Source organism: Archocentrus centrarchus, chromosome 21, assembly GCF_007364275.1.
Source record: "Archocentrus centrarchus isolate MPI-CPG fArcCen1 chromosome 21, fArcCen1, whole genome shotgun sequence".
NCBI lineage: Eukaryota > Metazoa > Chordata > Actinopteri > Cichliformes > Cichlidae > Archocentrus > Archocentrus centrarchus.
In genome coordinates, this window is record NC_044366.1 from 33,242,003 (window position 1) to 33,314,091 (window position 72,089).

Here is a 72,089-nt window from a genome sequence, read left to right on the forward strand (position 1 = left end):
CTTTGGTGGATTTACTATTTACCCCGGTTATTTATCACTTTAGAGCGGTGATGGAAAGGCCTGCGGGGTCTGAGAGAGTGACGTACCGGCCAGGACTGGAATTAAAACTCTCAAGCTTGTGTAATTTGATTTGACTACTCTCTCACCCACCATCAGAGGAAGCCTGGGAGGATGCAGAGCTGCCTTAGGTTTCCTGTTCTTGTGTCACCTGTCAGAAGATGTCATTGAAGGAGATCCTGCTGTTGTAGCTCCCCACTGCACACTCCAGACGTGAAACCAAAAGATCAGGAAGGTAGTTAACTATAATCAATGAATTCTCCCTCTCAAAAAATAAATAAATAAACTCAATAAGGCATTTTCTTTTGAGTTGATGAACCTAAAACACAAGTCACAGTTTGATTGGTTCTCTTTTACCCTGAGGTAAAATAGGTTCTCAGAACTGTAGTCATCCCCAACCCTCCAACTGTTTTCAAGAAGTTCCTCCTGACAGGAATGGGAAAAAAATCCAATTCTGCCCCCTTTCATCCTCATGTTCACCTCACTTTTCTCTTCTTCTTCACTTCCTCTCAGTGCTTCTGTACTGCCACCTTCTTTGTCCTCTCACCTTTCTAAAGATCTCACCTCTCACTAACTTTTCCTGCCACACTCACTTTCTTATGTCCATGTGCTGTGACAGAGTGACTGATGTTGATCATTACTGGGCTCTGATGGCTCCATATCAGAGGAAATTCTCTTCAGTGCTCTGTCAGTGTCACCAGGAAGCCATTCTGAGGCTAATGGTCCTGCTAGACACTGGGATCTTTGTGGAACTTCAGACTAAAAATAACCAATAGACTCAAAGGCTGAACTGGATATTATGAATCCATATAATACGATTTAATATTAAAGGAATGCTTTGATATTTTGGGGGGCTGTGCTTATTCGCTTTCTTGCTGAGAGTTACTGCATGAAGCTGGTGAACCCTGCTGAGTGTGAATACTGTCCTGCGGCAATAAAATCCACCGTCCAGCATTCCCTCTTAATAAGGTCATGTTCATCACACAGAAATGAGTGGGATCTTCTTAAGTAACCCCTGAAAAATAATATCCTTTTAAGTAACAGACGCACAGCAACACTTCTCTGGTGGGGGAGTGGTGGCCTAGGGCAGAAGAAGAGGGTTCATCACTGAGAGGACCCTGGCTCAAATCCTTGGGCTGGCATCACTGTGGGTCCCTGAGCAAGGCCCTCACTCCACCAGGTTGCTCCCTGGGCACCCCCTGGCTGCCCCCCACTCTATGCTGTGCTCTGTGTGTGCGCTACATACTCCATGTGTGATGGGTTAAATGCAGAGAATGAGACTGCATGTATATGTATGTGACAAATAAAGCTCTTTCTTTCTGACCCAGAAGTAGATTTGTCTATCATTTCTTTCTCTCTACATGACAACATACCTGAAAACACATTCCATAAATCATGACCGCGGACAACTGGAAAGCCCCCCCCGCCCCAACCAAACTGAAATGTCTAACAAGAGACGATGCTGTAATCAATTGAGGATCTTGCAATAAATCTGGCGGAGGTCCCACCAGCCCAGAACAATAAGTTAGGAAGCCTATAGCAGAGTGAGACGAGGAAAGCGGTGAACACCTCGGGCTCAGTGCCGGCTGGGATAGCTCCATCCTGGCCCACTATTTCATAGAAGACCAGCTCTGTGAGTCAGGAGAGGCAATGATGGCTCTATTCTCTGCAATATACAGCCCAGCTGAGGCCTCAAGGCTCTTTGATGATGTCAGTGACTGAAATGTGGTTGTTTGGAATTGAAAAAAATCGATCTTTTTAGGTGTACCGGTTCAGGATTTTGAAGTTTTAATTTGTGGCTTTATTAATGTTTGATGGATATCTTTATAGCTCACTCAGGGCATTATTAGAGACAGGTTAGATTTTCCAAACTGGTGTTAATTTCTAGATGAAAGACAGAAAAAGATATTTTTTGGGGGGATGATGCCTTTCTTGGATGCTAGACAAAAACACTGGTGGAAAAAGTAGTAAGTTTCTGCTTTAAAGAGAAAAACATTAAGCATATATATATCCTCCAAACGTTTCTCTTTAAAAGCTCTTGAACTCATCAGATACAATTGCAAGTTTATGGTTTATTAAAATAGCAGACAGCTGTTTTTATTTGTGTTAGAGTTACGGGCAGTGAGACCAGAACAAAACTTGTAGTACTGTGCGCAAGTCTTGAATCACCCTTCATTTCCTTATATTTGTTTTTTTTTTTAGGAAAATGGGAAATAGGCACAGAAATGTATTGAAACATGCAAACATGCATGGAAATACAGTTTATACGGTGAAAACAGAGATTATTCTGCAGCACAGCCTGAACTCTCTGAAGCTTTCTCATCATTTCTTTAAGCAGTCTTCAGGAACAGCTCTCCAGACTTCTTGAAGGACATTCAAAGCTCTTCTTTGGATGTTGGCTGCCTTTTGTTCTGTTCTCTGTTGAGCTGATCCCACATTGCTTCAGAATAAGGATTATTTACTGTCACTGCTATTACTATAACAATAAATAGAAGAGTAAATAGAAAACATAGGAAAAACAAGTACAATTAAAAGACACAATTCTCTGCACTCTCTAATTTACACGTTTGTATTCAGTGCACTGACTGCTGTTCTTCAGCCTGTTTGTCCTGGCTTTTAATGTCCAGTATTCCCTGCCTGAAATCCCGGACATTAAAAGCCAGGATGTTGAGGTCCAGGCTCTGAGGAGGACAGTCCATGACTGATAGTGTTCAGTTGTGCGTTTGTCTATCCAGATATGCTTTTACTGCATTAACAGTGTGTGTGTGTGTGTGTGTGGTCATTGTCACGCTGAAAATGGAAGCTGTTGTCAATCAGAAGATTTCCTGATGGTACTGCATGATGGAGCAAAATCTGACAGCACCTTTCTGTGTTCATGATTCCATCAATTTTGACAAGATCCCCAACACCACTGGCTGAAATGCAGCCCCAAAACATGACAGAGCCCCGACCGTGTTTCACAGATGACTGTATACACTCACTGTTGTACCTCTCTAATGACCTCCTACATATCGGCATCAATTTAACCAAAAATTTTAAATTTGGATTAATCCCTCCATCAGAACTGTTGCCACACATTTTTAGCCTGGTTCTTGTGTAATTTGGCGTACCTCAGCCCTTTCTCCTTGGTCATGGCTTCACTGTGCCCAGTTATAGGTCCTGGAGCTCACTGTCACTGCTGGTTCCAAAACCTGATCAAACCCCACAGGTTCTGGCAGGTCTCCTTTGGATTAAGAAACGCACCCGCCACATTCCAGCGGGTGATGAACTCTGTTCTGCGTGGGGTCAGTAACTGCAAAGAGTACTTGGATAATATATTGGCCTATCCTTCCACCTGGGCTGAACACATTAAAAACCCTCAGTGAAATATTCTCTTGATCAGGTGCAGCCGTAGTTACCTATCTGTGCCTAAACAAGTAGGACAGAGTCAGATCCTTCCAGGTGCTGCTAATGTGCAGGCAGTGTTAGATTTCCCAGCTCCTTAAATGCTAAACGGACTAGTTCTTATATAGCACTTTTCTACTCTTGCTGAGCACTCAATGCGTTTATACAACATGTATGCATTCACCCATTCACACAAGCACTTGTGTGCATCTGTATGTATGTAAGCTAAGTGCTTTTTTAGTGCTGATTGGCCACTTTGAATAAGTGCCTGAGGTCGGATTGGATGATTAGATGGACAGCAGCGTCTTGTGGAAAATTGAAATGCTTACCTACTGTATAGACTGAGCAGTGCAGCAGTAGTAGGAGTAAGAAGCCATTTTCCTTTGTTCATCGATGAGGAGCTCAGGTTAGAGAACTGCCTCTTGTTTGCCTTCTGATTTCGGTTAGGGAAGAGTCGGGAACATTAGAACCTTTTGTTTGGTGTTTTGATGCTGCTCGCTACCGAAGCAAATAAACTGATGCTTAGCATCCTCAACTGTTCTGTGTTGCTGGCGTTTTCTTGGGTGTGGTTGGAGTGGGGAGTTGCACCTCATGTTATCCCCTGGGCCGGGGACGTAACAACATTTAAAACTATGCTTAATCCATATATCTGTCATGAATTTTGAACCACCAAACCTTAGCTCACCTCAGTGCCTAGGGGAGAAATCTAGACCACCTCCCTCAGAAAAACAAGAAAATCCCAGTCTAACACTGAGTAAGGCTCTGGGAACATTTAACGGGAGACTGCAGACGATTTCACTGTTGAAGGAACATGTTGGGATATGGATGTGGGTGGATGGACAGCTAGTGGTTGCCAAGGCCACAGCTTTGAGTCCCCAGTCCCCACAACACTGCCATCTGAATCCAATCCACAGTCTGACGGATTGGGAGGCAAATTGACAGTGTCAGATTTCATATCACTGCACGCTGCAGTGGGGCCAGGAGCAGAGCAATAGTCTAATAAAGAGAGGGACGGTGTGCCTAAAGGTGGCAGTGGTGGAGCATGGGCGTGTGCTCGTTTTGAGAGTACACGCCTGCGTGCACCTGCATCGACACCTACGTGAAATAAAGAAAAACAGCAACGCCACAGCGTCAGTGATGCTGCCACTTCCCATGCAGCTGCTCTGGTGCATGCTGCAGTTACACAACCTTTGTGCAGACTGGAAAGCAAAGGCTGTCAGAGACCTTGTAGCGTGGGATTGGAAAGTGGTTACAGTGACTAAGCCTGGTGTGTCAATCTGAGACTGGATGAGCCTCTGGCTATCACAGCCCAGACGGGAGTGATGAAAGCAACATAAGTGCCATATGTCAACCAGCAAAAGCAGCCTCGGGACAACATGACTAACCCCAGTTCAGGATTAATGTGACAGCAAGACCTTCCCCCACATGTGTCTCTGTGTGCATGCAAGCAGTTCTCAAAACACCAAATGAGGGCATCATGAGGAAAAACAAACAAGTAAATAGAAACTGACCTGTGCTTGAATGACATGTAGTTTTTCACAGGGCAGGCTGCACCTAGTCTGCATTGGTGGTTTATGTCTGCCCTCTAGTGGCAGCACACACAACTGCAGGAATAAATCGCTGCTTCAACACTTCACGTCATAATTAGACTCTCGTTGGGCAGAAAAGAGCAACAGAAACACATCATCTCAGCACTCACATCCATACACTGATGATTCATACTGATTTTACAAGCCCTGAATTTATGTGAGTGACCCTGCGGTGAGGATTTAATCAAGATTAAATTAAATACAGAAGAGATAAAAGAGGACAGTCCTGGCACATGAACACACACACACACACACACTGAGGAGAGTAGACTGGTCTGAAACAGATAAGCTACAGTGTGTTTTGTCTCAGAGAGCAGGCTGCATTGCTAAATCTAGAATTAAAGGTTGTTTATTGTTAGGGTTCAAACTGGTACCCTCTTTCTCTCGCCCTCCGTCTGGGCCAGATTTGGCCCCAGCAGCACTCACCGAACCTCAGCTCTCTTGGGGTCCTGCCAGAAATCTCGATGGCTTTTTGGTTAATGCAAATACATACAAAGATGTCATCCAGCTCCACCAGCTGGTCAGAGTTTTCACTTATCCAGTGAAATATCTCAGCATCTGTGGGTGTAATGTAATGCATATTTCGCCCACTTTTATTGTTCCCAGAGGAAGTTTTCTTAGATGCTTCGTTGCACCGATGCCCATATTTGTGTGGTATTGCCTCAACAACGCTGCGCTGATTACCAGAACAGTTTGGTTCACATTCATGCAAGGGCGTAGTGAAACCTACACCCTTGCATGTTGCCCAGTGAATCTTTTAGGGGATTCATTAGGTAATATGTCTGCATGAATATATAGTGGAAATGTCTTTAAAGGAACACTCTGGGATACGTTCTTGCCACCTTTGTCTCTCTTTCTACTGTCCCTCAGTGTGTATCTAGTTCCATCTTCCCCTCAAACTTTGTTGGTTTGTCAGGTTTCCCTCAGCAGAACGCTTGGTTGTTTTTTCCCACACCAGTAAGTTCATTCAAATTGTTTTATTTCTAACCTGCCCCTCAGTCTCCATGGTATCTTGCACTTGGATCCTTCCTTTGAACTGTCAGTAAAACATAACAAATCCATCCCTTTGTCCAGGAGTCACTGGATGTGTGTGTGTCTGTTCTTTGTCTGTCTCAGCAGCCTTGCATTGATTTCAGATTTGGCAGGTGTACTGCTGGGGAGAGGGGTTATTTGAATGAGCAGTTCTCATAGTTTGGCTTAAATGTCTTCTCTGTCACCCTTTTGAAACTCCTAGTTGCCTGGAGGTGAGGTGTTTAGGGGTCACCTGTAAACTGTAGCACCCACGAATAAACCGTTAACCTGCGGGACACACTCCAGAGAAAGCTTCTAGAAACAGTCATCACCGCATACGACTCGGTTCCTGGTGTCAAAACAAACCAAAGCAAAGTTTCTCTATGACTATTTAGCAAATTCTTCTGTTAGCATCAGCTTTGCTCCTCTGTTTTTTTCACTTATCAGCCACTTTATTAGGTACACTTGCCTGTACCGGGTTGGACCCACTTTTGCCTACAAACAACCTTAATTCTTCACAGCATTGATTCAACAAATTGCTGTAAATGTTCCTCAGACAATCTGGTCCATACTGACTGAGTGACAGCATCACACAGTCGCTGCAGATTTGATGGCGGCACATCTCCTGCGCTACCACATCCTAGAGGAGCTCTCTCGGATTCAGATGTGATGTTTCTGGAGGTCAGCTGAGTGATGTGAACTCACTGCGATGTTAAAAAACCAGTTTGAGATGATCTGAGCTTTGTGACACTGCTTATTATCCTGCGAGAAGCAGACATTAGAAGATGGGTCCACTGTGATCATAAAGGAATGGGCATGGTCAGCAACAACACTCATGACCACTACCAGCCTGAACCACTGATCGGAGGCAGGATGGATCCATGCTTTAGTGTTGTTTCTAACCCTACCATCCAAATGTTGCAGCATAAATCAGGACTCATCGGAACAGGCAACATTTTTCCAATCTTATGTTGTCTAATTTTGTGTAAATAACTGTGTAATTTGTAGCTTTAGTTTCCTGTTCTAAGTTGACAGGAATAGCACCCGCTGTGGTCTTCTGATGCTCCAAGATTTGGCATGTTGTGTGTTGACAGATGCTCTTCTGCATGGTTCTAATGAATCGTTATTTGAGTCACTGATGCCTTCCTATCAGCCCAAAGCAGCCTGGCCGTTCTGACCTGTGGCATCAACAATGCATTCTCGCCCAGAGAACACTGGATATTTTAGCCCATTCTTGAAAGAGGGAAAATCCCAGCAGAACAACTGTTTCTGAAACACTCAGATCAGCCCCTCTGGCACCAACAACCATGCCACCCTCAAAGTCAATTAAATCTTCTTTGTCATATTTTTCATTTCATGCATGCATTTCAAATGTTTTCAGTTGGTGAAAGGTCTGGACTGCAGGTTCAGCACCTGGAGTCTTCTACTGTGAAGCCATGCTGTTGTAATAGATACAGTATGTGGTTTAGCATTGTCTTGTTGAAATATGCAAGACATCTGGCATGTATGCTGTTTAAAACCTTCAGTTCTGTGAAAAAGTATTTGTGTCCTTCCTGATTTGGTAAATGGACTGATGCTTTAGCACTGTTCTACTCTACCCGAGCTCTTTATACAGCATGGCTCACTCACCCATTCATACAAGCACTTTTTTCTACACCTAAGTGCTTTCTAACATTTACACACACTCAGCATTCACACGCCGATGAACACATCAGGAGCAGTATGCTTGCCCAAGGACGCAGACTGATCAGGCCAGGGATCAAACCATCAACCCTCTTATTAGCACAGGACCTGCTCTACCTCCTGAGCCACAGCCATGACTTAGTTTTTGCATATTTCTCATGTTTCACATGTTTAAGATCATCAAACAAATTTTAATATTAGACAAAGGTAACCAGAATAAACACAAAATGAAGTTTTTAAATAATAATTTCATTTATTAAGAGGGAAAAAAAGTTGAGGAACTGCAAACAAGTGTTTAAGGTCACGCCAAAGCGTCTCAATCTGATTTAAGTCCGGACTTTGACTCGGTCGTTCAGAGGTGGACTTGCTGGTGTGTTTCAGGTCATTGTCCTGCAGCATAACTCGAGTGTGCTTGAGCTTCAGGGCACAAACTGGTGACATCACCCAAAGGTCTTGGGTTTCATTGAGATTTTTTTTGGCAAATGTGAGTCTTTGTCTACTTTTTGCTCAGCCGTGGTTTTCTCCTTAGAGCTCTCCCGTGGATGCCATTTTTGCCCAGTCTCGGTCTTATTGTTGAATCATGAACTAACTGAGTCCAGTGAGTTCTTTAGATGTTGTTCTGGGTTCTTTTGTGACCTCCTGGATGAGTCGTTGATGAGCTCTTGGAGTAATTTTGGTAATTTCATTGACTTTGTTTCTCAGCTGTTTCTTTAGATCGCAGCATGATGTGTTGCTTTTTGAGATCTTTGAGCCTGCTTCACTTTGTCACACAGCTTCTATTGAAGTGATTTTTTTTATTCAGCAGGTCTGGCAGTGATCAAGCCGGGATGTGATTAGTGAAATTAAACTCAGCTTTCCAAAACCTGTGGTTAATCACAGTTAATTTTTAACAAGATGGGTCAATTACTTTGTCAGCACTGATCATGTCTTTCCAGATGTGCAAGCTGCCAATTCCAGGCACTCATGTATCCGGAGACCATCAGAGATGCTGGCGTTTGAACCGAGTGCAGATAACAAGCCTTATTGTCCCTTTCCTCTTTAATCCAGAGGCTGCATCATCCATGTTTTCCAAAAACAATATCAGATTTCAATTTGTCTGACCACAGAACAGTTTTCCCACTTGGCTTCAGTCCATTTTAAATGAGCTTTGGCCCAAAGATGGCAGCATTTCTGGAACATGTCCTCATGTGGCTTCTTTACACGACCGAGCTTTAACCTGCACCTGCAGATGGCACAGTGAGCTGCGCTCCTGAGCACGTGCAGTGTTTTTTATGCCGTTCCATGTGAGGGCCCAAAAATCACAGGCATCCAATAGTAATATTCAGCCTTGTCCCCTGCACACACAGATTTCTCCAGATTCAAATCTTTCACAGTTTCATGCTGAAGAGCATTATCCTGACATTGTTTCAGAATCTGAACAGGCAGTGTGGCCCTCATCTTTACTTCTGAGAAACTGCCTCTCTAAGGATTTACACCCAATCATGTTACTGACCTGTTCCCAATTAACCTAATTAGCTGCCAAATGTTCCTCCAGCTGTTTCTTTTTAGTACCACTTACTGTTCCAGCCTTTTGTTCTCCTATCTCAACATTTTTTTGACGCATTGCTGCCATTAACTTCAAAATGAGCAAATTGAGGGCTTGGAGCCAAAGGGGCGTAAGTGACATTTTGCCAACTTTACAGGAGAGCCAAAACAAACAAACAAACAAAAAAAAGACCATAGTTTGCTCTTAATTTGTGTACTGATTTTAGTTTTTTTAAGCATGTTTCTTTTTACAAATTGATGACACACTGCTTAATGAACAATATTGTCTTTGTTGTAAATGCACTTATGCCCTTTTGGCACCAACTTCTTTTGATTTTTGTTGAATAACTTTATTTCTATTAATGTTTTACTTCTGTAATTTTGACAGTAGATAGAGCACCCCAAGAGCTTTCATTTGATATATATATATCTCAATTTTGACCAAAATATCACTTACACCCCTATGGCTCCAAGCCCTCGAAATATTGTTCTTAAAATTTTAAACATTTGACATATTTCCAGCGTTCAATTCAATTCAAATACTTTATTATCCCCAAATCACTGCACTCACTACATTTTTTTGTATTTAGCTAAACTATTACACCACTGTTTTCAGTGCACGTGTGCACACACACACACACACACACACACACACACACACTAGCAGAAAAAAACAGAAGAGTTTGGGGTGAGTAAAAGATTTATTTCACATTTTGTTAAACATCACCAGCTTCATATAGCTTTAAAGACATCGAAGAACAGGTCACAAGAATAGTTAAGAAGGCTCTAATGCACAGGAGGATGGGGGGGGGGGTCAGATAATGAATAACACTGCATTATGTCTCCTGATGGTTTGTTGGGACTGCTGCAGTTGTTTTTTAAAGGATGGCTGGAACATGCTGGCTCCTCGTTCACCGACATCAGCCAGCCATAAACATGAATACATGGGTTAAAAAGTGACATCATTGTTTAGTCCTTACTTCTAGAGTTGGCCTGCAGGGGCGCAAAACCTGTCCTGGGACTGAGGGTCAGACAGGAGCGGAGAGGGGCACCACAACGAGGGAAGAAGCACTGCAATCACAACACAAAGCACGCACAGACTTGGATTCACTGGAGATAAGCAGACTGATCACCTCAACAGTCTGAGCTCTGATGCTGTGTTTATACACCCGGCTTTACCTGAGTCAAGTTTGGAGTGAGGACGTAACTCAGGTAAGGGGAAATGCAAAAATGAAAGAGTCTGGACACACTTAGAAAGACAAAGTGCTGTCCCCTGTATGTTAATGAGTACAGATGATGCCTTGAACCAATGACCTAGTCCATCTGACCTCTGACCTCCAGCGCAGGTGGGAGGGAAGGAGCGAGGAAAGGAGGGAAGGGGATCGAGGGCAGCGAGCGTCAGAGTCACAGGCACTTGAGAGAAATGACAAAAACATTACGACTCCCATTAAGGCACAACAGAAAAACTACACTCACAAACATCTTTGGGACAAGAACAGCGTGATTCTCACAGCGGGCTTAAAGGGCCGCACACAGAGCGCAGCGCACTTCATAACAGACGCACAAGGAGAAGGTGGGTTTTCACATCTACACCCAAAAAAAAATCAGACAAATGATTTTACTCGGGCAGGTGACTGAAATGCAGCTCCTCATGGAGCAAACACCGCCACAGTGGCCAGCAGGTAGCCCCCGCGGCGTGACGGAGGAATGCTGTGAAAGACGCAGTTTCCCTAAACAAATGAAAATGTTTCTCACGAGGATACGTGACAGCCGGTGTGATTTGAAGTGTGACTGAGGAAAGGTAAAAATAGACGTGTGAAAAATCTGATTACCCTAATAAATCAACCGTGTGTGCGTTATCTACTCTGAAGAAAATACATTCAAATACTTCCATCACACTGACCGAAAGACCACCACACAGAGCAGCTTGACACCACTTTACCCCCAAAAACAGGTTTCCATTTAAAGAATAAGGCCGACTCTTCTCATTCTTAACGTGCAATTTTCTTTTTCTTTGTCAACAAATCCCATGAAAACTACCAGTGAATCGCTCTGTCTCAACACTTCCTGGCTTCAGGTCCTACTGGAGAAAATAAATACACAAAAGATGTGATTCGATGAGGGAGGAACAGCAGACACAAGCTGAGGGATTAGCTTAGAGGAGATACAGTGAGGTCACCTGTTTTGTGCAAACTGGGGAAAATGTAGGTAAAAACGACTTGTTGCAACGCAAGAAACGGAGCTGAACGTGAAGCGGTGAGACTTCAGGGGCTGAGGGGAAAGGAGAGCGTGTGTGAGAAGTTACTCAAAGCTGAATCACATACATCTTCAAACTTCTGAGTTTTAACCATAAACGTGTGCTTTTATCTACACTTCAGGATCAGAAGTGAAAAGAAATTTCGACTCTTCATGGTACAAGCACCTGCTTTAGTCTATCTATGCTTTATTTTAAATATGAAATATGGCCGAAAGGTAACTGCTTTGTATTCAGTCTGGACAAACCTTAAAACAACAACTGGGAAGTCGTAGATCCATGTTGCTGGTTGGGAATAATATATATTTGGTGCCCTAATGTGAATTTAAGGAACAACGTTCTGGCATTTAAATAAGTTTAAATTCAAAAGAAACAACAGTGCCCCCCCACCCCCAGCGCAAACTCACGTAAGGTGTGCGACTCACGTCAGGCTAATACAAATTCACTGTTCATTAGGATTTTCATGGGATTTGCTGGCAGTAAGATAAAGCCAGAAAAAGCCTCGTCCTTGAACCCCCTCTGTGATGCTGCAGCGGGCCACGGCACTAGCTCTTTTCTCTTCTGGAGTCACCGGATTGCATCAAACAGCTACGGCTGCTTGGCCAGAACAAATCAGCACCTAAAATCAGCAGAGGTAATTAGACACAGTGGAAACTCGCGCGCGCACCCACACACACACTCGCACACTTTGTACCCAAACTGTGACGAACACACATTCACAAACGCATGCGGACGAGGCTCATACGCACAGCAAGCACGAAGAGTTTATAAACTCACACATAATCAACACAGTGAATTTCATTGGCAACGTATGGAACAGGAATCGAGACAGAGAAAGTTTCCTCTTAAGAACTGATTCTGATCTTTTTCCTTCATTGGTTTCACAATCTGAGTCTGGATTTAAGCTCGAGTTAGGTTTTCTTCACTCCCCTCAAACAACTTTCAGTCAGCCCTTCCTATTTGTTTCGCTCTCTCTTTCTTTTGTGGACAGTGTGTTAGTGTTTTTGCATGAGCTGAACAGTCCTCCTTACAGCACAGTGTTTCTCAAAAAACAATGTATACCCTATGTAGGTCACTACTCTGTAGTTTGGGCCCATAAAGTAGTGCACTAGAAGTACACAAGTGTCTACTGAGACGTGTGCCCTTGAGATGCAGAGGAGTGAGGTGACGGGTAGTTTAAGAGCGATGAGGGATGATTCCCTTCTTGTAGGCCACCAGGCCGGCTGCGGCAGCGGCGGCGGCAGACAGGAACGTGGAGACGCCCATGAACTTGAGGAAACCGCTGACTGAAGGCAGGTTTCTCTCCCAGAAGGTGGTGACAAACGGGCATGCTGGGACTTCCTGCAGGAGGGAGGGAAGTAGGAGAGGGCTTTAAGATACCATTAGCCTGTCAGCTAACACGTGTGAGATGTTACCTGACACATCATCTGCTCATCATACATGTTGCAAGCACTGGTGGGTTCTGCACATTAAGTGTATATGGATGCAGTCTGCGGGTCCACAAAGTGAAGACAATGCATGGGTGTCTTAACCCTGCATTCTTTTTAATGACCAGCAGAGGGCGACTCCTCTGCTTCTGAATAGAAAGCCTGATTAAGAGAATTCTGATGTTTTATATTCTCATTTGGCAGCTTTCTGTCGCATTTATTACAGAATGATCTTCATTTTTTTTTTTTACAGCAACAATAACAGAACCAGGTATGCTCTATGCGTGGTTACCTTGTATTTGGAGCATGCACTGTCCTCGGCTTCTCTGGGCTCACTCGTAAATTCTAGTTTTTAAAGTCAAAACGACAACAGCCAAAATTCTCCAGCCAAGGCTTCAAAATTAAAGTTTATGAACCACTGGGTGGCATCATGGTACTGACATCCATCTTTTCTCTACAGGCTTTTGTTCTGTATGATTTGCTGTTGTAATCTGATTGGTTGGTTTGCAGACGCTGGCCAGTGCAGTGTTGGGAATTTGGCCTTAAAAGTATGACACTTGCAGCAGACCGTCTTTGGTCACCAAAGTTTCAGTGTTCACTCATAAATATGTGCCACCGATCTGGACTGATGACCAAAGATTTCAGTGTTTCTTCAGTGATCATTTTTCACCAGAAGCCAACTTTTGAGTTTAATTGGACCGTAAAGCCTTCCCTTACCTCATTCTCAGGCTCCGGTTGCCAGATCTGATTAGGGTGAAGTTTACCCATTGCACACATGACCTGCAAAAACACATTGGTGGTGTCAGTCAAGGACTCATCAAAATTTACCAGGTGTTATTTTAAAGTGCTACACAGCTAAGTTTGTGATGATGTAATCCTGCTAATGCGTTACTCCTGAACAAATGTGCAGACTTGAGTGGCCCTCACCAGAGCAGGTGAGTTACAGTAAGGGCCACTCAAGGGCCACTGTGCAGCACAGCCTGGGGTTAAAAAACACGGAGGAACATGAACACACTCAGGAATATCTTATGAAACCACATCTTACGTTAATGCCTTGGAGGCAGAGGGAAATAAACTACAAGCAGAGTATTTTTAGAGATTTAGCTTCGGTCAGTGGACCTCAAACTCAAGAGATGGGCCACCCAAATGAGAGGGGAGAAACGGAGAGGATATAAGAATGTAAGGACACAATAATGAATCAGCTGTACATGAAAGAAATTTGTTACAGGTCTGAAAATCAGATTTGTCCTCGGTTCAGTGGTTGATTGGGTTTTTGGGCAGCTCTTCAAGAGAAAAAGTCTGGACTACATAAATTAAGCCGTCCAGTGAAGGAGGAATTACTCAGATCGCGTATTTAAGTAATGCAAACACCATGCAAACATTACAAAGTAAATACTGAATCACAATAAATATTCTGAGGTTACAACTGTACTTAAGTTAGAAGAAGAACAAAAACTTTCAGCTGCTCCTTTATTTCCCTGCAGCACGTGGAGCTTCGCGGTGATTCGACACACTTCCTAATGCAGCCCTCCCCCATTTACCCAGGCTTGGGACTGGCACTAGGAGTACACTGGTACTCTCTTCTGGTCTCATTAATATTAATATTTCTGCATTAATGGTTAAAGGTATTCACATTTGGTCATTAATATTTTCTTTATACATTTAATATTATTTTTTTGGATTGATTCTTGTTCTTTGGCTAATTGTTTCAGCTCCACTTGTATTTACTGTTAGACAGTATGTGCTTACCAATGGTTAAAATTTATTTTTAGACATTTGTGTGTTTTACATAAAGATTTGAGTGAATTTTGACTGGCAACATGATCTGATTGAAGTATAATATTTTCCTTTGAAATACAGTGGAGTGGTGGTACAACAGCTTATACGACCACCTTTAGCAGCAATAACTTGAAGTAACTGTTTTCTTCATGTCTGTTTCCTTAAGTCTGTAAAAGGAGGAATTTTAGAGGTGCTCACATTCACTGATTATCAATAATCGAGTGATTAGCAGCATGACCCTCTCAATTCCTATGGAAGCAGTAAAGGTGTACTTTACTGAGTTCATGGAACTCCACAGTGTTGTAAAGACTTTCTTTTCCACATGAGCTTTATAGATTACCAGTAAAGTGAAATACCAATGTACAGTAGAGAAAAACTGAACTTAAATAAGACACTAAAGTGTAACTAGTTTCATCGCTGACGTCAGGATCGTGACTGCGAAACAAGTTCCTATTTTCATAGAACAGAGCGAAACAGCAGGCATGACAACAGACCCGACACAGATCGAGGCAGAAAAGGCATATGTGTAACAACAGCGGTGAGATTTGTCAATATGAGGCACAGAAGCAGCACTGTTGGCTGAGCTGGACTCTGGGACCTGAGAACTATCACTCTGCTTAATTTATCTGCTGCTACATCCACATCATCAGGAGCAGGCTGAGGCAGCTAAATTCCACTAAGTGTGCCAGTTGTGTCATTTAAGTGGTTTACATCACACCTAGTATATATAAGTACCTGTGTCCTCACACCTCTACCTTTCTCTAAGGGTGTTTTAATGGATGACTTTTGGGCACCATGTAGCAGTGAAAATGCAGTGTTTTTATCTTCTCTGACCTCCCTGGCTGCTCTCTCTCCAGCTTGTACAGCCCCCTCCATGTAGCCGCTCCATTCTGTGGCCGTCTCTGTGCCCGCAAAGTACAACTTGCCAACCGGCTCCCTCAGCACCCTGCAGACCAAAAAAAAAAACAGAAAGAGAGAAAACAGGTTTTTAGAGTTTTAGCTGATTTATAGGTTTGAAACATTCTGTTTTAGTGCATTCACCAGCATTTTATTGACCTTTGAGCTTATGGGGTTTAGTATGCATTCACCTCATTTAAAACCCTTCTCCCACCCGAACAAATGCAATGGGACATTAAGTACATAAAGCATTTTTTTTTTTTTTATTTTCTGATGGCATCAAACACCATCAAATAAAGCCTCACACCTCCACTGGGTCCAGTGTTAAAACGACCAAAAAGCATTTTTGTTGCTGATATGTGCACCTACTTACAAGTGAGACATGTGAGTTAATATTAAGGGTGGTAGAGAAGATTGTCTACTAATTGGAAGGTCGGTGGTTTGATTCCTGGCGTGCCAAAGTATCCTTACTGAACCCCAAGTTGCTCTCCGATATGTTCACTGGACTGTGAATGTTAGATGGAAAGCACTTATGTGTAGAAAATATTGACCGTATGAATAAGGAAAGTTGTATTTGAGCGCTCCAGTCCATTCACAAAAACAAGGACTGCATTGTGCCGTCTCAGTTTCAGTTTTTCATTTTATCCTAGCCACAAAACTGTGACACTGATCATACACACTAGGATCTGCGCTGCAAGCAGCTTCACCCACTAACTGAAACCATCGTGTTGATGTTTGCGTGCAGCTACAGGATTTTACGGGGCGACGCGGGGGACATGAAATTTGCTCGCACACTGCAATAACACCATTCATTAGGAATGCCTCCAACAGGGCAGGTCTTTCTTAGAAAACATTTTCTTCACAAAATATGAATTATTAGCTCACAGAACGGCCTTTGTGGTAAACACAATTATTCCCGCCGCACAAAGTGCTCCGTGAGCGGCTGCACGGCCTCCCCACGCGCAGGCAGGCTGATTTCAGAAATGAGCACAAATCCTGATGTAACACAAATTGCCCATTAAAATCCTGGTGGCTGATACATTTAAATAAATTAAGTTATAATTGACATGATCAGGTCATACCTTCATATTTAAGCAGCAGGACTAATTTTTACATAAGGAACGTTTAGGATCATTATTTTCAAGCAGTACAGAATGTATGAGAGGCTCATGCATGTGAGGCCTACTTTAATATTTGTCTATCACAGAATGCAGGAAATTATTGTCCCATGCTCAAACCACAGCTGTGTGTGCCTATATTTGAGAGAGGCTCACCTGCCATACTGGGTAAGGATTCCTGGGGGGAAATAGGCTGTGTAGCAGCCTCCAGAGTACTCCTCCTCACACCAGTTCTTCTCCTCATAGTGCACCGGCTGAAGGAAGCAAGCAGACACACGAGGAGTCAGTGAAGTGATCTCACTGTATCCACAGGACATGTGTGCTACTCTGCGCCCAAACTCACATGCAAGGCCTCCTCTGTGCCCAGCACTCTGGAGTAAATCTCACAGATCCTCCTCAACCTAAACGCAACAAGACGAGAGTTGGGATTAAACTGATCTCGCAGCTCGTGAGAGCGTTTTAATCTCCGTCTACTGTTTTCTACCTTTCTTCTTTGGACAGGCTGCAGAGTTTCCTGCACTTGTGGGCAAGGATGAATCTGGGTGGGGGTGAAAAGAGAAATATTAGTCAGCAGAATACTTCCATGTCCCTACCATGCCTGGACGGTTTGATGATTTTTATCACTTGTTGTTTGCTCCATTAAAGAGAAAACTCAATCCTACATGATGAAAATCTTTATAACGTCTTTAATGATGTTAAAGTGTAGACCAGTCAGTAACCCCTTGGTAACCACAGATCGCTGTGTATTCCTCAACTGGTTGATGAGTGGTTGCTGGCAGTTTGTAGGTGAAACTGGTTGCAAACAGGTCTACGATGCTGCACCAACAACCTCCATGCGACTACTTTGGTTGCTAGCAGATAGCCGAGTTTGCCTGTAGTTTGCATGGAAGATGGCAGGTAAACAGTAAAAGTGCACCGGAAACAGAAACTACGGGAAACTGCACTACGGTGCAGCACCGTATACCTCTTTGAGACTGACATCACCTCCAGCAACCAATCACAGAATACACATTTTTCAGTGGTGACAGGTGGTTGCCAGGGGGACGCTGACTGGCCTGAGGAGGATAAAGGTGACCATGTGTTCATAAAATGTATTACCACCCCGCTCTGAAAACTATCCCACAGCAGGGAGTGTAAAGAATGAGTTTAGAAAATATTCTAAACTCAGTTTCTGAACTCATTCTTTAATTTGGATGCTTTTAGAACAACAGAATCAGACGTAGTCACACTTCTTGTGCAACACACGTTTTGGTGATGAAGTGTATGTTATGAAATCATAATATTAAGTATATATACTGTCTGGAGCTCTGTACACACCCCATAATACAAGGTACAGTCCCATCGGGCTTTGTGTCGTCCAGTGTCAGGCCGATGGGAGCGCCCTCGTCCTCAATCACCATACTGCCACAGTAACCTGGTGACACGATAAAACCTTAAAAACAGCACGATTTGGAACAGCATTCCTGCTCTGCTAGTTTTCACTTCCTGCGTACCCTTTTTCCTCCAGAAGTTCTCCCTGTAGTAGACCATGCACTTAATGACGGAGCCCATGGGAACACGGTGGATCAGCTGGTTCCTCAGTGGGGGCAGCTCAGGGTTAAAGTGCATCTTCAGATTCAGACCAGGAGGTGTGGCCACAATCACATACTTGGCCTAACACAGAGACGCAGACAGTGTAGGACTCTCATATGGCAGCAGGTTTCCAAGCAGCCAGCAGATGGCAGCAAAGAGCAGCACTGCTTGATTAAGACTGTTTGTGAATGATTTACTGTTTTACAGACAGAGATCTTCAGTATTCAGACTACACTACCGCACATTATGTAGTGCACAAATGCAGTACTTGGTTTGTTTTCTAATACATCAAAAAACAAATAAGTCATTTGCAGTACAAGGGTATAAATGTACTTAAAAGTGAAAGCCCTGCATTAAAACTATACTTGAACGTGCATATTTTTATTCATTAGCTTATGGTGATGTACAAACTATACACAAACCCAGTTCCCAAAACATGTGACACGGTGTAAAATGCAAATAAAAACAGAAAGCAATGACATAACTTCTCATAAAAACCTCATAAATGCATTCATTATTCACAACAGAACACCGAAAACATGTAAAACGTAATATTTTAAGAAATAAAAATAAGGTCATTTTGATTTTGATGGCAGCAACACGTCTCACAAAGGTTGGCACAAAAATGGCTGGAAAAGTAAGTGGCACTAAAAAGAAACAGCTGGAGGAACATTTTTGCAAGTAATGAGGTTATCTGGCAACAGACCAGTAACAGACTGGGTATAAAAAGAGCATCTTAGAGAGGCAGACTTTCTCAGATGGGCAGAGGCTCATCAGTCTACAAAATGACTGTCTACAAATTGTGGAACAGTTTGAGAAAAATGCTCCTCAGTGTAAAATTGCAAAGAATATCTCATCATCTACAGTTCATTATTAGGCACTGTAGATGATGAGATATCCTCGAAGGAGTCCAAGAGTCTGGAGGAATTTCTGTGTGCAGGGGATAAGGCCAAGAATCAGTATTGGATGCCTGTGATATTTGGGTCCTCAGGGGGCACTCGCTACATTAAAAACAGGCATGATTCTGGCATGGAAATCAGTGCGTGGGCTCAGGAACACTTCCAGAAATCACTGTAAGTTTCCTGAATATTTGGCTGCTGGTTTCATTCTTCTCATCACTTCTGCTTTCCCACGCTGTCAAACTCAAAGCTGACATCATTGCTCTAGTCCGATCGCCTTTCTGCCCGCACTCTTCAGCCAATCAGCCTTTTTTGAGACCTGTTGCTGCCAGCATTTCCAAATGAGCTAATATTTTTCTTAAAATGATAATTCTATAAGTTCGAACATTTGATATGTTTTCTATGTTCTACTGTGAATAAAATATGGCTTTACAAATGGAGAGTTGCAAACCACTGCATTTGGTTTTTATGAACATACACAGTGGCCCAACTTTTTTTTGGATTTGGGGTTGTATGTACAATTGATTAGTTCAGTCAAGTGGTTCCTTCAAATGGCCACGAAGCAAGTTCTGCTTTACATATTAACTCTCATATAACATCTGCTTCTTAAAAATATTAGATGAATGTGAGTTCAATGAGATATTTTCCTCTGAAACACAGTAAAGCAGGAGTATAAAGTAAGTACTCGGCTCACCTTGTAGGTCTGCTTGTCCACTGTCTCCACCACCACCAAGTCTCCGGTCTGGTCAATCCTGTAGACTGGAGACTGCAGCTTCACTCGGTCTCCCAGCTCCCTCGCCATGCACTCGCTGACCTGACTCGAACCACCTACAAACTTCCTCTCCTTGAGACATGAAGAGAGCAGAGTTCAGTGACCACCGAGAGAGAGAGAGCAGATGCAGCAAGTTTTCTCTTTATATTGAGTGGAACTGCATCTGATCCCCCTTTGGAGTACCCCTCAGCAAGGCTTACATTTCAGAGTAAAGCAGATAAAATCTCCTGCTTTATCCTGGCGTTCTGTCCCGGTTCTCCTCAATCCAACCTCTTTTCCTTCACTACAAATTTCTGCATCTTTATTCAAAAGAAACATGTTTATAAAGCTCAGGTCAGCAAATGCTGAATGATGAGAGTGGGGAGCTGGAGAGAGATTTGGGCTGTCAAAGCTCCAAAACACAAAATTAAATCAGCGCTGACCTTTTCCATATGGTTAGTGTCAACATCTCTCTGGTCTCCCTGATCAGAAACACATTCCTCTGTGGCATTTGGATAAATCTGCCTAGCAGTCGCTGGGAAAATACAAGCTAAACCTAAATGAGTCCTGGCAGTGAAACGAGGTGCTTGTCTTGTTTGATTAAAGACGAGTTTATTTTTGCAGTTTTGGAGGAGAGTGGCACGGAAAGCCTGCATACCATATGTCTAATATAACTGAGGCTTTATGCTACGATGACTGTGTGAAAATGCTTCACACACCCCTATGCATGCACCCCTCATGAGACGTGCATGGTTTAAATGTGAGGGAAATGGCAGCAGAGCTGACTGCAGTGTCATTTGTTTACCAAAACACAATTCCAGGCCTGAGTGGCTTTGGCAATGAGGCCCCTGAGCTTTAGAGACGGCAGCAGAATAGGCGCCCTGAGTATTCCAAGAAAACATCTTTTGTGTGGACGCAGGGCAGATCAGGAGCAGACTAAGGTGACTGCACCGGGGCTGTGAAGGAGCTCCCACTGACATTCACCCTGCTCTTCTGAATGAATCTCTGTGAGAGGCAGGGAACATGAGTCCGCTTCCTGGCACTTTTTGTAGAAGATTCACGGAAAGCTGCGAGAGTATTCCGTTTGTATCAGGAAAAAAAATCCTTTGTTTTCTTTTAGTCTGTTTTTCTGAATCAGTAGGTATGGTTACTAGTCTTGGTATAGTTTTGTGCAGACTTACCTGTCCTCCATTAGTGGTGGAGAAGATCCTCATGGTTCCTCCACACTGTTTCACATACCAGAGGAACCAGAGAGCCGACACCTCGTAGGGTTCAGAGGTCACGTTCACATTGACAAATAGTCTTGCAAAGCGACGAGCAGTACTAAGAGAGGGATTATATGACAAGTAGGAACTCTTTCAGAAAACTGAATGTACCTGCAATCATGTTCTTTATATTATGCATGAGTTTGGACAGAGCACAGATAAATCACCATATCATGGATTTTTGTTTGCTTGTCCTACTTTGACATGCAGGGACATGCATGTAACTTATGTACACTATAGTGCCAAAAGTATTCCCATCCTCACCCATCCAGGTGTTCCAGTCACTTCCACGGCCACAGGTGTATAAACCAAGCACCTAGGCATGCAGACTGCTTCTACAAACTTTAGTGAAAGAATGGGTCGCTCTCAGGAGCTCAGCGAACTCCAGCGTGGTACCGTGATAGGATGATACCTGTGCAACAAGCCCAGTTGTGAAATTTCCTCACTACTAAATATTCCACAGTGAACTGTTAGTGGTAGTCGATTGTGAATGGCAATGACTCAGCCATGAAGTGGTAGGCCACGTCAAATCACAGAGCGGGGTCAGTGGATGCTGAGGCACATAGTGTGGAGAGGTCGCCAACTTTCTGCAAAGTCAGTCACTACAGACCTCCAAACTTCATGTGGCCTTCAGAACAGCTCAAGAACAGTGCGTAGAGAGCTTCATTGAATGGGTTTCCATGGCCGAGCAGCTGCATCCAAGCCTTACATCACCAAGCACAATCCAAAGTGTTGGATACAGTGGTGTCACTGGATTCTAGAGCAGTGGAGACGTGTTCTCTGGGATGATGAATCACACTTCTTCATCTGGCAAACCGATGGATGAGTCTGGGTTTGGTGGTCGCCAGGAGAACGGTACCTGTCTGACTGCACTGTGCCAAGTGTAAAATTCCAGTGAAAGGAACTCTTAATGCTTCAGCATACCAAGATATTTTGGACAATTTCATGCTCCCAGCTTTGTGGGAACAGTTTGGGGATGTCCCCTTCCTGTTCCAACATGGCTGCACACCAGTGCACAAAGCAGCTCCATAAAGACATGGATGAGTGAGTTTGGTGTGGAAGAACTTGACTGGCCTGCCCCGAGTCCTGACCTCAACCTGATAGAACACCTTTAGGATGAATTAGAGCAGAGACTGTGAGCCAGGCCTTCTCATCTCTCACCTCACAAATGTGCTTCTGGAAGAATGGTCAGAAATTCCCATTAACACTCCTAAACCTGTGGAAAGCCTTCCCAGAAGAGTTGAAGCTGTCATAGCTGCAAAGGGTGGGCTGACATCATATTAAACACTATGGATTAAGAATGGGTTGTCACTCAAGCTCATATGTGTGTGAAGGCAGACGAGCGAATACTTTTGGCAACATAGTGCATGTTTGAAAGTTTAATCTAATTCAAACATGGAGCGGTCCAATCATTTAGCGAGTGCAGGATTGTTGTTTTTATATTGTTACAAAATATAATTTTTATTTTCTATAAGTTGCATATTTCATCTTTACAATGAAATTAGATTATCAAAAACATTCTCATTCCCAACTCATCACATACTGAAGCTCCTCCATCGAGCACCTCTTGGTGTCATATTTAATGAACCAAGCTTGCTAGCATTAGCTTGTAACCTAGCACTCCACCAGACTGATATCAGCATTTTAGAAATTAAAATGACGTTTCTTTTGTCAGTGGCCAAATTCAACAGTTGTGTCATATTGCTTAACAACATAATTTTGCCCTGCCTATAAATGTTCAAAGATAACGTGATGAACAGCTGGACCTGCACAAACGTGAAATAAATCACTGCAGAAAAAAAACATCTCAGTATCACCACTGGCTATCAGTCAAATTATTAAATTAAACATCAGAATCGTTATTTGTCCAAGATTTCACAACCGGGAGATAATTTTTTTAACGTTACCTGGTCCAGCAGAGTTTCTCAAAGAGTTCCTGCATGGTCATCTTGTCCCACTCCTCAGCATGGGGAGCTCTCCAGGGAGCCTCTTTGGGAATCTGAAGTGCAGCAAGATATTCAACAAACATCCGATATGTCGCAGACGAACAAGCTGTACAGTAAACCAAACTATAACGAGCACTGCTTTACCTCCTGGCCCATCTTATCCATGGCCCTAAAGAGGTTGTTGAAGTCCATCAAGGCGATGGGGTTCCACATGGGAGGGAAGGAGCCTTTGAATGGGTAAGACTTTCCCTGTTGGACACATGATTGCAGCCATCATCATGAAAACAATATTCTTCAATCATCAAATAAGGAAAGCTTATTTTCTCATATTTTCATATTCCACTAACATATGTATGCTTGGATTTAACAGTTTGGTTGGCATTTCTATGTTGTTTTCAATATAGACAACAAAATATGGAAGAATACTCACTGTAACTCCCTTCAAGTCAAAGTTAGACAGATGGGTAAATACATTAATATTAAAGAAATGGTTAACGTATCAACAACGAATCAATATTTGTCTTCAAAGATCTGCACGAGTTGACCTCTAGCTAACCTAACCAAAGAGCTGTGGGGAAAGCGGAGGAAGAGCTTGTGCAATGTTTTACAAGATATCACACTCAATGATACTGAATCATTAAGCATGATAAAAGTAGCCATAGTCCAAAGACATTGTTCCTTTGCATGCACTAGTTTATTGCTCCATTTCTCAATCACATAAAAGACTTGCATCCACAGCGGCGAACGTGAGGAGGAGGAGGAGGAGGAGGCAGCATTTTCAAAAGGATCAAGGTCACTTGGGCAAAGTGTAACAGCAGTGCTCGGTATGTCCAAAGCAGAAGTGCAGCTGCACATGAATTTTTGTTGCTTTCTAGCGACGGTGTCTTAGGTGTGCGGAGGAACAACACTGTCTGAGTGTGTTGATGTAACCTCACATAATCTCTCTAGCGTAACGTCATTGACATTTACCTTGACAAGAGCATTTGTTTCAAACCCCATTAAACACGAGCTTCTTTGACAGAGAAAAAAAACCGTCTGCATGTGGTTTTGCCTTCGTGGAAATGCTCTCAGCCTCTCAGTGAGTCGCTGTTCTGCTGGTGCTGCCAGCCCAGAGTACCGACCTGACTACTGTATTGTTTTGGTCTGCAGCTGTATTGAACTAATAATGACTCCGTATTACATACAGTGTCTCTTTTTAACTTCTGAAACCATTTTTAATGAAGTTTCTACCACACCAACATAAAACCGGCAAATGTATAATTTTAGTTGTTCATGTCATTGTCCAACAATACAGCTGTGACTGTGCAGCTGTTATGTAGCCCTAAAATTGAGGTAAAATCAGCTGCTGAGCTAATTGATGTCAAATTTGTTGGAATATTTCATCACTGCCATTTTTTTGCATGCAAAATGTCTTCTCAGTATTACTGCATATTATTTTTAAACCATACATATTACATATATAGACATGTGTGACCTCTTAAACTGCATGACTTAACTGTAGGCCCATCGCCATAAACTCGGATTACACTGAAAAAAAAATCATCTGTTGGATTAACATCAATTATGTGTTGGTTTCACATACGGTAAGTGAACACACTCAGCACGAATTTATGTAATAAATTCCATTTACATGAATTATTAACTATAAAGTTGTGACGTGAATAAAATAAAAACAAAAATCTTTTTCATTTAACAAAATGAAACTGTGTGATTACAACATATAAAACTAAGGTTGTCTAAAAGATTTTTTTATGTTTTTATGTTAATCTAGCATCTCATTTTTTTCTGTCTACATTCAAGAAGAAAGATTTTCAAAAAAAAAAGAAAGAGTAATGCTAAATTCTGAGAAAGTGACTGAAGTTGTTATCTTGTATTTAAATACGTCCCTCAGGTTAAACTAGCAGATATCAAACATAAACATGAGCCTAAAAGAAAGATATGGAAAATTAGGGGAAATTAAAAGAAATAAGACTGTTGAGTGGAAATGTTTAAATATTAAAGTTTTAAAAAAAAATTGCCATGCTGTTATATCAATATGAAGGGTTCTGAACTTTCTCTGACCAAGTTAGGGGGGGGCAAAAAGAGAGATCCAGCACATGACTGAGGGTTGCAAATGAAAACTACTCACATCTTTACTGTTTATACTGTAATGACTTCGTGACGAGGAGGCTGTTTACCATCGAGCTCAGTGTTAGGAAACGCTTGTGATGCTGCCTTGGTCTTACTCTCTGCCACAGCATGGAAAACTGTAGATGAATGAATTCTTTCCTTGTCACTGGAGGGCCACGGGAAAAATTTATAAATGCCACCACTGGCCCGTGGGCCGTGCTCTGAGAACCCTGGATCAATTATAACCGCACAGATTTCTCCTTCACTCAACAAAAGAAGGACAAGATCAGAGCACTCAAAAGGAATTAAAGGAAACGACTTCTGTTGAATAAAAATAGCCTGGCAGAGTGCTTGAAATGGGTAAAAGTAGCCCTGCAATCATGTGATTTTACTATATTTAGTCAGATAAACATCTGCTGAAATGATACAATCACCTTGATTTTTTTTCTAATGGATGAGATTAATTTTTTGACTAAAATATTCATAATTTGTTAACAAATAAGTTTGTTAAATAATCCAAGAGAGAATATACAACTAGCTAAATAAGGGCTTAATAATGAATCGTATAAACTCATTCCTGCCTCGTGCCCGTCGCCCTGCGTTATAACACAGTTCTTCCTGAGATTAATCCTGTAATTATAGTTTTATATTTTTCATCAGCTTTCTTTGTTTTCTTGTTTCAGTTCAGATATGATTTAGAATCACGCAGCAGCCTGTTTTTCACCGCACTGCTACACACTCAGAGACAGACCAGAGGGATGATGATGATGATGATGATGATGATGTGTCTCACGGCGTACTGTATCTGCTGCCGTGCTCAGAACAACAGGTCTGTCTCCATGGTGACCGTGGTCAAGTGAATACAGAAGGAGAGGAGAGCAGAGGAGGCGAGACGGAGCGAGGCAACATCTGTTTCCACATCAGCGAGCAGGGTGTCATCCTCAATCAGAGGGCCAACCAAACGCTGCTTGAAGACAACAGGTGACTGTACTGCAGAGTGGAAGGTATTCAGACAATAATTTACAAACAGCTTATCGCTGCCCTTAGCCTTCTACTCAGATCCCACAGTACACTCTTATCTGACTTCTAAACAAACATACGGTTATATCATTAATTAACCACTAAGTTAAATTTCACTAGCCACATCCAGACCTGTTGAATAAAAAAATATACCACTTAAATAGAAGCTGTGTGACAGTGAAGGATCTCAAAAAGCAACACACGATGCCACGATCTAAAGAAACAGCTGGGAAACAAAGTCACTGACATCTATCAGTCTGGAAATGGTTACAAAGCCATTTCTAAGGCTTTGGGACTCCAGTGAACCACCGCAGCGAACTATTATCCACACATGGAGAAAACTTGGAACAGCGGTGAGTGGCCGGCCTACCAAAATTACTCCATCAATGACTCATCCAGGAGGTCACAAAAGAACCCAGAACAACATCTAAAGAACTGCAGGCCTCACTGGCCTCAGTTAAGGTCAGAGTTCATGATTCAACAATAAGAAAGAGAGTGGGCAAAAACGGCAACCATGGGAGAGCTCCAAGGAGAAAGCCACAGCTGAGCAAGAAGAACACAAAGGCTCGTCTCACATTTGCCAAAAAACATCTTGATGATCCCCGAGACTTTGGGAGAAATATTCTGTGGACTGACGAAACAAAGGCTGAATTTTTTTTGAAGGTTTCTGTCCTGTTACATCTGCATAAACCCAACATTTCTTAAAAAGAACATCACAACTGTCAAACATGGTGGTGATAGTGTGATGGTCTGGGGCTTCTTTGCTGCTTCAGGACCTGGATGACTCCTGAAGGAGGATGTCTGGCCATTGGTTCACGCCCTGAAGTTCAAGCTCCCTCCGCTTTATGCTGCAGGACAATAATCTGAAACACACCAGCAGGTCCACCTCTGAATGGCTCAAAAGAATAATGTTTTTGGAGTGGCCAAGTTAAAATCCAGACTCAAATCTGATTGAGATGCTTTGACATGACCATAAACAGGCTTGATAAGCCTCTAGTGTGGTTGAGTTAAAACAAGTCTGCACAGAAAAGTGGGCTAAATTTCCTCCACAGCAATGTCAAAGACTCACTGGCAGTTATTCGGTTTACTTTTTCACACAGGCCCTTAATAACTGAAATTTAAAAACTGCATTTTTTTTTCTTCTGGTCATCTTTGTCTAATATTAAAAAGTGTTTGATGATCTCTTCAGCTGTCAGTGGAGACGGTCGCACTTTTCTTCTCTCCCCAGCCCTTCCTTGTTCCCCTGCTTTGCTGCTTGCTGCTTTAGAGCCTCTCTTCACACAACTGAACCTGGAGATACCTGGCTTGTCGTTGCAATTAAGGAAGTCTAGGCAGCTGTCTGGCCTTGGTAAGATTGCTTATGACAGGAATGCATGACTCTGTATATCTGGAGCTGATTCGGAGGGGTAAGATCTTGGAGATGTATGTATCTGTTTCTGCACGGCGAAGGAACGAACCAAGAAGATTCGGATGAGTTGGGTTTTTTCGCCACAGAGAGGTGCCAGAAAGACTGAAGGGTGTCAACAAATTAATCAGTACAGTCTGTACCAAAACAAGTCATAGAATCAGGAATTTGGCTCCCTGGCGGCCTTGGACTGCCGCTTATCAAATTGTCTCTGGGATGTTTGTAAACAGATGCTCTACCCCCCCGCCATTCCTGTCTTCTTCTGACCTGTGTTGGACTGATCTCCCTGACCTCGCTGCTGATGAACCCTACATCTTATCAGAACTGTTAGCTGAGGAGGGAGTTTGAGTCAGCCCCACAGTAGCCTCTGACAGTGGACTCATCTCTGTTCTTGTCCTGTTGGACCTCAGTGCAGCTTTTGATACTGTTGACCATAACATTTTATTACAGAGATTTGAGCATACTATAGATTTTAAAGGTACTGCACTGCAGTGGTTTGAATCATATTTATCTAATAGACTCCAATTTGTTCATGTAAATGGGGAGTCTTCTTCACACACTAAGGTTAATTATGGAGTTCCACAGGGTTCTGTGCTAGGACCAATTTTATTTACATTATACATGCTTCCTTTAGGCAGTATTATTAGAAAGCATTGCATCAATTTTCATTGTTATCCAGATGATACTCAGCTTTATCTATCAATGAAGCCAGATGACACACATCAATTAGTTAAACTGCAGGAATGTCTTAAAGACATAAAGGCCTGGATGACCTCTAATTTCCTGCTTCTAAATTCAGATAAAACTGAAATTCTTGTACTCAGCCCCACAAATCTTAGAAATATGGTGTCTAACCAGATACTTACTCTGGATGGCATTACTTTGGCCTCCAGTAACACTGTGAGAAATCTTGGAGTCATTTTTGACCAGGATATGTCCTTCAATGCACATATTAAACAAATATGTAGGACCGCTTTTTTGCATTTGCACAATATTTCTAAAATTAGAAACATCCTTTCTCAGAGTGATGCTGAAAAGCTCATTCATGCATTTATTACTTCTAGGCTGGACTATTGTAATTCATTATTATCAGGCTGTCCTAAAAGCTCCCTGAAAAGCCTTCAGCTGATCCAAAATGCTGCAGCTAGAGTCCTGACAGGGACTAGAAAGAGAGAGCAGATTTCTCCCATATTGGCTTCTCTTCATTGGCTCCCTGTTAAATCTAGAATAGAATTTAAAATTCTTCTCCTCACATACAAGGTCTTCAATAATCAGGCCCCATCTTATCTCAAAGACCTCATAGTACCATATCACCCCAACAGAGCACTTTGCTCTCAGACTGCTGGCTTACTTGTGGTTCCTAGGATACTTAAGAGTAGAATGGGAGGCAGAGCCTTCAGCTTTCAGGCCCCTCTTCTGTGGAACCAGCTCCCAGCTTGGATTCGGGAGACAGACACCCTCTCTATTTTTAAGATTAGGCTTAAAACTTTCCTTTATGATAAAGCTTATAGTTAGGGCTGGATCAGGTGACCCTGAACCCTCCCTTAGTTATGCTGCTATAGGCCTAGGCTGCTGGGGGGGTTCCCACAATAGACTGTTTCTTTTCATTCACCTTATTTACTTTGTTTATACTCCACTCTGCATTTAATCATTAATTGATATTAATCTCTGGCTCTCTTCCACAGCATGTCTTTTCTCTCCCCTCAGCCCAACTGGTCATGGCAGATGACTGCCCCTCCCTGAGCCTGGTTCTGCTGGAGGTTTCTTCCTGTTAAAAGGGAGTTTTTCCTTCCCACTGTCACCAAGTGCTGCTCATAGGGGGTCATTCTGACTGTTGGGTTTTCTCTGTATTATTGTAGGGTCTTTACCCACAATACAAAGTGCCTTGAGGAGACTGTTTGTTGTGATTTGGCACTATATAAATAAAATTGAACTGAATTGAATTGAATTGTTTGTCTTCTTGGATGGGTGTTCTGTTAACTGTAATTGTGGGATCAATAAAGTATCATTAAATCAAATCTAATCAAATCAGATCTGTAACAGTGTGACAAATATGAAACAAAGAAATCAGGAAGGGGGCAAATACTTTGTAACAGCACTGTACTTCAATGACCGTAAAGTGGCTCATATTAAAGAGCCTATGTGATGCTTTTGGGGTTTTCACCTTTCTTTTAGGCTGTTATAGAGTTTTCTTATGCAGCTTTCTTGCACCTCTAAATATATCTGAGTATTGCCACTGGTGTATCAGCTGGCTTCAAGCTCATTGTAGTCTACCTGCCTTACACCAAACTGCTGACATACAAACTTAGCAGCTAGCATCCAACAGCTGAGCCACATGTTGAGCTTATTAGAACAAATCTCAAAGACGACTAAAGGAGCATCACATCACAGCACAGGACCAACTGCTACGTGTCTGCTAGAAGTATAAATAGGCAGTAGCTGGTACCAACTTTAAGAGTTTCTGCTCATTAATATTCAGTTTTACACATTTTAAGGTGTAAACCCCAAGTTGTCAAATTAGATCATCAAATTCTCCTCTCTCTCATCACTCGGCCAGAGTGGCATTTAAAAAAACTCCAGTAAAGACTAACATTTTGATTTATAACCGGATTTAAAAAAAAGTATACACAGATGTTAATGAACCAGTTCTCTATAGCTGCAGCTCTATTAAGTTTCATGCAACAGATGAGAGACGATGCTGTGTCTACTAGCAGCCGATGGCCTCTTAGTGAATGGGCGACACTCGGCAACCTTGTAAAAGTGGGCTAAACGGATGCAGCCGATACAGACATTTCCCTCACAGGTCCTACAAACGTGCAAACACGCACAGCATCCAAAGTGCTGCAGGAGCCAAGGGACAATCCCATGCTCTATCAATCTCTGATAAGCAAGCACAGTATTTAATCAAAGTCTGTTGCCCCATCTCTGATAGTGATCCCTCATTAATAAAACCAGTGCTGAGAGCTGCATTTGCCTGTTAGGCAGTGGCTTGCTGATAAGGGAAAGCAGTAGAGGCCTTCTGGATTACAATCTGCCATAGAAAAGCTGATTAGCTGCACGGCTTGCTTGAAAGCTAGCCGTAATTACACAATGGCTTGGGACACATGCTGGTTTACAATTACTCTAGCTTTTGTTCTGTGAATAAAATGTAGCCAGTGTCACATGGGTTAGATCACTGTAAATACCACCATGCGTGCTTACCCTTCATATAAAGTTTAGACTTGTGTCACGATAGGAAACTTTTTAAGAGATTATTCTTCTGAATTACTTCTTTGGTAATCCAAAGCTGCTTACAAACAAAAGCGAAGTAAAACACCAACACACATGTTTGAAAGTCCATGTAATGAATTACAGGTAACAGACGGACTGACTGCTGTGATGGTGAATGGTTCCCAGGTATGAGATATCAAATGATATCTAAAGTCACTAAATAATTCGTGGATTAAAACCATTTCTATCCTGCAGGGTATTCATCAGGCAAGTTGCCAACATAACAAAGGATAAGGCCGTCATGTTTTGCTGTAGAAATCTTTTAAAAATATGACTTCAAAAATAATTTCTCTGGAAGGCAACGTTTTAATATCTCATGTATATTTTTGTGTGATCATTATGAAATAAGTGTCATGGTCCTTGGGCTTTTGTGGTTATTGTTGTTTGGCCGAGTTTGATTATTATTTTGTTTCTATGATTATGAAAAGTTCTCATTTAGAATTATTATTATGAGTTAAGCAGTCTTAGAGTTCAATATTTGGTTCCTCGTAGTTTAGTTGATTGTATGTTTAGTTGAGTGTTCGTGTCTCGTCTGTGCGTCTAGTTAGTTACTTAAGCTCAGACCACCAGCTGGTGAACCTCATGTCCGTCCGTCCATCCATCCATCCATCCATCCATCCATCCATCCATCCATCCATCCATCCATCCATCTTCTTCAACTGGAAATGGCAGATCATTATACTGCAGTAATTTTTTATATATATTGTTGCATTGGTTACAGCTACAATCAGATGTGAAAATGACCAAAGTCTGAAAACACACCCAGAGAAGGAGCAGGACTCCTAACTTCCCTCTCAGTTCACTTTAACACTTGCTGGGGGACTATATTTGACCATTTATTGTTGTTGTTGTTGTTGTTGTTATTGTTGGGGGGGGGGCTGACTGTAGGTAGACCACAAAACACCACCAGAGTTTATTTTAGTTTTTGCAAAGTAAGCTGGGAGAGCAGTGACACTAGAATAACAGCTAACCCCTCACCTACCCACACATATGCATACACAAAAGCACGAACACGTGCGCGCACAGACAAGTACACTGACAGTGATAGGGGTGAGCTGCTTTTGATGAGGCATGCTGCCATGGAAACCAGCCAGGAAGCTACGAGTGGCGCGTGCGAGTCTGAGTCTTTGAGTGGATCTTACACAGATAGTAGCTAGGGAGACACAGTCACATGGGAGCTCCCATACACCCGTACGGATGGATTTAGCGCTCACACAACATGTCAAAGACGTGTATTTTCTGACTGCGGTCGGCCTGCGCTCATGCTGCTGAGATTTCACAGCAAAGGACATGGTGGTGACAATGAAACTATGCTTCAGGTTAGTTGCTGATTAAAAAACAAACAAGGAGCACACAATGTTCTTAAAATATGTTACCCATTACTTGATCACAACACAGAGAGCTGCTGCCTTTTGCTGAACTTGGATGTATTACATTCAGCCAGCAGAACCCAGGGTGGCCTTTTTTTTTTTTTTATAAAGCAGCTGAGGGTGAGCTAAAGAAGTGTTTTGCACAGACTGTATATGTAGCAGCTCTGCTTTCACTGCTCTGAGACCAGTTACAAGCATTAGCAAGCAAATGAGCTTCTGTGATTTATCATTGCAAAAGGTAAGTAATCTATTACTAAGCACCTTGTGTGATGTGGAGAAGATGGAGTGCAGCGTGAAAACGTTTTTAATAACTTCTGTAGCACATTGAAGAGGCAGGCTGAACATCTGCAGGCTCAGCAGCACGTTCAGGTCAGCATCTCTGACAAATCACACCACCTTCATTTTTCATTAATATTTTTAATCCACCTGTTGATATTAACAGTTAACCATGTCATGCACTGCTTTTTTTAAATATATTTTAATATACTAATACTAATCTTATTGCTTCTTTTGCTAAAGTAATGTTTCTGAAAGCTCCTCCACCACCATTTTCAGCTAATAGTAAATCTATTTTTCTTTCTGTAAAACTCTCCGCACACCACTGGCGTATGGGTGGTGGTCATTAGAAACCACTTTCCATATAGTGCGGCGTGTTCTCATATGTGTATTACTGTGCGTGCGCACCCACCGGGTAAAAGTCCACCTTTGAAGTTATAATTCAGTGGCTTGAATATAGCCAAGATAAGCTCTCTCCATACACACACACACACACACACACACACACACACACACACACACACACACACACACACACACACACACACGCACACACACACACACACACACACACACACACACACACACACACACACACACACACAGAAAGCTGCCAGCCATGTTACTCAGTCCAGTGATTTACAATAGGGGTAGTTTTACCAGGGGACATGGCAGCAATGGAAAATTAAATCAGGTAGAAGGACACAACTCTGTTAAGGACAGTGGTGCGGCCCCACTAATGAGATATCGAGCACAGAATAACAGGAACAAAGAAATATAGCCTGAGTGTCTCTTTCTTCCTTCCCTCTTTGTTTGCCTTTCAACCACTCAGAAAAGAGAAACTGCATTACTGAAATCCCTCTGGCAAAGATTAGCATCTCTAGTCACTAATGCTGTGGAAGGGACGAGTGGCTGGCTGCTCTGTAGACATATAGGAAGCCACGGGAACATTTGGTTTTCTTTTTGAATATTACCTTAGTCTTCTCTAAGTAACTTGAGGAAAAGATATGGGGGCAATGCTCTTGCAAACAGCAAACTTTAGGGCTAAAAATACAGCCAACATGTCATTGCTGTTAGGGATTATTTTTTACTCAATGAATAAAGGACAATGTAAAGGTAAACTCCAGTAAATTAATTAATAAACAGTGGATCAACCAAATAATAAACAATTAAATAATATATTAGACAGAGAGCAACAGATCAGAAAGTAATAGACTAACTTCTCTGTTTCAGAGCATCTTATCTTGAGGACCGGCCACAGAACGTACAATTAAAACATCACCAACGTCACCATGTTCTGTCATTAATCTGGACAAGATTTCTCTGTATTGATTAAATTAGAACATCAGGAAGAAGATGTGCCTATGACTGAGAGGAATCTGGATCATGAAAAACCAGCTTGAACAAGACTGAATGACGAAGGTCAACTCATAGCGCCCAGAGATTGTTTATGCTTAGATAACAGGCAGCATAAAAATGTTATGGTTAGACAGGAACACGGACTCAGAGAGAGAGAGAGTGCACACTCCCCACATGCATGTGTGTATTTTTTCTGATTCTTTAATACATTAAATGTCCTTTTTTAATTAAAGTGTTTCTTCCTTCATAAACAACCTGGTTACCTGACAGATGGTGACCCCGACGTGATAAGGACTGATAACAGGTAATGACAGGTGATTTGTGAAGGAGGATGATTGGAAAAAGAGGACAAAGGGGAATATTTTCTCCAGGACTCACCTTGGGACTTTAACTCCTCAAAACCCTCACAGGGCACCTCATAAAAAAGGTAATCAGAAACCTGCTGTTTTTAAATAACCGAATTCTGCAGAATTGGACGTTAAAATTTTTTGTGAGTGAGGAGGAGGTAAGGTGAACAAATTTTAGAGGATCTGTTAAACTGTTTAAAGCTTGAAGATATTAAAGTGTCAGAAAAACAAAAAGGGGTTGGCATTAAAAAATAAATAAATAAATGATGGGTAAAAGAAACAAAATAAGTGAAGTGATAAGAGTTGAAATGAGTGAAAAAAAGGATTGTGAGAGATACTGGAAACGTAAAACTGCCCTATAGCATTAGGCTATTGATCAAATTTATTTATTTACTATAACCAAGAAGAGTGTGTGGCTGGAAAATTTTCTATTGAATAGAGATAACTCCTAATATCCACAGCATGAAGAACAGTAGTGTGACAATAGGCTTTATACCATGAGAGACATTTAAAATATTGATAATTTTGCTGCAAAAAGTAGAGGCTGATAGCTGCCTAAGACGGTTAAAATATTGACATTCTTGTAGCGTAGACTAAGGTAGTTTCATTGAGGTAAAATAAGGATTGAAAATCATTGATTGGGTCAACTCTCATGGTATACGTTGGCAGGAAATAAAAATTGTAACAAAAGTGTTGTATGAATAAAACAGAAACTAAGAAATTGGCATGAAATTGTTAGTAAAAGTTGCAACTAAAAGTGTGAATGAGGCCTCTGTGTATCTGTGTGTGTGTGTGTGTGTGTGTGTGTGTGTGTGTGTGTGTGTGTGTGTGTGTGTGTGTGTGTGTGTGTGTGTGTGTGTGTGTATCAGTGTGTATGAGGGAACAAGTGGGCTGATACTGCAGTGAAAAAACAAGGGATGAAATCCTCAAAGAAACCAGTAAAACAAAATTAAGGATGAATAAAGTCCAGAGGACAAATATCAAGGTTGTAGTAAATGTAAACAATCATGAGGGAGACGTCCCTCAGTCAGCTGTTAGATAAAACAAAAGCTTGTTTAAATTCTTTGTTTTAAATTATGCACCTGAAAACAAAAGAAAACAAAATCTGGGAAACACTCTAAAGCTGAATTACATAGGAAAAGGAAACGCTTTCTGTTACTATCCGTCTGTGTGTGTATCTGAGTGTCTGTGTGTGTATCTGAGTGTCTGTGTGTGTGTATCTGAGTGTCTGTGTGTCTGTGTGTGTATCTGAGTGTCTGTGTGTCTGTCTGTATCTGAGTGTCTGTGTGTGTGTATCTGAGTGTCTGTGTGTCTGTCTGTGTGTGTATCTGAGTGTCTGTGTGTCTGTGTGTGTGTATCTGAGTGTCTGTGTGTCTGTCTGTATCTGAGTGTCTGTGTGTGTGTATCTGAGTGTCTGTGTGTCTGTGTGTATCTGAGCGTCTGTGTGTCTGTGTGTGTATCTGAGTGTCTGTGTGTCTGTCTGTGTGTGTATCTGAGTGTCTGTGTGTCTGTCTGTATCTGAGTGTCTGTGTGTCTGTCTGTATCTGAGCATCTGTGTGTCTGTGTGTGTATCTGAGTGTCTGTGTGTCTGTCTGTGTGTGTATCTGTGTCTGTGTGTGTATCTGAGTGTCTGTGTGTATCTGAGTGTCTGTGTGTCTGTCTGTATCTGAGTGTCTGTGTGTCTGTGTGTGTATCTGAGTGTCTGTGTGTCTGTCTGTGTGTGTATCTGAGTGTCTGTGTGTGTATCTGAGTGTCTGTGTGTGTGTGTGTATCTGAGTGTCTATGTGTGTGTATCTGAGTGTCTGTGTGTGTGTATCTGAGTGTCTGTGTGTGTGTGTATCTGAGTGTCTGTGTGTGTGTGTGTATCTGAGTGTCTATGTGTGTGTATCTGAGTGTCTGTGTGTGTGTGTATGTGTGTGTATCTGAGTGTGTGCGGCTCAGAGACAGGGAAAAAGGAAAAATGGTTGTAATGTTTAGCAGCTGGAGTGTGTTTGTGCGTGTACGTCTCTCTGAGCATTGTGGTGTGTGTGTGTGTGTCACTTACAGCATTGCTGTGTGTGTGACAGAGAGACAGCTTGTGTGCGTGTGAGTGAGAGACAAATGAGTTATGAGTACTATAAGTTGTTTTGTTTTTTCCTTTTTGCTTTTGTTTGTTTGTTTGTTTGTTTGTTTGTTTTTGGTATGGATGGTAGAGTTAGGGAGTGGGGGTCAAGAGCACTCAGGGTAAGGTTTACCCCTGATACAAAGTGAGTACTGCCTACCATTGAAGGACATAAAAGTGCAAAAATCTAAAAACGTTGCGTAGTTCTTTTGTTCCCCTGTTATATTTTATAACAGGGGATATTTTATTTCACCCCCATTTCTTTTTTTTTCTTTTCTTTTTCTTTTTGCACATTCTTAACAGTGGTTTGATAAATAATCTTGAATATGTTGGGAAAAATTTGGGGTGGGGATATATATGTGTGTGTGTGTGTGTCTAGATAAACATATGTATGTCTACATGCGTGTATATACATAAATATATAGAACAATGATCTCATTGATTGCAAGCATTGACATAAACCCCTTATAAACATTGCGAAGCAGATATATATAATTTTTCTTTACTTTTTATTTATTTAATTATTTCTTCTTGATTGTTTTATTTGACTTTATTTTAACTTTACTCTTTAAATTTTATTTCCTTTATTTTAAAGGGGAGCACACTCGTGGGTCCCTGACTCTATCAGATTAGAGACAATTAGTGGAGAAAAGTTAAACTTAATTGATTTTCCTAAAATAAAAGCCAATATAACAGACAAATGCCTTAATCATCACAAATTATGTTCAATTGTTATTATATTTTAAGAAAAAGTTTCCATGAGGAACACAGTTTTAGTGGAACCTTAAAAAGAAAAGCTAGAGGAAAAAATAAATATTTTGTGACAACAGCTGAATCAAAAGGAGGGAGCTGCTCTAAAACTTTATAATTTTATCAATTAAGTGAAAAAGCAAAGAACAGATCCAAATGTGGCTCCTTTCCAAAAACTCCCTATTGAATTGCCAAAGGCAATGTATTGTTGGATCCTTGGATGTTTTTCTTTATGTTTGCTTCTACCTTTAGTCTTTAGTGTTTTTGTTTTCATTTTATTCCACAGCTATAACACATGTACAAATGTGCAAATTTAAACTGTAAACTAAATCTGTGTTAAGTGTTGATTTCAGAGAATTAATTCTTTTTATTTTTTATCCAAATAGATTGAATTATTTCTAGAGCAGAAAATTTAGACTGAGTTAAACTAATCAAGAGATCTTTAATATGAAGCCACTGAATAATAGATCTTTCAAACATTCACTTCTGCTGTTAAATATGTCTCATGGCAAATTGTAGTGTGTAGATTTTAATTTGATAGTCTTTGAGTCAGGGTGTTATATTTAGTGGGTAAAATTAATAAATAAAGTCATGTTGAATAGTTAGACCTGATCAGACCACAGGCTCTATTCAAATTTAAATATTGACCCCAAAGGCCTGCAGTTCAGACTCAATTTTTCAAACTAAAGACAGCAGGAAAAATCAGTACAATACAACCAGACTAGTTTTCATAGATACCAGTAACTGCTCTTTGCTTATAAGGAAATGTGCCTTTTACAGGGAATGTTTTGCCTCGGACTGGAACACCTGTCCGTCACACTGTGGATGGGAACATCTCAGTGTGATGTCCTGTTATCTGAGTATAAATGGCATTAAAAGTCCCCGGTTTGCCAAACAGAGGACTGACGTGTGGAGGATGGGAGTCTTGGGAAAATGGGATGGTGTCTGAATTAGTCCAGGTTGGACAGGTTGATTAACCCTACAGAGACTGATTGGAAACCTTAGTGATAGAAGTGAACATCATTAACAGCAGAATAAAATAACATAGATGTTACTTGTGTGGTTTACTCAGTCTAAATACTATTTAACCATAGCGGTTCAATTCTCCAGAGCATTGTCACAATTAGTAGAGAACTCAAATAAATAAATAAATCCTGTATCTTTAATGATGGGAAAATGTTTCCTCTTTTCCTCTTTTCAGTCGCCCGGGAAAAGACAAAAAGCAAAAAGAGTCTGAAACTGTAATGACAGGATCAAATATTCAGCAAATAAATACTAATTGATGAAAATGTGATAATAAATATTTGTTTTATGTGATGTGCTTTAAACAGATGTATTCTGAGGTCATGTTTTATGATCTTGTGTCTCGTGCTTTAGTCCACTTGTTTGGCATTTTTGTTTGTTTGGTCTTACTTTATAGAAAAGGAGGTGATTTTAGGAAATAAGAGTGCTAATAATAATAATGCTTTAGAATGCTTTTCATATGCTTTTTCCATTCTTCACTGAAAAAGAGAGATGCTCTCTCCCTCTGTCTCTGTCTCTAACAAATGCGTGTATGTGTGTGTGTGTGTGTCTGTGATCTTGTTTAGTATAAACACTGATTACACAACTCAGAGGCTCACAGAAATATCATCTGAGAGCAACTCTGGCTTGTAGTGACTTATTGTGCTTTAAAATATATTATAATGTCATGTTGTTTGTTTTCATGTTGTTTTTAGTTTTAATCAATAGTTTATTAACCATAGGGGTGTTAAATTTTCACACCATGAATGATGTGAAAAATGGAGGGAGTTGTTAAGGTCAGCTCACAGCGCCCAGAGATTGTTTATGCTTAGATAACAGGCAGCATAAAAATGTTATGGTTAAACAGGAACACGGGCTCAGAGAGAGAGAGAGCGAGTCCCCACATGCATGTGTGTTTTTTTTCTGATTCTTTAATACATTAAATGTCTAATTTTTTTAATTAAAGTGTTTCAGGTGTCTTCCTTCATAAACAACCTGGTTACCTGTCATTGCCAAAACCAAAGTGTTGTTACAGTAAAGTCAGTGAACAAGTGTATGAAGGTTGATGGTGTGAATATGAACATCCTACGCCACACTGTTCTCAGTTTTTGTGGAACAGATGCCGCCGATGCCAAGGCTATGACAATAACTCGACCTTTTCTTCGAAACAGCCAACCTAAAAATGAGTGGGCAGAAGCCTCTCTTCATCTTCATCATCTTTGGTAAGAAAGAGTTTAACAAATTTGCTCAATAACACAAGGGCAAACATAGAAATCCTGACCTATTCAAGTCTGTAGTAGACAGGTTACATATTTCAGTCAACTATAGCTAAAAGCCTGAGCTCAGTGTGAAATCACAGGTTTCTCTCCTCTGCTCTCTGTTTCACTATTCATGTGTTTCTGTACTACTGTGTGTGTGGAGTGGCTAATATAGCAGAGATCAGACAAATGAAGTAAAGTCAATAATGCTGACAACAAACTTTGTTTTTAGCGCAAACAAAAAGATTCCAAACAAACATAAATTTCAGCGAGGAGGCTAGCTCTGTTAGCTTGTGCAATCTTTTGCAGTTGCAACCTTGACCAGCAAATAGAAAAAGTCAAGCTGACAGGAAAAGCACCAGCATTGTTATGACTGGGTACATGACCAGTGATTATACTTCATGGCCTGTTATTTGTCAAAGGTCTATTCAAACACATCAACTCTCCTTATTTGTCTGTAATTGGTAACAAATAATAACCTCGTCATTATTTAGACCACATGTTGGATAAATTCCAGAAGGTCACCAACATTCAAACCCATCTGAGATCCGAGTGTTCACAAAGTTGGGTGTCCACACCGCCCGGCTGGCTACCTGCCCACCTGTTGGGGTGACTGAGAGGTAAAAAGACACTCACATTAACATAATGCACCAGATTCTCCTGCTCGTTGACTTTGTAGGTCTTTATGCCGTACTCTTTGGCCAGGCGGAGGATGCGGTTCTGTGTTGGTCCGATGTATGCCCCGCCTAGATCAACCCACTTTGTCTCCTTATTCTGAAACCACACACACAAACACACACGCACGCACACACACACACACACACACACACACACACACACACACACACACACACACACACACACACACACACACACACACAAGCAGTGACAACAAGGAAAGAAATGTCACAAATATTGCTGAAAAGTCTTAATGATCTATTCTTGAGCTTCTAGACTGATATGACTAACATGAACGTCAAATTGTAACATTTTTGTCTTCTCATTACAAAGAACAGACACATCATCTAGAGTACCACAAGACTTTGTCCTGGGTCAACTTCTTAATTGTACTCAGCGTCCATTACAGTACTCATTTTCACTGTTGTGCTGACTGCATGGATCCCAGCTTGTATAGTTGACAGCTGATCAACTACATCCTTTGAGACCTGGAGTGGCATCAATTTATGGATGTATTAAAATTTCCTCAAGCTACAATATGACAAAAGAGCAATCACTGTTGTCGGTCCAAAATAACAATAGAGAAAAAAAACATGCATTCAAAATTTTAAACATATAGTTTGTTCTTCTTATGTTGAACTGCATTGTAAGTATGAAAATTACCATCTTATTTCTATAATAAACATTTCCCTGTGTCAACAGACTGTGTAATTTGGTCAGCATAATGTTTCTTTTAATCACCGGCGGTGCCAGTGTGGCTGCAGCTGTGGACACCCATCTCCCTGGATGGTTGTTCTGAACAAAATTTTATTATAGTATGAATGACATTATATGACTTGTTGTATGATGATCAATTTTGTTGTATGTATAATGACAATTAAGTTTATTCTATCTATCTATACTCACTGCTGCAAATACAATACAAGGGTCTGTACTGTAGGGTTTTTCCCTAAAAGCACCCTGAGGCGTCAGTTGTTGTGCTTATATAAATAAACCTGAACTGAACTGAAATGAATTGAAAAGGTTGTAAAAATGCTGCATAAATCAAATATTACTCTTACTGCCTGTTATAACACACATTACTAAAGCACAAAACAGTTGCATCTACAGCACTATTGGCACTCCTGGTCTTACCTGCACAGTGAAGGTACGACCACCGACCCGGTCCCTGGCTTCCAAGACTACAGGATCGAGCCCACTGGCTTTCAACAGCTTTGCTGCACTCAAACCTGCAGGAGGACAGAGACAGGAACAGGATGCAAACATAAGGATGCACTTCCTTTCTTCAATCATCTCTTTAGGATTTTCCCACAGGAACAGGGATTGTGGAGGTCTTTTAAATTTAATGACAGAATGGCTTCAAGCCGTGCTTTTCTTGAATGAAACATTTCGAAATGTTTTTGTGAGACTACGATTGCTTTAACTTACAGCCAGGTGAAGAGAATTATTTTAGAAAATCTGACTAGAAAGATGAAGATTCGAACTTCTTTGTGCATTTTTAAAGTGAATCTTTGCAACATTTTTATCTCCTTGTTACAAAGACACAGTTAAGATGCTGTTTTATCATATAAAGTTATTCCTGCACGCACTGTGTTCCTTTATGTGTTTACTCTGGATATTTTTTGGTAAACATGTTGGTCTTAAAAAGGATTACACAACAACTGCTTTTCAAATGCACGGTGGCGCAGTGGTTAGCACTGTTGCCTCACAGATAGAATACCATCTGGAAGGCCTGGGTTCGATTCCACCTTGGCCCAGGCCTCTCCTTCTCTCTGTGTGGAGTTTGCATGTTCTCCCCGTGCTTGCGTGGGTTTCCTCCGGGTACTCCGGTTTCCTCCCACATTCCAAAGACATGCACTTACTGGGGTTAGGTTAATTGGCTATTCTAAATTGCCCATAGGTGTGAATGTGAGTGTGAAAGGTTGTTCGTCTCTCTGTGTTGGCCCTGTGACAGGCTGGCGACCTGTTCAGGGTGTACCCTGCCTCTCGCCCTATGACAGCTGGGATAGGCTCCAGCCCCCCCCGCGACCCTGACCAGGCTAAGCGGAAGTGAATGGATGGATGGATGGATGGATGCTTTTCAAATGACCCATGAGCACTATGGGAAAGAATGGAGGGAGAGGGGGTGGGGGTTCCTCAACAAATCACAAACCAGCCAACCTGCTGATCATGTGAGGAAGAAGAGCTAACAAGAAGAGCACTGAGTACTCGCTGGCTCATCAACCACAGAGCCTAAAGCCGAAAAACAGTTTTTAATACACTGACTTCTGGCAATCTCAGTCATAACTTTAATTCAACAAGACATAACATAAACGAATCTAGGCATGGACACACACATGCAGAGAATTAAAGTATGGCTTAGAGGCACTGCACCACAGTGCTCCTAAACATACAGAATATTGTCAGGAAGCCATCCTTAAAGAAGGGAAACAGGGAGAAAAGGCAGAGGTACAGTATGTCACAGTACACAAGAAAATCAGTGGCAAGAGCTCTTATGGAGTGATCAACCTAAATTTGAAGTTTAGGTTCAAATCATTGTCGAGATTTCCAACAGTGAGTGTTTAAAGCTATATGCAAAAGTCCATCATGGAGTGACAGAGTTTTACCAGCGCTGCTGAGGATCTTGTCAAAATTGATGGAATTATGAACACAGAAAAGTACTTTCAGATTTTAGCCAACGTGCAATACAATTTGGAAAATGGCTGATTGGAAATGGCTCCATTTTTCAGCATGGCAATGATCCCAAACACACTGACAAAACACAGGAACAGGATCGGTCATGGATCGGCCTCCCCAGAGTCTGGACTTCAGCATTACTGAGGCAGTTTGGGGTCATCTCGACAGAAAACAGAACAAAAGGCAGCAAACATCCAAAGATGAGCTGTCCTTCAAGAAGCCTGGAGAAATGTTCCTGTAGACTATGACACTGGCTTATGAGCAAGCAGTTGGTGACGGTGGGGAGGAAGAACGATGAATGGCTGTTTTTTGATTGCGAGGGGCAGCCAATCAGAAGAAAGCAGGCCTTAAAGGGAGAGGGCCTACAATGGCTTGTTTCATTCTTGAGTATAAGCTAAATAAGGATTATGTTGAACTGTGAATCATGCAAAGCTACTCAAGTAAGAGTCTAATAAAACAAAATGTTGGAAAAGAGCATCACAGGGCCCCTTTAATGAAACAAAAAATGCCAATGCCAAAAATTACACAAAAGCCTGTGTTGCTGCACGTTACATTCAGGGCCTGCACATCACCAGACACTGATGAATGAGGAGCACAAAAGCAGAAAACAGCGCAGAGCAAAAAACGCCTCTGCTGTCAGCAGGCACCAACATCTGTGCAAATGTTTTTTCTGGCCTTTGCCCTAAATTCCCTTCCCGACTAATTCCTTTTTGGATCTCGGAAGGTTTACATTAGTTTAAGCAGAGTTTGTTCTGCATTACCCCGCGTCAGCCTTCCCTTCATGTACAAACACGCCCAGCCTGTCGGGCTTTGCAGAAAGCATTAGCCTCGATCAGGAGGAGGCTCACAAATCTTCTACCGTTAAATTGATGCTATTAACCTACCCTCGGCTCAAAAGGTCACTCTCTGTCTCGGAAAACAAAGAGTGTCTGTCTGCACCTCTTGTTTATGCCTACAGCAATCACTGCAGAAGTAGCTTCCAGTTGAAATATGGCTTTGATCAGAAAGCTTCTTTATCCTAATTGAGGCTTCACTTTTTTCTATTTGTTCACTTTAAAAACAAAACAAAACAAGCTTTAGTACAAATGCAACTAACAGATCAGCATGAAGTGATCATCACTTCAAAGGATGCCACCTGAGCTTTCCCCTGTTGTTTACCTCCATTCCCCCACCACGAAACAAAGACGAGGGACTGAAAAACGCACACGCTCAGACCGAGCGACTTCAGCCGAGAGAGGCCGAGAGGGAGATTTAAGCACAAGGGAAAATATCCAGGAATCAAATCAGCCAGAAACCAAAACACATCTTTTCACGTTTTTCTTTTACTACTGCTTTATGTATTTGCTCTTTCTCTGATCTTTATGCAGACAAAGATTTTTGTGGTTGTGTGTCTTTTTGCACCTTTACCAAGTGAATGGGACGGGAGCACAAAGGTCAAAGGTCACTGAAACGTCACAAAAAGCTTTTTTTTTTGGCCATTATGCAAGAAACCATCAGCTAATTATGAACACATTCCACACGAATATTTAGCAGGAGTTATGTTAAAGAGTTATGTTTTACATTCAAAAGGACAAAGGTCAGGTCTAGAAATGATGTAAACTGCAGCCCGGCACATCCTCACATATGGCCACATAATGCAATTAACCTATTTATTGCCAATTGCTTATTATCAGGAAAGGACCTTTAAATGGCTATTATGAGCAGCAGGAATGATTGCAGCAAGCAAAGGGCTGTTTCAGAGACTGTTTGGGCGCAGGGCTGATACCGTTTCATTAATTTTTAAATAGTTTGTAATGAAGCCGTGAAAATATGCCAGAGGGGATTACAAATGGAGTCAGGCAGTGTGGCGGAAATCATGAAGAATTAAAAGACTCTGAGCCAGATTTCCCATCCTGTTAAGAGGCTTTCTGCACCAGAAGACAAGCTTGATATTTATCAAACAGATGTACTGTAGCCACCCTGAAGTGCAATCGTCCTGACATGTGACGCACAGCTGGTGTCAGTTCAGCGATGCTTCTTCCTCCTTTGTGCAGATGGAGGGACCAGACAAGAGAGGGGAGGAGATTTGAAGTATTATATTAGAGCTCACACAGTGGGACATGGGGTGCATTTCATTATGTTAACTTGTCTCACAATTACGTCTCTTTCTTGTGTCTTAGCGAAGATGTGCAGGAGACACGTGAGAACAAGAAACGAGGACACAAATATGGCAAATGAGGAATCCTTGCCTCCATAGTATTAGTCTGAAGGGATGTCACTTTGTTATGGTAAATGACAAGAAGTGTTAAGAATGTGTGTGTGTGTGTGTGTGTGGATTGTAAAACAAATAAATAAAAATAATACTACAAACTGGCTTTGAGTGATGCTTCCTTCGCTCTTGGCTCCTCCAGAAACATTTCTCTGTCCTTGTCTCCTTGAGGTGTATTTAAGGAATCCTTCAGGACGGTGCAGGAATGATGAATGATTTTGGGGCTTACTGGAAAAGAGTGTGCGAGGAAGCTTACGCTACACTAATGAAAAGTCTGCGGCTGCTACATTAACATATGTCCATGTTAAGTGTATGTATAACATACATTAGCAGAGCATATGGACAGACAAAATGATTTGAAGCTATAACGCTGTGTGAATTTATTCCTGTGCAGCTCATTCTCGTGCAGTAGGACTCGTCTGCCCATCTCTGTCCGAATGGTTTTTTTCTTCTTTTTCTCTCCCAGTATTCCCTTCTCTGTTTCCCCCGCTGATTTCCCACCACTGCTTTTCTCCTCTCCACCACAGCACCTTAGGGCTCTGGTTGACCCAATTGTTTGGTGTTTCTGAGACATTTGAAAGAGGACACAGTTGGACATAAGTTTTAAGGACACTTTTATTTGTAGGTTCGGACTGGATTTGATAGTGTGAAGTAAGTTTCCAGAGCTTTCTGTGCAGCTATGCACAGACATGCACGCACGCACGCACGCACACATGCTTCTGTTCATCCTCCCCCCTCTCGTCCTCTGTGATGGAAAAAGAGACAGGGGCAGACACAGTTTCCCTGACAACAGTAATTGTTAAGATGTGGCCACTTGGCAGGAACAAACTGTATTTGTATACAGTGTGTGCGCCTCTGTGTGTGTGTGTGTGTGTGTGTGTATGAAGATACTATGAAGATACTCCTCCTCTCCCACGGTTTCTGAACTAAAGCCTTTTCAGTGTAATTCAACATGAATACACACCCGTTCCCATAAATCTCTCAGACCCTCAAACACAGATCTACAGTAAATAAAACAGACAAATCTGGGTGGTACAGAAAACTGCCATAAAGTCAAGCTCAGCCACAATCCCTGCAGATCAGCTGATCTCAGTGTCAGGTGACACCCTTCCACACATCCAATTTGCTGCACAACTGCAAGCCCATTTGCAACCCAGTTCTACCCCATGAAAGAAAATGCCTGTCTGGCTGGCTGTGATTTGGTAGACACGCAGCCTGCTCTGTGCATGATCTGATGCTAGATAGGAAAATATTTATTTGTGTTTGTTTAATATTAATTATGTTGACATAGACACGAGTTTCTCTCTGGCATAATAATGTTCCCTACATGACAAACAAAATCGGGGTGTGAGTTATGAGCAGGAACATTTGTGTCTGTGTGAACTGGGCAGCTGCAGCTGTTTGATTAATTATCTGAATGAATGAAATAATCTGGCTGAGAAAGACGATTTTTTTTTTTTTTTTTTTTAGAACTAATATGATTCCTGTGCCATAATAGCTGTTCTACCTAGACTACAGTAAATGTAATCTTCAACACATGACATCCTGTTTATCAGTAATGGGTATTTTCTTGTCTGCATCGAGCGTGCAGCTGTGACTCTTGTGAATGTTTCAAAACTGCAGTCCTTTTGGCCATTTCCTGTTTGTGCCTTTATCTCTTCTCTGCCGCTCTCTGTTTTCTATCATCTGACTTTCCTTCATTCCACCTCTGGCTTACTACCTGCCATTTGTCTTTTCACTTCTATTCTAATTGCTCTTGCTGTGTTTCCCCCTGCAGTGTTTCCTCGTTTAAATCGGCCCAATCGCATCAGCAGCCTCGTTTTACAGCAGATGAGAGCTGACAGACATTCAGAATCTACCTGAAATGGTCTCTGGGTCTTGGACCCAAAGTTTTGAGTTCTGGGAATGTTTATGTTTTCTCTAGTTTTGTATTTTTGATTATCTTTGGATTATGGTTCTGTATTCTGGTTTCTGTTATTTCCTAGTGTTTACATCTTATGTTTATTTCCTTATATCTCATATGTGTTCATATGTGGCTCCTCGATTGCTTTAGTTGGTGATAGGTTGTTAAATTTTTTCCATTTTGTTCCTCCAATCTTGTCTCCGTGTTTGTTTGTCTTCTGTCTTTGTGTCAAGTTCGTATGTTTGAGTCTTGGTCTCAGTGTTAGTTATTTCCTGTTTTATTTTGATGGTCTCTTGTCACTCGTTTTTTGTATTTCGTTCTACTTACTTCGTCTCATCATCTGTGATTAGTTTCAGCGGTCCTTCCACCTGTTTCATCTTCCCTCGTTATCTGGTGTGTATTTAATGTCTCAGTCTCCTCTTGTCCTTTGTCGCGCACTCCCTCGTGGACATGTGCTTCCTTGTTCCACGATTCCCTGTTCACTACCCAAAGCTCATGACCACAGGTGAGGGTTAGGTATGTAGTTTGCCCGGTAAATCGACAGCTTTGCTTTCACGCTCAGCTCACTCTTCACCACAACAGACGCTGCAGCCCCATCTGTCTGTCGGTCTCCCGCTCCCACCAACTCTCACTCATGAACAAGACCCCAAGATACTTAAACTCCTACACGTGGAGCAGCAACTTGTCTCGTGGACCTTTTCCAGGCTGAGGTCCATGGCCTCAAACTTAGAGGTGGTAATTCTGATACCTGCCACTTCACACTCGGTGCGTTTCATCAAATTGGGTGTTGAGAATTATATAATGCTACTGGTATTGATATTGACTGCTAAATTTCTGGTATTGTGACCTTATCATAGCAATTTTACAAGTGTTGAATACAAAACAGCTAGCAGAAGTCCCAGCTAGCCTGGACAGAGACAGACTAGCTGCAACCAGATTTCTCATTTGCAACGTCCGCTCCAAAAGTGAGTAACGCCAAACAGGCAGCTATTTGCCTGCTAGGCTTCACCACAGTTAACTGAATTCCCTAAGCATGGTCCACTCGACCATGTTTGTGTTGTTGGTGCTTTTTGGAGCATTTGTAATGCAATTATCTGACAGATAATATGACCTGCTGTTATATTTTTAGCAAAAAGAGGACCCAAATGCCAAACAGAGTAAAACAAATGCTATTTTGATTAACTTAGGGAGAGTGAACAAAGAACACAGCACACTACTGGGAAGAGCCTGAGAAATACTAGCAAAGAGTTCCTGGGAAAAACACAGAAGAGAGACTAAAATAATCTGACAAAAATAAAGGTGAAGCCGAGACAGCAGAATCACACTCTAACTCTACCAAATATTGCTCTACTTCACGGGCCTCTGCTCCGATTTTTGCTATGAGTGAATTTCTATTATTACTTTTTTTATATGCTAGCAATAATTAGCAGGCATCTGTTCCTGTGGGTGTTTTGTGCTAACCAAGTTAGCCACAGTTAGCTGATAACTCACCAGAACATCAAAATATGAACACTACTGGCTCTAAAGAATAATATGGCAATGGCAAAAAAATGCTAAACTGGAGGCTTTAAAACAGAAGAAGTCCATAAACATGTGGGTGATGTCACTGAGGCTACAGCCATCTTTTATGAACAGTCTATAGCTTTCTGTTTGTTTCCAGCCTGTATGCTAAATTAAGCAAACCAGCAATTGGCCGCATCTTATAATTTCACAGATGAAAGTGTTATTCCTCTCACGCTTGGAGTTAATGCAATTACTTCATCTTTTATACATGAGTGATGTAATTATTTTTAAAGGGATAAATATGCGAGCATATTTAATGTTCTGTCAATTTTTTTTAACAGTTTTTATATTCTTAAGCCCCAAGCTGACTTCTAAGACCTGACAATGTACATAAAGCGTGATGTTGATGAACATATACTTCTGAGAGTCAGTGTGTGTGTGTGTGTGTGTGTGTGTGTATCAGTGCGTCTGCGTCTAGACGACGTGTTCTTTTCACAGGAACACAGACACAAATAAAAAAATCAATCAGTCTCTGAGTGACAAGTGAGACACTTGAATCAGAGCCCTATAAGGCTACATATTGATCTGCAGGGGGGAGACATTTACAAGACATGCCGCAATTACATTTTCTCAATCTCATGTTCTCAGCACGCAGACACTGATCAGGTGTTTATGGGCACCAAACTGAGGAGCAATACTGACACGCAATTACACAGAAGCTTGAAATTCAGACAGGAGTAATATTAGAGAATATAGCTTTTAATGTTTTTCACTTAACGCTGCACTCTGAAAATGGTGGCAGGTGACTATTGGAAACTGATTATTAATATTATTGGAAATGTATAACTTTTTTTTTCTTAATGGTGTTTCATTTCATTCAAAAGGGAATTTTTTTCATTTATTCTATATTCATTACACAAAGTTAAATATTTCAAGCCTTTTTCAGTTTTAATTTTGATGAAACTCCTCACGAACGGCTTCAGGAACACAACAAAGAGCCTCAAGCCAGTAGACTACCCATATCTTGATCTGATTAAGCATGATCCATATCACTGATCAGATTCGTGAAGGCCCCACCCACAGGACCTAAAGGATACACTGCCAGTGTCAGATATGAAAAGATACCCCGAGAGGTCTAATGTCCATGTCCTGACTGGTTTATTAGGCAGGTGGTCTTAATTTTATGTCTCATTGCTGTAAAGGTTAGAGCCGGTTTAATATGCTCTGAAAGTTTGTTGCAGCTCTTTAGTGTGCAGTAACTGAAACAGCCTTCTCCATGTTTAGTTTCCACTCTGGGACCAGTAATCAGCCCGCTACTTGAGCAATTCCAGGAAATGACTGCTATCAGCCAAGAAACAGTCTGGAACATAACCCACCATAAATCAGCAAATGTTTAATTCTTCTGCTTTATATGGACTAAACAACCGAGATATGATATGTAAGTAACTGAGCTTTACAGCTGCTGCTGCTGCTTTTCCATGTTTGCAGTCCTCATTCTACGCTGAGTTAACCGGCTGGTAGGCAATGTTGTAGTTGTATAGACATGGTATCAGTTTCCCATGTGATTCTATGTATAACACCTTCCTTAAAGGGCAGCACCATCACCAGTGGTAGTAAATCAATTGCAAATTGTATTCATTCAATCATCAAAGACACTCTCAGTCAGGGTATGGCCAAAAGATGGAAAATGGGAACATTTCCACCCCCTAAATCCTTCATTTAAAATATATCACAGACAGAGAAAGAGGGCCCTCCAGGTGTGCAAACATCAATCAGCTGAACGCACTTTTCACACAATCATTGTCAGCATTTCTAAACATTAACACAGCTGAGATTTCTCATGACTTTCGCTGTCACACACGAGGCAAACACAGCGGCGCAGGCATGCAGAAAATCACTAATTACATGCTGTCCATCAAATGACTGAATCAGGCAGCACACACACAACAGGTTCTCTTGTTTGCACAGCTGGACAGAGAAAGTGGTTATCTAGGCTTGAAGCCACATTGATACAGAATTGCAAGAGAAGGTGAGGATTTATTCACATATGGAGCATTCAGAACACAGCAGGTGCACTGAGTCCTTGAACGGTATTTATGAGATTGAAAGCACGTTTCAGTTTAGTTAAATTCAGTTTTATTCGCATAGCAAGAATTCACAACAACAGTTGCCTCGAGGCGATTTATACTGTAGGTTAAAAAACCTATAATATTAGAGGGAAAACCCAACAATCAGACAATCCCCTATGAGCAGGTACTTGGTGACAGTGGGAAGGAAAAACTCCCCTTTAACAGGAAGAAACCTCCAGCAGGAGCAGGCTGAGGGAGGGGCAGTCATCTACTGTGAGAGAGGGCCATTATAACACTATTGGAGAGAGCCAGAGTTTAATAATGCTAATGCTGGTTTAACCCAATAAATGCAATAGTGGTGCACTGAAGAAGAAGCACACGGGAAGCCAACAGCCTAAGCCTATTGATGCTGTTACAGGATGGTTCAGGGTCAGCTGATCCATAACACCGAAGTTACACAATCATGCTGCTTTTGTGATTTTGTAAGAAAACAGGACAAAAAGAAAGAACGTCGCAGTTCTGTGCTACTTTGAGATATTGTTGTTATTTTTCAGTTTACTGTCTACTCTGACTGAAGTGCACCTTGCTGCATTAGTAATAACACTGTAACATTATGAAATGATGAATTTTAGTCACCTCTGGGTAAATTTACATTTGGTACTTTGAGTTTTCCTGCTAAAAGTTCACTTCTTCTTCTTAAATAAAATTCTACCTGCAATTAAGCATTTACCTTTTTCCGTCATTGGTTTTGTTTATGTAAGCTTTGAATTTAGAGGTCGAATTTCAGCTCATGTCCGTGTGTGTGTGTGTGTGTGTGTCACTTATATCCTTGGGAAACATGCTGTCCTTAGCTGTCACCAAGATTGCTTTATGAGAATAATGCAACTTGTCAGGCTCACTGGGACTATCATAAATCCAAACCAATCGTTTACACTCACCTGACTGACATTCACCATCACCAGTCTTAATCTTACCTGTAACACAGGAACCACTTTCTAAAATCCTTCACCTAACCTAAACTGTAACTGGTAATTTGTTTGACTGCTTGGTGCAGTGCAATGGAAACTTTTCATCTCCCAACTGGCAAACTGACCACATCAGCCGTGTGGTGGTCCTCAGAATCATTCAGCCATCTTACCAGACAGCCTCTTGTCTTGTGGTCAGACAGACTCCAGCTACACTATTGCGGACAGCAAGGTGCCAAATGCAGTCCTTGGACTGTTTGGGAGATCATTGCAATCAGAGCAGCAGGAGAACTGGTTCATGTGGTGCAACGCACAGAGGGACTTAGACTCTGTTTGCAGGATGAAGGACTCACTTTATTTATTATCACAAATTTTATGTAGTATTAAGTGACTCGTTTAAGAAAGCAGAGGTGTTTCTCTGCCCAAACCTAGATAGAAACATGCAGTTTCTATCTAGGAAATTCCAACTGGATTATTAAAAAAAAAAGTCTTTGCCTGAAACAGTACATTTTATCTGTAAGTGCAGTTCTGTAAATTCTGCTCATCTTGTAATTTTACAGTGATTTAACTTTACAGCCAGCTTCTCTGGGTAAAGGTCCGTGATGACTAGAAGTCCAGAAGCGTTTATAGGCCCTCAACCCACAAAGTGCAGCCAGGCTTTCTAAATCATCTACTGCGCAGTTTAATGGGGAAAAGCACGCTGCACTGTGTGATGATTTTAAGTCAGCTTGGGAAAAACAGGCCCTGTGAACCACTTACTTTTGCACTGTCTGTTTTACCACTTCTCTCCTGTTTCCAATTTCACAACTACCTCAAGTTCCCCATTCAAGCTCTACTCCCTTTCTCTCTTCCCTAATCCTCACATACTCTCATTTGCTTTCTGGGTTTTTCCCAGTTTGGCTCATTACATTTCTCACATTCACAGCTGCTCAGGGAAAACATGAGGAAGTGGTTTCATCCTTCTCTTCCCAGTTATTTCTGCTTATCTGACCCTCCTCCTCCCTTCCTCTTCCTCGGCATCCTCTCGGTTTGATAACAGGCTGTCACAAGCATTTAATGTTTGCTCAGAAAGTGTTGGCCTGCCCCTTGAGGGCCGTGGACCTGGTGGCTGGCTGGCTGGCTGGCTGGCTGGCAGGCAGGAAAAAGACAATTGCATTTGCAAGCAAACAAGAGAGACTGCACGTCATATTAGAGAGGTGCTAAAGGGGAGAAAGGAGCACTCCCTCTTCCCCATGTTTCATCTGTGCTTTGATTGGACAGTGATTGTTATATGTGGAGCTCATTGTAAGCCAGTAAAGGGCAGCGGTACAAACAAATGGTGTAATTACGAGAACCTAATGCGGGACAGGGGAGCGGATGGCAGCCAGCAGGAGCTCCTGGTGCTGTTACATTTTCTCTGTAGCATTTGTTTTGCCCGTTTGACTGGTATTTGAACTGACATTGACCTAAATTCTTCGGTGTCTGACAGCAGACGTGCAGACATGCAGGCTTGCACGCAGTCGATAGAACTGTCAGACTAACAGAGAGAGGGGCAGCGGTCAGGCACTGGGAACAGAAAGGACACAGATTCGCTCACTATCAGGAAAAACAACTTCAGTCAACACAACAACGCGACAGGTGTTTGAATCCTCCTCCTCAAGTCTGCACCTAAAAGGCTGCACAAGCGCATGTATGAAAGTTGTCTAGCTGCAGCAAAAGAGCCAGAAACAGCAGGGATTCAAAGCAGTCACGTTCCCCCACATACAGCATGACAACCAGCATCTCTGATTCAGATCTCATTATTTATGATCAGACCTACTGAAATAAAATGATTTAAATCAACAAGAAATCAAGACATGTGGCTGTCATGCTGTATGTGTGGAGTTTTCTGTAACTGACAGTGTGACAGTGTTCAAATACAGTCTGTAATGCACACCAAAAAAAAAAAAAAAGGAGACTGTCAGAGGAATGTAAGACTCTGATCTGAAACAATGCACACTGATATTTACTGCTACCAATACTTTTATTATATTATTACACTATTTATATTGTTATAACATGTTTTAACTTCTGTTTTGCTGCCAAGCTTTTTGCCAAGTTGTTCCAGGGTAACAAAAGAATCTTAATTAAGTGAAAAGACATCCTGTTTTGAAGTCTTTCAACTCAGTGAAAGATAAATATCACTATATCACAAATATAGCCAGCCATCATTAATACTGTTGTACAGTCACACTGGAGGCCGCGGCACAAAATGATTGTGACCGTGTGCAGTGAACCTGCGATCTTGCCTTTGAAATAACTTAAAGACAGGGCACAGGTCTGCAACCACGCACAGTCAGTTGCGGTCTTCAAAACATCAAGATGGCGATAAAACGGCAACAAGACGGAGAGAGTCTGCTATCAGTGTGCCACTGAATGGTTCAAGCTGGCAATTACTGGCAATCTGTTTGTGATAATACAGCGATTAACTGTGAGAAATCAGGAAAAAATATCACAAATCTGTTGCCGTCTACATGCAAAGAAATTTATATTAAACAGAAATTTACATTAACTACTTAAATAAAGAGTCCAGCCAGAACAGAATAGGTTTGAAACAAAAATTCCTCCACAAACAGTGACATAGTTGCTGCATGACAGCAATTAAACTGCAAATAAAACACAGGCACTCAGCAATCTTGCTTTTATATATGAATATGACCAGAAAACAACCAGCTGGCAACCAGATGTGTTGAGTTCACTGTTGCAAAGAGAGTGTCGGTGCAGAATGGCTCAGACTGACTGCAGTGTGTTGGCGATCTGTCTGCATTTAGAAATTAGAAGGCAACTATGTGCAGACCTTTGCAAATCTGTCTGAGAGCGAGTGCAGTCAGTCAAAGTTGGACTGCGACTGGAAACAAGGTGGCCTCCCACCAGGCGACCTGCGCACTCACCTTTGAAGGCGGTCACCTTAAAGTTGAGGGTGTTACACACTCAACCTCTGGGTGACCAGGTGGTCACCTCAACTTCTAGACTACTTGCTATCAGTGTCTGACAGCAAAAAATTCAACCAGGAAACCACCGATTTTTTTTCCTAGTTGCAAGGAAGCTGCTAGTGTTTAAAGTCTTTGATCTCTTCACCAGCCCAGCTTGGAACCATTTAGCCAGACACACCAGATAAACACTACACACATACACAAATAACATCGTAATTGCTGAAATGTCGATATCACTGTGGCCAGTATCAGCCAGTACCGATATTCAGCAGATATATCAGCACATCCCTACAAAATAACACTATCTACAAACATTTGCATTCCAGGTATAAGAAATTCCTTTCTTCATAGGAAATACTGTAGTACCTAACAGGACAGTCTGCTTTCTAAGGAAGCTGCAGAGCCTTTGATACCAGAGGAAGGCATTTCACTCTCCTCCTCCTCCTTATTATTATTATTACTGAGGAGAAAGACAACTTAATAATCAATTCGCACTTGAAATGCAACTGTGCAACATTACACCAATTGCTGCGTCAAATGCAATGTCTGTAAGCCAAAGATCGAATCATTTATTCCGCATCCTCAGCATCACAGCTCGCCTCTGTCTGCCTCACAGACCAAATAAGAACCAGCTTTTATGAGACGCATATTTATAATGAAACAACTCCGGCTAAGTCACATGTCAGCCTTATGGATGAGACTTAGCCCCCCCAGACCCGGTTCCTCTTGCGTAATACAAAGTATACACTGGCTGATTAGCTGTTACTCAACTTGCACTGCTGCTGCGGTGATGCAGCGGTGGCTGTGCGGGGGGAGGCAGCCTCACGGAAGGAGAAAAACACCACCGAATAAAAAGTCTCCATCATTCTCAGCTGAAGACACGATCAGCTGTGGATAGAGGCCGAGCCACTTCTTGTTAAACATTAACACGGGCGGTTCTTGTGCAACAGTTGTCTAGTTTTCTTACACAAAGCGCATCTGACCGCTGCAGGCGCTGCGCCGCGGCTTGGATTTCTGATCAGCGTATTTACGCAGCTTGTCCGCGCAGCCTGCACAGCAAACTAAAGTTTTCTGTTGTCGCGCCTACCTGATATGCCCGCACCGACCACTATAACATCGTAGGTGTTGCTGGGTGCAGTCATGTTGATGTCTGGTGTGTGTCTTTGCCCGCTCGGCTGTGTCCGCTCGCAGCTGAACGCAGGGTGCGCGGCGGAGAGCATCTGTATTAAAAGCGCCGGGCAGGCCCACTGCCTGCAGACTCCGCCCACCGATAGTAAAGCAGCGTACTGCGCTGTGGGTGTGGAGGACAGCCAGGGAAAAACATTTTCTGGAATGAAAAAAGCAAACAATTACTATATTTCTGATCAGCATGAACACCATCACCCCACAAATCCCCTATCAATGTGAAAAAGCTGATTATTCGATTAAAATTCGTTGTAAAATCTGTGTAATTCATTCTTCATCTTTTTTCTTTCATCTTTTTCTTCACCTACTTTTATTTATTTCCATGCATTTGTTTTTCCTTGCAAAATCCCTGAATTTGTTTTACTTACAGAGCTCTTTGCTTCTTCATTTTGGCTCTTTAAACATGCTTATATTTTACCTCCTGTTATCATTTTTTTTAAAGGGGGGCGGGGGGCGATTAGGAAGTCTCATGGCCTGCAGAGAAAATACTTTGAACCTTTTTATGCATTTGCAGCAGTTACATAAACACAGACGCCTCTGCTGATGGTGGTGCCATAATTTTCTGACCAAAGGTCTTCTTCTTATCAGCAGAGCATTATACTAAAGGACGCAACTTTATTCATGTCTCAGTAGACTGGGTTTCCAAGTTTAACAGTCTTCTTAATTCACACAAAGCTAGAGAGAGGCTGAGGTGCATCCAAAGAAAGCACAGCTTTATACTTGCTATGACAACTTCCATCTGTCCTTGAAAAAAATTACCAGAATCACGACTGAATGGTAAATGGACTAGTTCTTATATAGCACTTTTCTACTCTGTCTGAGCACTCATACAACATGTTTACATTTACCCATTCACACAAGCACTTCCATGATTAACTAAGCACTTTTTATTATCTAACATTCACACTCCAACACTTGCATCAGAGAGCAACTTGAGGTTAAGTATCTTACCCAAGGATACATCGGCGTGCAGCATGGAGTAGCCAGGAATTGAACCGCTGACCTTACGATCAGTAGGTGACCTGCGCTATCTCCTGAGCTACAGCCACCCCAGAATGGAAACACTCCTTTCTGTTCATCCCTCTAAGCACAGCTCCTCATCGAGGGCATTGCTGTCCCCTTATGTCCCCAGCCCTCACGCAAATATATAAAAAGATGGAGGGTTACACATGAAATACGATGGATTAAATCATATAGTAAATCATAAAAGTAAATCAAGTTATACCGCTTCTTTATCAAGAAGCATCCTTCCACATAACTGATATGTGATCAAACCTCATGCACATGTGGTCATAACAGTTTTCAGTTTGAATGGAGTCTACTTTCTAACACTGAAAGGTTTTGCATAGATCATGTGTTTACAGCATGCAGCCGCTCAGTGGCTTCATGCTGTATTCTTTAGTTTCTGTTGCCCTCTTGTGTTTGGTTGGTTACAACTAACAAGAACTGATCTCTGCACACACTGTGTGGAGTGCACACAGCCACATCATGGATGTGGCTGTTACAAGGAGCTGTGGTATCATTTCAACAACAGTGACACATTGAAGTATCTACAGGGGCCGTTTGGGACGTATCTCTGTGATGTTTTGGCTAAAATTGAGTTTTTCATGTGGATAAACTTGAAAATGAAATGAAACGGCCCGAACGAATCGATCGATCATCGGTGGATGGTTGAGATACAGAGAAAGCTGTTGCTAAGCAGGCGAGCCTCAAAGAACTCTGGTTCTTTGGGTCGGTTCTTTGGGGGTTCCTTGAGGAACCTTTAATAGCTCAATTTCAAGAAAAGGTTACTGGAGGAAATTCTAATAACTCAGAACAGATTCCTACGCTGTCTCTCCCTATGCTGACTTCTATGCAAATCAGTATTGAACAGGTCGGTGTGCCCTTAAAGGTCATAAAATTTATACTAGCTATATCTCCACTAACTGCAGGACACTGGAGGACAGTTTGCAGAATTGTATTGACAAGTGTTTTGAACGAATCATCATGGATAAACCAGACAAGATGCCGACTCCCTCCAGCAACAAAGGAGCCCCGTCCACCAAGAGGAGCCCCCCCTGAAGACTCCCCAGACACGGCCTCTCCACATACCAGTGACATGGTGGATATTTTGGAGTCCATAAACAAGAAACTGTCCAGCTTTAACGCGTGCCTTTCCATCCTGGAAATCCTAAACAAAGAGTTTCAGGCTCTCTGTGAGTCTGTGAAGTTCAGTCAGCAGCAGGTGGAAACACTCACTGCAGAAAGTGCCATCCTCAGGGAGTCAGTGAAATCCCCCACTGGGCTCTCAGAAGAAAATTTAAAAATATCAAAGAAACCGTCATCCAGAACATCTGCACACACACTCTCCTCTCCACGGTTCCCTCACATGTACTCAGCCTGCTACACCTCCAAAGACGTGTGGCCATATTAAATAACAGGAAGATAAACTTCACCATTAGCAACACTACATTAGATAAAAACACCTGTATATAGATTTATGTATCGCTAGCATATACTGACCAAATGTTGATGACCCCTCCTTTTTTCATACCTTCTTCACTTCATTCTCTGATCACCAGATATAAACAGGCTCAGTACAGCAGTGAGTCAAAGGAACTGGCAGTCTGCAGACAATACCTGAAGGATTTTGGTCTTTGCGATGCTTGCCGTTCACATCGCCCCGCTCTCAGGGTTTACACTTTTTTTCTCACCAGTACACCATTCACACTCTCGCTTAGATTACTTTTTAGTTAGCAGCTCCATGATGATGGATATCACAGACACTCAGATTCATCCTATCACGATCAGTGATCATGCACCGGTGTCTCTCGCTGTCTCTTACACAGAAAAGAGTCACACCACCAATTAGGAACTAACTACTAAATCATTACTTAAAGAACAAGATTTCATTAATTATTTCAGAAAGGATTGGGGAACGTATTTAAATGGACTAGTTCTTATATAGCACTTTTCTACTCTGTCTGAGCACTCAAAGCGCTTATACAACAACGAAGCGCTTATTGTTATTTAGAAAACAATGATCTGCCAGGAATATCACCATGTGTTCTTTGGGAAGCAGGAAAGGCAGTAATGTGGGCCAGAATAATATCTTACTGCTCATATAAGAAAAATAAAGAAAAAAACACTTGTGTCACAATTAGAACAAAAAATTAAATCTTTAGAAACTGCCTATGCTGCTTCACCACAAGAACATATAATTAGCAACCTGAGAAAACCGAAGTTGGTATTATATGAAATAACTGATAACTGTTGCAGAGGCTGTGTTTGGAAAGCTTTGAACATGGAAATAAATCTGGAAAATTCCTGGCTATCCAGTTAAAACTAAATAAAGAAAAAAAAACAGCTATTTATTCTATCAAAGATTCAACTGGGAACATTATTCATGACCCACAACAAATAAATAAATGTTTCAAAAACTTATATGAAGCCTTATGCTCATCACAGATTAATCCATCTGATGCTGAAATTGAAGAATTTCTTAACAATATGAATCTACCAAAACGAAATGATGAACAGGTTGCGGTTCTGGATTCACCTCTTTCATTGTCTGAATTTCATGAAGCCCTGCAGTATCTCCCAGATAGACCCCACACTCCCATCCAGCCACCGCCAAATCTCTCTCATAAATATAGACCTTAAAATAATAAGTCCTTGCCAGAAGATTAGAAAAAAAATCACTCCATGCATTATACATCCTGACCAAACAGGTTTTATCAAGGGTCAACACTCAGCCGAATAATACACGCAGACTAATAAATGTAATAGGTTACCAGGCAGGGCTGCCCACTCTCTCCCTCACTTTTTGTCATCTTCATTGAGCCACTGGCAGCAACAGTCCGACAAAATGCAAATCTTAAAGGAATTCAACCAGAAAATACAGACCATAAGATGAGCTTATATGCTGATGATGTGTTACTTTTCCTCACAAGCTTCTCTTCTCACACTTATAAGTTCTCAGCTATATCAGAATGAGTAAATCAACAGTTTTGCCTCTGAATTAAAATTTTCACAACACCACCACCACCCCACTATGGTCAGGCAACATTACATGCATTAGATACATAGGTATAAATTTTTCTACCAGCCTGACAGACCTGGTGCAGTTGAATCATATTCCTCTACTAAAAACAATAGAGGATGTTGGAACTCTCTACCTATATCACTCACGAGGAGAGTTCCCACAGTTAAAATGATTCTGCCTAAAATCAATCATCTATTCTCTCTGATCCCTAACAAACCTTCTGTTCTTTGGTTTAGGTCACTGGACACAAAGATTTAAAAGTTTTTATGGAAAAACAAAAGATCGAGAATAAGTTTAAAAACTCTACAAAAGCCAAAACTTCCAAACTGTTATCACTACTTCTTAGCCAGTAGATTGCAGCATGTTTCAAAATGGACCAAATCGAGCTTGTTAGACAGTCAGTGGCTGGACTTAGAACAGGCACTCTGTGGAAAGATAAAAAAAAAACTCAGATCTGCCTTTCATTAGCTTCACTATTAAACATCATAATTGCTTTAAAAGCCTTAACATAAACACCTCTCTGACAGCCTGGTGGGAACTTTTAAAAATAACTAAGTCTGTAAAGTGACACCCATTTAGAATAATCCAGATACCTGCCAGAAAAAGAAAGTACTAAATTTTCCAGCATGGCAAGAAGAAGGGACAAAGAATCTAGAACATGTTATTCAAGATACAACCTTTATTTTTTATTTCCAAGAACATATTTCTAAATATGGAAGCAGCAACAGTAAATTTATTGAATATCATCAATTGAGGTCCATCATTCAGGCAAGATTTAATTTAAATCAACTGAATTTAGAAATGTCTGTATGGGTAACACAATTTCTAAATCTCTAAAATTTAGGATTCAGTTTTCCTCCCAACAGCAAAATGGCAGTGAGATATTTCCATCAACCCAGATCAAAACTTCTGGACACAAACATGTTTAAACATCTTCAAAATGACTAAAAGTCCTAATTTACAACTTTTACAATACACAACTCTCCATAGAATACACTATACAGGATAAAGGATGTTCCAAATGGGCCTCACACACTCAAACACATGCACTCACTGTACAGGCAGCTGTGCTAAGAACTATATGCCCACTATATGGTCTTGAATGCCTGTTCAGAGGTTCTGGCAGAGGATATGTCAAGACTTGTCAAGACTTATCTTATCTATCTATATCTACTTTTAGATCATATTAGTCTGGAGAGAATGTCTGCCTCCTCTAAAAAACAATTAGATGAATTTGATTCTCTCTGGTCCCCACTGATCAATTCCATCACTTGGTGGTGTGGATCAGCTGTAGTCTCGTCTCCCCGTGTGTCTAGCAGGTGGCTGGTGGTGGGCGCTTGGGTGGATGCTACCTCAAAGATCCATGAGTATATCAGGAAGATGTCCACAAAGGATCACGTGCTTAGTGAATACCTCAGGCAGCAGAACAGCGAGAAAGAAGAAGAGAAAGAAAAGGAACCATCGTGTAAGGACAGGTCTCTGCACGACATGTATCACCTGCAGATAGAAGAAGTGGCTGGTATAGAAAAATCCTTCCAATGGTTCGATAAAGCTGGACTGAAGGACAGCACATAGGCACTAATCATGGCAGTACAGGAACAAGCTCTGAGCACAAGATCAATAGAAGCTGGGGTCTACCAGAGAAGAGTTCAGAGAGGATGGGGAAGGTAACAGTGGTCCCCGTGGCAATCAGAACACTCAGGGCAGTGACCCCCAAACTGGGAGAGTGGCTCCAGCAGATTCCTGGAACGACATCCGAGATGTCTGTCCAGAAGAGTGCAGTCCTGGGAATAGCTAAGATACTGCACAGCACCTTCAAGCTCCCAGGCCTCTGGTAGAGGATCCAAGCTTGGAAGACAAAGACCGCCAACAGGGCAAGTGGGGAATGCAGTCCTATACAGCACCAGCGGTAACTATCTGATTATGTAGTGTGAAATGTGTTGTTGTAATGTACCAGTGATGCTCTGTCCTTTCATTTAAGCAGCTTTAAGGTTTTTAAAATCCTCCTATTCCTCCTTGTCTGGCACTCTTCATTCTACCTGATCAAAACAATGCCTGTACTCTCAAAACATCTGAAGACTGAGTCAGGAGGAGTTAGAGTTGTGTAGGACTTCTGAGTTTTTGTTCTAAAAATAGGGTCATTCATTTTAACATTAGACAGTAAACAGTTCCTAACTGACCGAAGCAATTCAGTCAATCAACAGCTTCAAGAAATACACCTTGGCATGTAGAAGATTTGGAAAGATCCAAAAATAAATTATTTTCCCAAGTGGTTTATGACTGAAAATTACTATTGTGTTAAATTGTGTGCTTATGTGTACTTGTGGAGAATGTTGTGTTGATGGCTGTGTGAATGTGGTGGACAGGTGAGGGAGAATAGAAGTATGCACAAAACTGGGGAAAGAAGGAGATGGTGCAAATGTCGCCATGACAATGTGTGTACGAAGCGTGTGGAGAATTGTTTTTCATAAGCTCAAACTGTATCCTGAACCGTTACTGTTTATCATGTGCTGCTGCAGACCAGCACACAGTAATAGAGGTGTGCGCAGTGTGGTGGTTGGGCAGCAGAGGGCAGCAGAGGCCCAAGATGAGTTAGGCAGCAAATCCTGAAGATGTCAAAGTTTTTCTGGTAACATCAGGCTGATGTGCTTTCTTTGGAAATGGAGATCATCCATCCATCCATCCATCCATCCATCCATCCGTCCATCCATCCGTCCATCCATCATTTTCTTTCACGTATCCAATACAGTGTCGTGGGGGAAACAAACAAAATAAATTTAATGCAGTGTGAAATAAAACAAGCCTAATTCTGTTCAAGTGTTCTATAGAAAGGTCGGATTTTAGGAGTTATCAAGAAGAACCTGTAAAAATAAGGCCAAGACTTTTTATTTCTCACACTGGAAAAACAACAACAACATTCCTTTACTTTCTGATTCACCCTCCAACTTAAACATTACAAAAAGCCCAGCATCTGTTTAGGGTTTGGCTACACAGTCAGTTTAAACATGAATATGAAGCTCTGTGCATTTTGGAAACAAAAAAACCCTCAGAACACGTTTTGGAACATTTTACTAGAAGTAAACTTTTCATCCCAGTTTTCCGACATGAGAATCCTTTTAAACAACATTTCATCTAACATGGATTTGGTTAATCTGTTTATTATTAAAGGCAAATACCGTGCTGATACATCAAAGTGAGGAAAGAGTAGCTTAGGTTAATGATGTCGGAGCAGCCCCAATTAATTAAACCACATGGCTATCTTCCAAAGTTTCAGGCTCTTGCGGATGAAATTCTTTCTGGTTTGACACAAAGCGCAGCCTGCCAAAGCCTCACATTAGGTTAAGATAAACAGCTGGATACTTTAGTACAGACCGAGGACATAAACACTTAAAAAAAAAAAATGCTGCCAATTTTAGGCTGCCTTTTTAAGAGCTTGCCAGAGACAATAAAATGACAGGATTAGCTTATAGAGGGTTGGCCCCGTCTTTACAGTTTATTGTGTTGTTGATTAATGAGCACAGTCCCAGTCAAATAAATGAAATGAAACAGGAGGCTGAACCGGACTCAATGTTGGGGAAATGATCACGCTCTTCAGAGAGACCTGAAAAACTGTGAACCTACACTGCCATTGTGTTCATATTTTCTTAGCAAAGTATGTGCTGACAGCATGCTCACAAACCTCAGCAGTCAATAGTCATATTGTGATCCCTCCAGCACATGGCTGTTGTCCATGCTTCACGTCTGGCATTATGATGGAACGCTAAACACACAGAGGTGATCTGTTTCTTAAAAAAGTCCACATGAAATGCCTCTTTTCTATTATTTTTTTATCAAACGCCTGGATGGTTATGATTAGGCTCGAGACTGAATAAATGTGTGATGTCTGCTGATGTGAAGGGTTACATAATGACCACATCTGCCTGCCAGGCTGCCTCACACCTGGAAATAGGCTGAAATGAAGAAGTGGAGCTGATGAATGATATTCCTGCTGCTTTAATTAGAAAGTCTGGAACCTGCCAGCCGTCTCCTTGATGTTATTTTGTTCTGCTGGGACAGCCTGAAAAGAGAGCAGTTAGCATCAGCTTGACAGCCATTATCTTGCCCTTCTCTCATTCTGTCACACTAGTTCTCCTGTTAATTATGCCTCCCGCCTCATGTCGCAGAATGCCTCCTCACCACCAGTGTGTGTGTGTGTGTGTGTGTGTGTGTGCGCGTGTTGATAAAGGCGAGCCGCAGTGAGAGGAGACAGCAGAGAAAGGCAGATTAATCTCCGGAGTGGAAAGGAGAGCGATTTTATTGGGTTCACGTGTGAAGCTGTCAGTTGTTGTCAGGACTGAAACGTGCAGAGAAGAGCAAAGATGGTGCTGTTTTACAGCTCTGAGCACAGCAAAGAGGGTATACTGTACGCAGAGGAAGTCTGTAAGTGTCAGAGCTCTGCTCAACACTCTCACACTTCCTTGAAAAAGAATCTTACGGGATACTCGGTGAATCCGCTCAGTGAGCTTCAGCTGTGTGTGTGAGGGGCCGGATCCATCACTGCCACAGGGACAGTCTGTGGAGGACTGCTCAGTGTTTCATAATTTGTATTTCATTTGCAACTAGTTATGTTGTGCCACAGGCTGGGGAGGAACAAGCTGGGTTTCAGCAAATATTAGATGCTGGCAATCGAGTTTTATGAGACTCTAAATCAGAAATAGATGTACTTGTTTGTCACCAGATCCACTTTATAGCTTCATATTTATTTTCTTGGCATGCATTATGATGCAACACTCTATGGAAGCAAAGAGATCCCATAACAATCTCATTTTTTATGCAATAACTGTTTGTGTGGATCTTGCCCACTACTAAACGCCTGCAGTCATGATCCTGAAGCTTTTCATGAAATCAAACCCCACATTTAATTGTTTTTCAGTTCGATAAATTTGTCCGCACACAGCTGACTTTTATAGTTCCTGCTCTGGATTTGAATGTCTGCTGTGTGCACGAGGGATACACAAAGGATGATGCATGCATGTAATCCACTGTTACTGTTTTTAATTTCCCTTTAAGATCAGCCTCTCTCCTACAGCTGTTTTAGGGCTGGATGAAGTTCATATTACAAGCAGAACATGTCATTGCTATGCTACCACTGACTGCACTGAAATGTTTTATTACAAACTCAGATTCCAGTGACCAGAGTTTCTGCAGTCACCCCTCTGTCTGGAGCTTTGTCGCTGAGATTAGAAGTGACGCAACAAGACGTCCGATCAGGTTCCTCACAAGAACAGATATCGTTCTAGGTGGTCTGATTTGAACAGGGAAAATATGGAAATATAATAAGAGACAACAAACACAAATCGTTACCTCCAGGTGGCTAGCTGTCAGTGTAGGTGATAAACCTTCACGTTACTAGATTAGACACACAGACAATATACAAGATGGATAGCTTCTGGGTCTGAAAAGGCAACAAGTACTGTAAACCAGCATTCTTTTAATGGTCACTAGGGGGCAGCTTCAGTAAAAAATATGATTTATATATAGTATTTATTAGGGCCCGAGCACGAACTGTGCGAAGGCCCTATTGTAATTGCTTCGTTTATTATTATTATTATTATTATTATTTTATTTTTTTTTTTTTTTATTAGGGCCCGAGCACGAACTGTGCGAAGGCCCTATTGTAATTGCTTCGTTTATTATTATTTTTATTTTTATTTTTATTATTATTCAGGCAAATGAATTGGCTTTTTGGGGGCTTTATCATATTCAAAAACTCATGAAACTTGGCACATGCGTCACACCTGGTGAAAATTTAAGTATTTTAATGGGCTCGGGCAAGGGCGCGCCCAAATGGCTCGCTAGCGCCCCCTAAACTGGAGCCCCACCGCTGTGTTTCACGTACATGAATGAAACTTCATACACATGTATATCATGTCCACGCGCACAAAAAATCCTCTGGGAGCCATGCCCTAAACCCAACAGGAAGTCCGCCATTTTGAATTAATTATGCAAATTTGGCGATTTGCAGCCCTCACACTTTTTCTAATAACTCAGAGGTTTTAGACGTTATCATCTTCATATTTGGTTTGTCTAACCTACACCCCCAGGGGAATCTAAATCTCGAAAATGGTGAGTTTTTGCCAAGGGGGAGGGGTCCTTATGCCCCTTTGAACTTTGATCATTCGCCATGAAATTTTGATTGCCTCTCATTCATACCTACATGATCCAATGTGCATCAAACTTCTCCAGTAGGATGAGGGTGCCCCCCTGAACACATACATATGACAATATTTAATATCAGTCGCAGCGCCACCTAGTGGGAACAGGAAATGTCATATTTTACACTTGGAGGTCCAGCTCCAAGGTGGTTTAGCAGAACCATCTCAAATTTCACCTGGAAAGCCTTAAGAAGTTGGACTTACTGTGTTTTCAAAACTGTGACTTTTTGACAAAAGGGCGTGACCCTTATGGGACGGCAAAGTTCGATGATTCGCCATGAACACAAAAATGGCTGTAACTCCAAGCCAACTTGCCCAATCTGGCTCAAACTTCAGTGGTGTGATAAGCATGCTGCCCTGAACACATTCATATGCATAAAGTCCATAAACGTTAGAGCGCCGCCTAGTGGCAGCTCGGAATATCTTAAAATAGCAAGTTTTTTGAGTAGCCCCGGAGCTACGTTTTATCTACATGTATGAAAATGTACAGGCTCATGTAACATACTAAGACGTACAAAAAAGTCTCTTGGACCCATACCCCAAACCCTACAGGAAGTCGGCCATCTTCAATTGAAGGTGTCAATTTTTGCGATTTCCACGCCTGCTATTTGAACGAACTCGTCCTAGGGCATTTCACCCACTGACACCAAATTGGCTCCAGATCATCTACACAAGTAGCCCATCAAATATTGTGGAAATCTTTACAAAATATTAAACGGCCTTGTCACACCAGGCCATTAAATTTGGCCTTTGTTTTTCTCCCTCACCACCAAAATTGTTTGTGCACTTGTTCGCACATGCTTTGTCTGATCAGGCTGAAAATTTAATCACTCATGTACACACCCAGGCTGAATCCATAACTACAGATTCAAGACTGTAGGCGCAATAGCGCCCCCTACAGAAGCAAATGAAAATTTGTATGACCGTCCACAGAATTAGTTTTGCTCTGAAATACATGAAATATCTTTCACCATTCCTTACAAAATCCTCATCTATTTGATAAGCCTCCTGCCCTGAACACATTGATATGCATAAAGTCCATAAACGTTAGAGCGCCCCCTACTGGCAGCTTTAAATATCATAATATACCATGTTTTTTAGCTAGCCCCTGAGTTACATTTTATCTACAGCTCTGAAATTTTGCACACTCATGTAACATCCTAAGACATACAAAAAAGTCTCTTGGAGCCATACTCCAAACCCTACAGGAAGTCCAGCATCTTCAATTGAAAGTGTCAATTTTTGCCATTTTCAGGCCTGCTATTTGAATGAACTCCTCCTAGGGCATTTCACCCAGTGAGACCAAATTGGCTCCACATCATCTAGACAAACAGCCCATCAAAAAAGTCAATCAGACCCATGCCCTATTTTGCATGCTGGAGCCGTGACCACACCCCCAAATATTCCATTGCGTCTATGCCGAGAGCAAAAGATACCTTTTCCTATAAAAGAATTCAACTTTCTAGAGACCCATCACGATCACAAAACCTCCGAGTGCGGCACGGGTCGACGAGCGCCACAGGTCGACGCGCGCGGAGTGCGAGGGCCCGATATCACCGCTTGCGGTTTTAATTATTATTTTTTTTTTTTTTTTTTTTTTTTTTTTTATTATTCAGGCAAATGAATTGGCTTTTTGGGGGCTTTATCATATTCAAAAACTCATGAAACTTTGCACATGCGTCACACCTGGTGAAAATTTAAGTATTTTAATGGGCTCGGGCAAGGGCGCGCCCAAATGGCTCGCTAGCGCCCCCTAAACTGGAGCCCCACCGCTGTGTTTCACGTACATGAATGAAACTTCATACACATGTATATCATGTCCAGGCGCACAAAAAATCCTCTTGGAGCCATGCCCTAAACCCAACAGGAAGTCAGCCATTTTGAATTAATTATGCAAATTTGGCGATTTGCAGCCCTCACACTTTTTCTAATAACTCAGAGGTTTTAGATGTTATCATCTTCATATTTGGTTTGTCTAACCTACACCCCCAGGGGAATCTAAATCTCGAAAATGGTGAGTTTTTGCCAAGGGGGAGGGGTCCTTATGCCCCTTTGAACTTTGATCATTCACCATGAAATTTTGATTGCCTCTCATTCATACCTACATGATCCAATGTGCATCAAACTTCTCCAGTAGGATGAGGGTGCCCCCCTGAACACATACATATGACAATATTTAATATCAGTCGCAGCGCCACCTAGTGGGAACAGGAAATGTCATATTTTACACTTGGAGGTCCAGCTCCAAGGTGGTTTAGCAGAACCATCTCAAATTTCACCTGGAAAGCCTTAAGAAGTTGGACTTACTGTGTTTTCAAAACTGTGAGTTTTTGACAAAAGGGCGTGACCCTTATGGGACGGCAAAGTTCGATGATTCGCCATGAACACAAAAATGGCTGTAACTCAAAGCCAACTTGCCCAATCTGGCTCAAACTTCAGTGGTGTGATAAGCATGCTGCCCTGAACACATTCATATGCATAAAGTCCATAAACGTTAGAGCGCCGCCTAGTGGCAGCTCGGAATATCTTAAAATAGCATGTTTTTTGAGTAGCCCCGGAGCTACGTTTTATCTACATGTATGAAAATGTACAGGCTCATGTAACATCCTAAGACGTACAAAAAAGTCTCTTGGACCCATACCCCAAACCCTACAGGAAGTCGGCCATCTTCAATTGAAGGTGTCAATTTTTGCGATTTCCACGCCTGCTATTTGAACGAACTCGTCCTAGGGCATTTCACCCACTGACACCAAATTGGCTCCAGATCATCTACACAAGTAGCCCATCAAATATTGTGGAAATCTTTAAAAAATATTAAACGGCCTTGTCACACCAGGCCATTAAATTTGGCCTTTGTTTTTCTCCCTCACCACCAAAATTGTTTGTGCACTTGTTCGCACATGCTTTGTCTGATCAGGCTGAAAATTTAATCACTCATGTACACACCCAGGCTGAATCCATAACTACAGATTCAAGACTGTAGGCGCAATAGCGCCCCCTACAGAAGCAAATGAAAATTTGTATGACCGTCCACAGAATTAGTTTTGCTCTGAAATACATGAAATATCTTTCACCATTCCTTACAAAATCCTCATCTCTTTGATAAGCCTCCTGCCCTGAACACATTGATATGCATAAAGTCCATAAACGTTAGAGCGCCCCCTACTGGCAGCTTTAACCCCTTAACTGGCAGCAAAAAAATCACCTGACAAAAACTACATAACGCCTTCTGGTCACTATTGGCTCTGCACAACCCATTTCATAGCCTATTAATCGGCTGCGTCTGGTCCGCAGGCCGAATGAAGTGCATTTATATGGCAGGCTAGACCCGCCTATTTTGACTGACACCTCATTCGGCCAATCATGTTAAGAAATGGGTTTCCCAGAGCCAATAATACTCAGAGGGCGTCACGTAGCTTTGTCAGGTGATTTGGTGCAGCCAGTTACATGATTGGCCGAATGACGTGTCAATAAAAATGGGAGGGTCTAGCCTGCCATATAAAAGGGACTACAAACGGCCCGTCACCGGGCCCTTGCCAGTTAAGGGGTTAAATATCATAATATACCATGTTTTTAGCTAGCCCCTGAGTTACATTTTATCTACAGCTCTGAAATTTTGCACACTCATGTAACATCCTAAGACATACAAAAAAGTCTCTTGGAGCCATACTCCAAACCCTACAGGAAGTCCAGCATCTTCAATTGAAAGTGTCAATTTTTGCCATTTTCAGGCCTGCTATTTGAATGAACTCCTCCTAGGGCATTTCACCCAGTGAGACCAAATTGGCTCCACATCATCTAGACAAACAGCCCATCAAAAAAGTCAATCAGACCCATGCCCTATTTTGCATGCTGGAGCCGTGACCACACCCCCAAATATTCCATTGCGTCTATGCCGAGAGCAAAAGATACCTTTTCCTATAAAAGAATTCAACTTTCTAGAGACCCATCACGATCACAAAACCTCCGAGTGCAGCACGGGTCGACGAGCGCCACAGGTCGACGCGCGCGGAGTGCGAGGGCCCGATATCACCGCTTGCGGTTTTAATTATTATTATTATTATTATTCAGGCAAATGAATTGGCTTTTTGGGGGCTTTATCATATTCAAAAACTCATGAAACTTGGCACATGCGTCACACCTGGTGAAAATTTAAGTATTTTAATGGGCTCGGGCAAGGGCGCGCCCAAATGGCTCGCTAGCGCCCCCTAAACTGGAGCCCCACCGCTGTGTTTCACGTACATGAATGAAACTTCATACACATGTATATCATGTCCAGGCGCACAAAAAATCCTCTTGGAGCCATGCCCTAAACCCAACAGGAAGTCCGCCATTTTTAATTAATTATGCAAATTTGGCGATTTGCAGCCCTCACACTTTTTCTAATAACTCAGAGGTTTTAGACGTTATCATCTTCATATTTGGTTTGTCTAACCTACACCCCCAGGGGAATCTAAATCTCGAAAATGGTGAGTTTTTGCCAAGGGGGAGGGGTCCTTATGCCCCTTTGAACTTTGATCATTCGCCATGAAATTTTGATTGCCTCTCATTCATACCTACATGATCCAATGTGCATCAAACTTCTCCAGTAGGATGAGGGTGCCCCCCTGAACACATACATATGACAATATTTAATATCAGTCGCAGCGCCACCTAGTGGGAACAGGAAATGTCATATTTTACACTTGGAGGTCCAGCTCCAAGGTGGTTTAGCAGAACCATCTCAAATTTCACCTGGAAAGCCTTAAGAAGTTGGACTTACTGTGTTTTCAAAACTGTGAGTTTTTGACAAAAGGGCGTGACCCTTATGGGACGGCAAAGTTCGATGATTCGCCATGAACACAAAAATGGCTGTAACTCAAACCCAACTTGCCCAATCTGGCTCAAACTTCAGTGGTGTGATAAGCACCCTGTCCTGAACACACTCATATGCAAAAAGTCCATAAACGGTAGAGCGCCGCCTAGTGGCAGCTCGGAATATCTTAAAATAGCAAGTTTTTTGAGTAGCCCCGGAGCAACGTTTTATCTACATGTATGAAAATGTACAGGCTCATGTAACATCCTAAGACGTACAAAAAAGTCTCTTGGACCCATACCCCAAACCCTACAGGAAGTCGGCCATCTTCAATTGAAGGTGTCAATTTTTGCCATTTCCACGCCTGCTATTTGAACGAACTTGTCCTAGGGCATTTGACCCAGTGAGACCAAATTTGCTCCACATCATCTACACAAGTAGCCCATCAAATATTGTGGAAATCTTTACAAAATATTAAATGGCCTTATCACACCAGGCCATTGAATTTGGCCTTCGTTTTTCTCCCTCACCACCAAAATTGTTTGTGCACTTGTTCGCACATGCTTTGTCTGATCAGGCTGAAAATTTAATCACTCATGTACACACCCAGGCTGAATCCATAACTACAGATTCAAGACTGTAGGCGCAATAGCGCCCCCTACAGAAGCAAATGAAAATTTGTATGACCGTCCACAGAATTAGTTTTGCTCTGAAATACATGAAATATCTTTCACCATTCCTTACAAAATCCTCATCTATTTGATAAGCCTCCTGCCCTGAACACATTGATATGCATAAAGTCCATAAACGTTAGAGCGCCCCCTACTGGCAGCTTTAAATATCATAATATACCATGTTTTTTAGCTAGCCCCTGAGTTACATTTTATCTACAGCTCTGAAATTTTGCACACTCATGTAACATCCTAAGACATACAAAAAAGTCTCTTGGAGCCATACTCCAAACCCTACAGGAAGTCCAGCATCTTCAATTGAAAGTGTCAATTTTTGCCATTTTCAGGCCTGCTATTTGAATGAACTCCTCCTAGGGCATTTCAGCCAGTGAGACCAAATTGGCTCCAGATCATCTAGACAAACAGCCCATCAAATATTGTGGAAATCTTGACAAAATATTAAATGGTGTTGTCACACCAGGCCATTGAAGTTGGCTTTCATTTTTCTCAATGGCGACCAAAATTGTTTGGGCACGTGTTCGTACATGCTTTGCCCGATCTGCCTGAAAATGTAATCACTCATGTACACAGCCACTCTGAACCCATAACTATGGATTCAAGGCTATACGTAGCTGCAAGAGCGCCCCCTACAGAAGCAAATGAAATTTTGTATAGCATCCACAAACTTAGTTTCTCGGAAATGTATGAAAATGTGTTTCAACATTCTTGACATCATCCTGATCAAAACAGTCTATCAGACCCATGCCCTATTTTGCATGCTGGAGCCGTGACCCCACCCCCAA

General features: G+C 41.7%; 1 protein-coding gene across 1 annotated transcript; it reads right to left on the bottom strand.

The window, feature by feature from the left end:
- Window positions 1-9,946: 9,946 nt before the first annotated feature.
- On the bottom strand, window positions 9,947-55,633 carry mao (monoamine oxidase). The gene is made up of 15 exons (XM_030758419.1): window positions 55,505-55,633; window positions 41,237-41,331; window positions 40,061-40,198; window positions 23,301-23,405; window positions 23,118-23,209; window positions 21,127-21,268; window positions 19,889-20,038; window positions 18,217-18,376; window positions 18,041-18,137; window positions 17,208-17,261; window positions 17,067-17,124; window positions 16,880-16,977; window positions 15,543-15,654; window positions 13,647-13,709; window positions 9,947-12,843 (listed from the first exon to the last, which is right to left on the bottom strand). The coding sequence occupies exons 1-15, from the start codon at window positions 55,557-55,559 to the stop codon at window positions 12,679-12,681; spliced, it is 1,584 nt and encodes a 527-aa protein (XP_030614279.1). The 5' UTR covers window positions 55,560-55,633; the 3' UTR covers window positions 9,947-12,678.
- Between the last annotated feature and the right edge of the window lie 16,456 nt (window positions 55,634-72,089).

Bases quoted from the DNA above. Each gene is read 5' to 3' on its own strand.
- mao (XM_030758419.1), bottom strand. From the start codon at position 55,559: ATGACTGCACCCAGCAACACCTACGATGTTATAGTGGTCGGTGCGGGC. The intron at 23,210-23,300 runs GTAAAGCAGTGC...GCTGCACTTCAG, and splicing joins TGGATAAGATGGGCCAGGAG to ATTCCCAAAGAGGCTCCCTG. The intron at 20,039-21,126 runs GTAAGTCTGCAC...TCATGTCTCAAG, and splicing joins CCACCACTAATGGAGGACAG to GAGAGGAAGTTTGTAGGTGG.